Source organism: Beta vulgaris, chromosome 3, assembly GCF_026745355.1.
Source record: "Beta vulgaris subsp. vulgaris cultivar EL10 chromosome 3, EL10.2, whole genome shotgun sequence".
NCBI lineage: Eukaryota > Viridiplantae > Streptophyta > Magnoliopsida > Caryophyllales > Amaranthaceae > Beta > Beta vulgaris.
The window spans coordinates 15,712,254-15,773,201 of NC_079204.1; the positions used below are offsets into that span (position 1 = coordinate 15,712,254).

Consider the following 60,948-nt stretch of genomic DNA (forward strand, 5'->3'; position numbering starts at 1 on the left):
TCTTGTTCTACAAGAACATAGTAAGCAATCAAACATTGATAGTTTTGATTTAGTTTCTCGACAATTTTCATCACTAGCTTGTGTGCAAAACGCAAAAGATTAACTCCATCCACAAGCACTCAAGGGAAGTTCCCTATGTGATTTCCATTATATCCTTTGCATCGAATTTAGGACCGGTAAGGTAAAAAGATGATTTGTAATTTTTTGTCGGTTTTATTTTAAATGTGTTGTAAGAGCCAGTCAAGCTCATTTTAATGTTGGTTTACTTTTTGTTTATTGTTTGGATGTTCCTTCAATATTTTATAATTCCATTTTCAATTAATGCAAATATCTCACTAGTAGAATAATTGCTTATTGCTGCGGTGGTATATATTGCTGCGATTTTACTCATACGCAGCAATATAGCACGTGAAAAGAAAAGATAAATATAAAATAAAGATATTGCTGCGGTTTTGGCCTATAACTGCAGCAATATCGTATCAACATGAAAATTTTTGAAAAAAAGTTGCCTTTTTGACCGAAAAATTGCTGCGGTTTTGGTAAGAAAGTGACATCTATGCTAATTCCACAAAACCCTACCATTTGATTACTTCAACCAGCCATGAAAAAGAAACAGAAAAAAACTAGGAAATTTCTATGATGAATCGAAATAGCAAGTAACTAGCTACAATATGGACAAACCAAAACTAGGAAATTTCTTCCATAAATGATAAAAGAATCGTGAAAAGTCTTGCCACATTATTGAAAACTAGTGAAAGAAAATAGATTTGGTTAAACAAGAGACAACTTTGACCAAAGACTTCGTTGGCTCCAAAGTACTACATAACAAGACATTACAATCATCTTATATATCTAATCTTCTCTAGCCCATTTTCAATATAACACCATTAAAATGGTGAAAAAAGGATTTTATTGGGTGTTCCCATCTACTTTAGCCACAATAACAATAGCCACACTAGTATCACAACTCCAACTTACTTATTCCCAAACCCAATCAACCTTCCCAATAGCCCGTCCAAATTGTCCTGAAAAATGTGGGGGCGTCGATATTCCCTACCCTTTTGGTATAGGGGATAACTGTCATTATGATCATCCTGATGACGGTTTCTACTACAACATCACCTGCAACGAAACTGATGCAACAGGAGCTAGGGTCCCTGCGATTCCAACTTATGGTAATATTCAAATCGAGAAAATTACTCTGGATGGTGAATTCCGGGTATATAACTACATTTCATACATTTGTTATGATGGTGGTGTTGCGACTCATACTTCTTATTCCACGATAAACATAACAAGATTTGCTCTGTCAACGACCCAAAACTTTGCTGGCGCGATTGGGTGCGATACCCTCGGATATTTCAGTGGTACACGGATGAACAGCAGCAATGGTTTTGAAACCGGGTGCGTAACTGCGTGCACCGACCAGACCGATGTGGGCAATAGATGCTCGGGAATTGGCTGTTGCCTCGCCAATATTCCAGATGGGGTAACCGACATCGTATTGCAGGCTCTCGCTATACATAATCATACCACGGTGCATAGCTTCAATCCGTGCAGCGTTGCATTTGTGGCCGCAAAGGATTATGCGTTTGACGATGAAAAGCCCTTCTCTATTCACTCCATATTAAGTCAAGACGCTACGTATTTAGATACTGTCGAGACACCAATGGTGTATAATTGGTCTATCGGAACAAAAAATTGTGAGGAAGCTGGCGTGACTATATGTCAGAAAAATAGTATGTGCGTTGATCACTTATCAGGCCAGTGGGGTTATCGATGCCAGTGTATTCCCGGCTTCGAGGGTAATCCCTACCTTGCTGATTGTCGAGGTAATTCAACTTTAACTTCGGATTTCATTCTCAGTTATGACTATCATGATACTAATAAAAGGCCTTTGGATCCCATTAAAAAAACGCTTTGGAGAAACGGATTTAAAGGCTTTTTATTGTACTTCTCAAAACTGATTTTTGTAATCAAATATATTTTTATTGGTCATATTGATTACTAATATAAACTTCTTTTTTTTTTGGTTAATTATCTCTGAAATTCGGATAAAGATTCACTTTATTCGTAAACTAATTGGCAAATGATGTTAATACTACTAAATAGATATTGAGAAAGTTTTTGGATCTGTTTTAACTTTTATCCAGATATTGATGAATGCACTAGTGGGTTACATTCATGTGAAAAGCAAGAGTTTTGCGTCAACCTGCCTGGAAATCATAATTGCACGTGCCCGAAAGGCTACTACGGCAGGGGCACAATTGATAGTCCATGTATTTACAACGCTGCAAGAAAGAAATTGATATTGTCAATTGTAATCATCGTTGGTAAGTGCTAAGTTAAGTCTGCCTTTTTCTTGAAAAAAAAAAAAAAAAGTCTGCCTTTTTCATTGTTTTAATTTTTTTTTCCAAATTCTTGGGAATGTTTTCGGAGGAAGGGAGAGGGTTCATTGCCTCGGGGATTAGATACAAAGCCAAATTATAGAATGAACTTAAACCAATATTGAGATGTCTATTACATAAGTGAAGGGGAGACATGGTATTCCCTATTGAATGATTATAGAGTTTTTATGGGGAACTACTAATTAAAATAAAGTTTTTGTGGGATACAATATTTAAAATTTTTTTTTGGAGGGAAGGACCAATTATAATACTTCTTTTGAGAATTTAACACACCACATTACGATTTTCCGGTCAAATTGTCAACTTTCCGACGTTGACCTATTTTTCCGTCCAAAACATCGTTTTTTTGTTTCTCCTCCTCTCCCACCCCTACGCCCTACCCACCGGAATCCTCCTACCCCACCCCTACGCCCTACCCACCAGAATCCTCCTCCCCCACCCCTACGCACTACCCACCGGAATCCTCCTCCCCCACTCCTACGCCCTACCCATCGGAATCCTCCTTCGTTGTGCCCTACGATAGGTGAAGCACAAGAGCAGGGACCCACAATGTGAGAGAGAGAGAGGCACCAAGCCGGAAAGTTGACAATTTGGATGAAAATCGTAATGTGGTGTTAAGTTTTTAAAGGAAGTATTTTAATTGGTATTGTCCTCCAAAATAAATTTTAAGTGGTGTTTCCCCCACAAAAACCCTATTTTACTTGGTTGTTTCTCGCAAAAAATCCATGATAATATTACCCCTACTTTTTAAATACATTAATTTTGTTTACATTTTTAAAATAATTATGGGTAATCAATCAAATAAAATATTTTCCAATTTAAAATCTATAATTAGAATAACTTAAAATTTCATGTTAAACAAAAGGAAAGTATAAAAAAGTTTAAATCTTCCATCCAAAGGAAAAATTGCCAAAAACAAAAATCAACAATATACTTCCACAATATTATAGTCATGTAAAGAAATGATCATTTTTAATGGATTTGTAATATTATAAATTTCAATTTGTGTAAGTCAATTACATAGAGGATAATAAAAGTCGGATCAATAATTGATCTAAACTTATTCTTGCTGAAAATAACTTATAATAAGTTTAACAAAATAGAGAATTTATTGAAAAACTATAAACTTAAACTATTATAATGGGTTGTCGCTGCATTTATTTCGTGCATGGAAAACTAGATACTTCACGTTACAAAATATTACAATGAAAAAAATTTCATCGCACACATTGCGTGCTTACAAAGCTAGTTCACTATAGTGAAAGTAGTTCCATATAAGCAATTCACTTATAACTAACTATTAATGTTAGGATTAAATTTAAAGAATTCACGATCTATAGTACATTTATGATATAACTCCGATGATTGTTCAATGGCTACAACAAAATTATAACCCTACTACTATTGAAATATTAACCCTTTTTTCTATAAACTAATCTTGCCTATTGAGTTAATTTGACCTTAAAATATAGAAAAAATTGACAAAAAAAAATAAAAGCAAAACTTCATTGAACGTCAGTTACTTTAAGATCTTCTTCCTCTTGGAGTATAATTCCATAGAAAATTGACTATATAGTAATTCTCAACATTAGCATTTCGCTTAAAATAATCTCAACTATGAGAGTATGAGTTATCTACGAATAATCCAACTATACGACGGCTCTTCCAAAAATGCACCGCTTCCTGAACGACCGCTTTAGCAGTTTAAAAATTCAAAAATTTATATTATACTCCTATAGTCCATCTATTAGATTTTTTTTTTTTTGAAATTTTATCACTCCCTAGTCCCTACCTTCCTCCCCCACAGACTGCCAGTCCCTCCCTTACCACATTACCACCCCCTTCCTGGCCTCCACCATCCCAAAACATAATCCCCACGCACTACCACCCTTGCCCACCCTACCTCACTGCTACTTCCTCACTCACCTCCCCCACCTCCCGAAAAAACTCCTTATGTACTTCCATCCCTTCCCCAACTCCCCCCACCACCAAAAAACCATGTTACCCCATTATTGCCACCCTCCCTAACCTCCCTAGCCCATTCCCCCAAAAAAACCCTAACCCATTGCCAACCTCCCTCACTCTCACTCTATCTCCCATAGTCGCTTCCCGCTAAATATCACCGTCACAACCAGGTTCATATTAACGTGACAGAGGTTATTCTGTTTCATAGTAGAGGCTGGTGTGTGGATTTTTTTGGGGGTGTTTTTTTGCTAATTTTGGGGTTTGGTGCGTGGCTGGGGAGCGGAGACCCGATTTGGGGGTAGGGGAGGAAAAGGGGGGGAGCTGGTGGGTGGAGAGGAAGTTTGCTGACAGTGGCTTAGGGGAGGAATAGTAAGGGGAGGGGGCTAGCGGCTACGGTGGGTGGGTGGTCGAAGGTATGAGGGTGAAGTAGGTAGAAAGAAGAGGAAAATTAATAAATAATAAAATTTCATGTCACTTGAGAGAATTTTGGAAGACATTCCCTATAGTTGGTATCATTTTGAAATAATACAAAGTTGGAATTATTTTTAGTGGAACATCAATAGTTGGTATTATTTTTGTCGATTTTTTCTATTTTTTTTATAGATTGATTGTTATCAACATTAACAAAGATGTGTGGATTATAAATCCAATTAATACATACAAATATTAATATACAAATTTTTTAATGTATAAATATTAATTACACAAATTGTAAATTCAACATAACATGAAATGATAAAAATTAACCATAGATGGTTCAAATTACACAAGTTATTGTGGCTACAATTTTAGTATAGTCATTGTAAAATTGTCCCATACCATGCATTCCTAATGTTAGGCTGAATCTGCTGTAAAAAAAAATGTTAGGCTTGAATCTAAAATATAATTCCTGTATTTCATATGAGTTAAAACATTTTCACTTTTACACTATTTGCATACTTACTTTGAGTGTATTTAGTGAATTATACATAAGAAAAAACATAGTCATTGGGATTTGGGATCTTGTTATATTCAACTCGACATCTAATTTCCAAATATCAACTTTTTTAATTTTTCCTGAATTAGAGATATTAATGAATAAAGTTACGCATCAATAAATATGCATGGAGTAATGTTTCAACTACTATTAACAACAAGAAGTACTGCCCTCGATACTTTTTAATCTACGCACTTTCTTTTTTTGGGTCTATTTCGTTTAAATCTACACACTATTACTTTTTTTTATTCTTGGTAACATGTCTCATCTACTTTATCATCTTTTTCCATCCATGTCATCTACTTTTAACACTTTAATGCACTTTTTATTTTATCTCTCTCACCTTTCAATTTATCTCTCCACTTTTTCAATTTCTCTCTAAAAATTTATTTTATATTTTCTCATTGGTTCACACTCAAAGTAAAGTAAGTAAATTTAAAAGAAATGGATGGACGATATGTTAAGTGTTGCCTTTTACGAAATACCTTTTCAAACATCAAATCTCAGATCTAATACCTCTATATTCTTATGAGATGTTTTAACCATTAGACCAATTGGTGAAATGATAGTTTTAATGTAGATCAATATTAATAAGTACTACAAAGAAAAAAAGAAGGGTAAATAAACAATATTGATATTGTTTCTTCTGTAACTAATTGTCACCTATATCTAAACCTCATATCTTTCAAATGTAATTGTTTCCAATGTTATCCATCTTTAATTTTGATACCAAATTCTGTTTAGTTAACCTCATATATCTTCTTATTTGTTTACATGAGTAACATTTCGTGCATACTAATCAAAAACTAATTTATTACCATTCCATCAAATGTTAGATATGCATGTTAAAATTTTAAAAGTCTTGTTAACCTTCCATGGGGATTTAATATTAAGAACAATTCAATATAGATAAAGTATATAACTCCCATGACCATGAGCTAATTATAATTAAACGTCAAATTTCTAAAACCACATGCTATGCCGTTCAAATTTACCATCGTGTCTATTGTCATAATTTAGGTGTTGGAAGCAGCATCATTGTTTTTCTGCTGGTTGGCTTTTGTTTCCAATGGCGATATGGGAATAAGAAGATCCAAAAATTGAGGGAGACTTTCTTTCTACAAAATGGAGGTCATATTTTAAGGCAAAAACTTTTAGGACGAGACGTTTCAGTTGGCAATATGGTTAAAATGTTTACAGTTGAAGAGCTTAAGAAAGCCACTGATAACTATAGCGAGACTAGCATCATTGGTCGAGGAGGCTTTGGTATGGTTTACAAAGGAATATTGTCGAACAAACAGGTGTCACCAAACAACCAAGTAGTCGCGATCAAAAGGTCCATCAAGGTAGATTCTTCGCAAGCTGAGCAATTTATTAATGAAGTTGTTGCATTGTCCCAGATCAACAACAAGAACGTGGTAAAACTCTTAGGTTGCTGCTTAGAGACTGAGGTACCATTGCTTGTATATGAATACATAAGTAATGGTACATTGCATGACCATTTGCATGATGAAGGGAAAATGTGTTCTCTTACATGGAAGATTCGCCTGAAAATAGCAGCGGAAGTCGCTGAGGTCTTAGCATATTTGCATAATACAATTTCCATACCTATAATTCATAGAGACATAAAGTCTGCAAACATACTCTTAGATGACAACTTCACTGCAAAAGTTGCTGATTTTGGTGCTTCTAAGTTAACACCTACGGATAACGAGCAATTAGCAACGATGGTTCAAGGAACATGCGGATATCTTGACCCCGAGTATATGCAAACTGGGGAATTAACTGATAAGAGTGATGTGTATAGTTTTGGTGTTGTCCTGGTCGAGCTACTGACTCGAGAGAAAGCTATTAGTTATGCTAAGCCTGAGAATGAGAGATGCCTCGCTGTGTATTTCCTTCGAAAGCTAAAGGAAGGCCGGTTGATTGAAATCCTTGATGACAAAATTAAGAGTGAAAGTGATGGAAAAACTCAACAACTGAAGGAAGTTGCTAATCTTGCTAGAAAGTGCCTCAAACTCAAAGGAGATGATCGCCCTACGATGAAGGAAGTGGCCAGAGAGCTAGAAGAGATTAAAGATATGGGTTCACATCCATGGTCGAACGGTGGTGTACAGCTTCAAGAAGAGAATGAACATTTGCTTGGAGAGACAAATATTATCAACACTGCGTATGGCTATAACGAGGCCATGAATGATTCATTAAGCAGCCAAAGTAAAATTGTCCAAATGGTGCCTTTAAATGACGGGAGATGAGGACTTTCCTATTTGTAATAAGGGCTCTTGTAATTTAAAGTTACATTATTAGTTTTTTTTTCCAGAAATTCTTATCTATTAAGACCGCTTAGCCCACTTATACAAAACCTATTGATATGTGTAAGTTGCATGTACAGCTCAGCTCTAGCCTCTATTAGTGACTACTATTATGTAGTCATTATAGTTTGTTAGAAGAGTTTGTTTCTTGCTTGTATATAAATAAATCTATCACCATTGTAAGAGATAGAAAAAAGTTCTTTTTGCTGCTTATCAAATGCCCCAGTTTTTTTTTTTAAAAAAAAAAAACACAATTGTATGGGTAATGCCCAAGTGTGCTAGCGGACAAATACAAATGACCGATAGCAGAAGTCTGAGATGTGAGCTCGCAGCAAACAAATCAAATATCCTCCACTTAAAGGCCGAGACTGCCGTCGCGGCCACCAAAGAGGACAAAACAAAGGGAATCTTCCCTCTAACAGATTCATTACATCCATACACGTGTCAAAGGATTACCTATCCTGTCAGATGAATAGTACGCCTATAAATAGCTGAATAGTACTGTTCCTGCAGGTACATTCTCTTTCATACTAAAAATAGCTTATCTCTCTCTCTAAACTTTCTCTCTCTACAATATTATCGGACACGAGCTGACTTGAGCATCGGAGGGGGTTTCCTTACAACCACCCAGAGAGTAGCTCACGTTTGTTCTCTTGCAGATCACCACTCCCGGATACCCCCTTTCACTGTCGGACGCTCCTTGAGTTCGTCACTGTTTCCAATACCGAAACAATTTGGCGCTAGGAGGGGGGCTTCCTATCCATTTAAGGTAGCAGTCATGGGTGATGCAAATAACAACGTTGGTCACAGTCCCCAAGAACTCGAAGTCGGCCAGACTTCCTCTCAGCCTGCTATCACTGGAGCAATAGGGAACCCACAATTCCACTATCGGACACCGAGGAACGAAGAGCAGACTCCGAACAACAACGTACCACTCAACCTAGCTCAACTGAGTCAGTTCTCCCCCGAGCAGCTGCAAACTGTGGCATCCTTCATTCAGATGCTAATAGGTAATCCTCAAAAGAACAATCCTCCTACTCAGCAGACTGGCGGAACCCGTAAGCGACCACTGGCCATGACCGGTAGGAACGCTGACGGTACTCCGCTCCGGAAGATGCAATCCCTGAACAAAGACGGACGTGAGATGGAGAAGAGGATTGACCAATCTGACTATGAAGAAGCAATATTGGAGACAGAAGAGTTGTACTATTCTGAAGAGGAGGCTCAGGGTTACTCCCGCCGTGAGTACAGCGCAACTGATGCTAATAACTATTCGGCTGGGGGTCACCTTCTTATCAAGCCAAAACTCTCTCCTTTTACCTCAGAGATACTAAACCATCCAATGACGAGAATCAAGATGTCGTCCTCCAAGTATGTAATCCCCCACAATTTTAAAGAATTTTCATAAAAATATTAAAGTATTTATGTAGTTATATTTAAATCCAAATGAGTTTGGAAAATGATTTGACTTTTAAAAAGGGTTGACTATTTTAAAAGTCAACTAAAAATATTTTTCATAGCTTAATAAAATTTGTAATGTTTTAATTAAGCATGTTTTAATAAGAGTTTTAATTATTAAAAGTATATTTGAAAAGGAAGCTTAATGGAATCAAAAGCCCAAAAGTGATAAAAGGGAAAGAGCTAATTGATGACTAAAGTCCTAAAGAGCCCATCTCATTAGTCATCAAAGTTTCATTAATTAAAGTCTCTTTTCCTAAGCCCAAAAGTAAAGCCTCTATATAAATATCCTAATAAACCCAAATTTTACCCTACACACTTTCTATTCTCTCTCTCCCTTCACTCGTTTTTTTTCTCTCACCCGAATCTGATTGGCCAGATTTATCATTGTTCTGTTTCTTTTTAGCCAAAACTTCCTTCTTAAAAATTGTAGATCTCGAAAAGTTATTGAATTTAGGCTCAAGAATCACTCAATTCCGATTCTTATTCAATCAGTTATGGCCTCTGCAAGTTTTGCGATTTTGCTGCCATAGTTCTATCGCCATTTCGGTATTTCACTCTTTTTCTTCCTTTTTCTTTTGATTCTTTTCCTCGTTTTCTTATATATTGATTTATATTATATATTGAAAGAATAAATTTTTAAATTTGTTATTATTTTTAGATTGAAGTTTTAATCATCAAAGCATGAATTTTTAGGGTTTTAATTACTAGAAAACCATAGTTGTATGTTATACACTATGAGATTGTTTTAATTTATGATTTTAAATATGCTTATATGTTTTAAAGAGAGTTATTAAAGTTTATGAATACTGTAATTTTTGTAAATACGTATTTTAAGGGTTTCAAATGATTTTTAATCACTAGAATAGTTGTACTATACTAGGGATTAAAATAACGAAAGTTTGGTACGTAAAAACGATTTTAAAACACGTTTAAGGGGTTTGGGTCGTTTTAAAGTTGCTGTAAATTTTTAGTTCAAGGTATTTATTTCATTATTTTATTTTCTAGGCGGAGAATTCATAGTAGGAGACTTTTAGAGCGTAAAAGTGGCCTACAGATTCGTTTATACAAGGTACATACGTAGTCTACGTGCTATATGATTTAGAAACATGCTTTAGGGATGTTTTATTTATTAGTATCATGTATAGGACTCTGTTGTTCATATATATGATTTACTGGAATTGTTTTACATGTTATTTGCCTGTGTGCTACATGTAAACTAGAGTATTTATGAGTATGTATGTTTGTATGGAAGTTTGATGCAAGCAGATAAGTCCAGTTTATGTATTAATTCGAGAGTGAACTAAAGTAAGTAAGATTGAATCATGTGTTACATGAATTTGTGAGTATTATTTATTTATCTTATAAGAACCGTGGATCTTATTTGGTAAGTATGATTTATACCTATATAAAGGTACAGTTTACTGTTGGCTAGGTTCAACAGGCAAGTTAGTAAAGAATAAAAAGAAGTTAAAGGAGTCTTGATTGATAAGTTGTGAACACTTGTTAATTCTAAGATAAAAAGGATTCTGTGATGATTATGTGATTATTAGTTATGTGTTATGTGCTTGGTTGGTGTCAACACAAGTATTAAAATGAATGCAACGTAAAGTGAAACGAGAATAGGTTATAGACTTTAGACTGGTGCACGTCTAGAGTTGGACACTAAGGGTTGGATCATGGTGAGCTGCCGGGGTTTTCCTAGGATTGGATTGATCACCTTTCCTCATTAGTTAAAGGTTCCTCGATATCGCAGGTCATTTTGGATTACGGAGTCATGACCGTATTTCCTATTTCAGTATATACAACTCGTCCCATAACTATTCCAATTAAAGGAGAAATAAAAGTTTAGAGTCTAGTTCAGTAAGAGTCGTCTGCAGATTATTATATGTTTTATTATTATTCCTGCAAGTTTATTTTTGTAGTATCATGTTTAGGATTAGTATGTGCTGATATGTAGTACTCAGCTTTGCTGATTACGTGCTTGTCTGTGTTTGTGATCATGGCTTTGCCTATTGATCCTGTGGTGATCCTTCGGGGGAGCAGAGTTGAGACGACATTGACATTACAGGTTCGAAGATGCATATCATTGGGGAATCTGGAATGGAGAGGTTCTTGTATTACTAGAACCATTTAAGTGTTTTCCTTGAAGTTATGTTTTCAGACAATACTTTAAGTTGGTGTGTTTAGTTCTGACATTGTTTTTGATTTCATAAGTTTTAATAAAGTTGATTTTTAATAAGTTGTTTTCCGCTGCAAAATTCTGAGTAAGCCGAAACGTTATCACACGGGCGATAATGCCTGGGTAATTCTCTAAGGTTATTATAAAAGTATTTTCTAGAAAGAGAGAATTATCGGGGTGTTACAAAGTGGTATCTGGGAGCTTTAGGTTAGTTTGAGACTCATAGGCGCCTAACTAACTAGCTTATTAAGTGACTTTAGCTTTTTAAGTTACCTAGCTTATTAGTTATTTGAAGGAAACCTTAGTATTGCTCCTACGTTTTCATTTCGAAAAGTTGAACATGAATATTTGTTTTTACCAGAAATTTTTCTTTTTTTGTAAAAACCAAAAAAAAATTCGGAAGAATTAGGGGTTCGAATTTTGAGTTCGGCGAAAAAAAAAAAAGAAAAATTCCGAAAAGTGCTGAGTCCGAAAAAAAAAAAAATTCGAGTGAAGATTTTTTTTTTCGAGTGACCAGGTGGTCCAAATTTTTTTTTTATTTCGAAAAGTTATTTTCAGGCACTGGAATAATATTATTTATAAAAGTATCTGCATTAGTTTGCATGCCTTTAAGGTTTATAGTATTGCATTGTGAGAATGGGTAGTATAAGAAGGGCATATAAGATAGAAATATTATATGTCTGCATCAGGAAGTTAGTTCAGCATCATTATTATTTTTCTTCCCTGCAAATCTGCACATTATCATTTCTTTCTGTAATGATGCATTATTATTAAACTTCCCTGCTATTGATGCATGAATATTTTTCTTCCCTGCTAACTGTTTATAATTTCTTGCCTGCTAAATGTTATGATTTCCTGCCTTTATTTTTGTTTACCCTTATTGTCTCTTGTGGGAACACGTTAGAGAGAGTGCTAAACCATTATGGGTTATTTGTTGTAGATCCCTAACCATGTCTGCCAGACAAGTTAATAGAATTGCCAGGCAAGTTAATAGAGTAGGAAGCCATCATAACCCAATTGTATTGAGTGATGATGAGAATGTTCGATGTCATGAGCCTTGAAGTTATAGTTCCATTAGCCTGGAGATCATTATGCATTATGGGTTAAAAGTAGGTACACCTATTAACGATATATGAAGTAATTCAAGAGTTTGATTGTACTAGAGTGCAAACCTGAAAGGACATCTATAATATTACTTGGAGACCATATTTGAGCGATGTAATTGTTTTAGAGATGGATGAAAATGGACATCATCCCAAAAGTATTTGAAGATCTATTAGATCTAGGAACTCAAGTTATTATTGTTACTATTATTATTATTGTTATAGTGAAGACTTTGGAGACTTTGGAAATGAAATGTTTACTCCATATAAAGGAAACAAGGATGAGAATGATGGTGTAATTCCATAGAGTATTTATTTATGGTTTGAGATTAGTTGTTGGAAAGTAGTCAAGCTATAATGGTTTAAGTTTCCTTATTCTGATATTGTTGAGGAATAAGTTGGTTATTTTAAACAAAGAAACAATAATAACTTCTTAGTTACTCGAGTTTCACCCGGCATCCCTAAAGCTCGTTCTTAGTTTAAACCTTGTCCACTCTCAATTTCTCCCAAAATTTGATGCTTCCACAACTTCTTGAGCTTGAATTACTCGAAGCAATTCTCTACGCTTACAAGAAACTCCAATAACATTCAACAAATATCCAATTTGTTCAAAAAGCCAAATACAATCACCATTACCTTAGCAACAACAACAAGGATCAATTGAAGTCGATGGGCAAAAAAATGGACGTAGTAAGCAGAAGGAATTTCATTCATAATAAGAGTTTAAAATCCATTTATCTCACCTCTCATATTACTCGCTCCATCATAACCTTGAGCACGAACTTTAGACAAACTCAACGAATAGTCCATAAGTAAAGACTCGAATACTTTCTTAAGTGACAAAGCACTAGTATCCTCAACATGAACAATATCAAAAAAATGTTCACACACTCTCCCTTTCTTATTCACATAACGCAAACAAAGGCCTAATTGTTCTTTTTTAGAAATATAACTAGATTCATCAGCTAAGATCCCAAACTAGTCTTCACCAACATCTTCAAGAATGAGCTTAGTAGTTTTTTGGCACAAGAATTAACAAGTTCATTTTGAATGGAAGGTGCAATCATTTGATTATTTCCAACAGCATTTTTCATGACAACATTCATAACATCTTTATTATAATTAGCAAGCCATGTTAAAAGCTCAAGAAAGTTTCCTTTATTACTTGATACTTCACTTTCATTATGACCACGAAAAGCCAAACCTTGTTGCAAAAGAAACCTCAAACACATAAGTGAGTAAGTTAAACGTGCTTTATATAGGATCGTGGCTTCGACGCTCTAGTGGTTCAAATATTCATTAGTTGATGCTTTTGGATTAGTGAAAAGATGATATTTCTCTTGAGCTTGGTTATGGGCGCTATTAATACCTCCAATATACTTCTCAAACCTATCGGGTTTATTCCAACTCCTAAAGAATCACCCCCGGATAACTAGTTTTATCTTTGAGCAAGTAACACACAAAGCAAAAATATGCATCTTTTTCAACATTATATTCAAGCCAATCATACTTGTTAAACCAAAGAACGCTAAAACGCGCATACCTCCTATTTCCCTTTGAGGAAAAACATGTGTCCTTGATCGACAAGGCTTTTTAGCAATGTATCCTCTTCTCACGACCTCTTGATTATTATGAGGATATGATGTAATTGGCCTCCTAGTTCCCGGATCATGTGGTAGGAGATCAAGATCATACATAACACTTGAAGCATTAGTTCTAAAACTACTTTGAGGTGCAGTTTCAAATGGTGAAGAATTAGGCAATCCATCCTCATTTTCTTCTTGAATTGGAGGAGCTTCATGATTAGTTTCTTCAATTATTGAAACCTCATGATTACATCCTTCAATTAGAGGTTCCTTTGATGTTGGAGAAGATGAAGTTGAAGACTTTTGTGATTTTCCTCCACTTCTCTTCCAAAAAGATCCTAAACTTTTGGTTTTCATCTTCCAAATCTAGTATAAGTAAACATATTATTAGATATTAATTCTAAAGTTCCTTGTTTCAAATTACATTTCATAACATCTAATTTCAAATTCAACTAATTTTGATTCACAATATCTATTTCAGTTTTACAATTTCTTATCTCTAATTTCAATTCAAGTAATCTCAATTTCAATTCAAGTAATCTCTAATTTCAATTCAAGTAATCTCAATTCCATATTTCACAATTGCACAACATTTAAATTTCATTTTCATAGTATATTTTAATTCAAAATATCAATTTACATCAAAATGGAAAGTCTATAATTTATAAATTAGCATAAATAAAAAAATAAAAGAAAAAGAAAAAATACCTCAACCAGTAAGCAGTACCAGTAGAGTTATGGCGACCCGCGACTGTCGTAGTGCCATTTTGGCCTCTGGGCTAGGGCTAAGTGGCGACTCGCGGCGCAGGCATTCTGCATTCTGCCCTCCGGGCTTCGGCAAAGTGGCGATAAAAACAAACAAACGCTATGACAATTGTGGCGAAAAAGAAAAAGAGAGAAAAGAAAAGGTATAAGGGAAAGGGAGTAAAAAAAGAAACATTATACAGAGAAGCCCAGAGGAGAGAGAAAGAAAAGGACGCATGAGTACTGAGTAGCGTATTGCGCAGCGTAATTTTTTTTCCTTTTTCCTTTTATTTCCTTCAAAAAAGATTTTTTGAATATGAGGGTAGAACTGTACCCATTGTATCCCTTGTAAATTCGCCACTGCTTAAAGATGGTGGTGGTGGTGCTCATTGCATACAAGTTATAGTTGGTGCTACTAAGACCAACTTTGTCGTATTAAAATTATATAGATTTCTCGGCTCCGACGAAATATTTGGTCGTCAATGTCACTTATGAGGTGCCTTGCTCCTAAGCCAATATAGTTGGTGATGTTTTGACTATTAATGAAAGTGTGTCAATTTTGCCAAGAAAGAAAGAAAAAATAAAGTTAGTGGAGATCAAGAGATGAACTATTAAGGGACGACATCTTAATTTGACATGTCCTCATGGTCCCCTACCCCTTCATTACTCTAAGCAGCCATAAAAAGGAAGGAAAGAACTATGATGAAATGAATGCAAGTATGCAACTAGCTACAATATAGACAGACCAAGACTGGAACTTTCTTTTCCATCACTAATAAATTAATCTTGAAAAGTCTTGCCATTTTTTTTGCAAGCTAGTGAAAGAAAATAAATTTGGGTAAACAAGAGACGACTTGGACTTATTAGTTGACGCATAGATACACAGTCGACGGCGTGCACTGCACGTGACCAAAGACTTTGCAGTCGTCTCCTCAAGTAATACTCCTATTATAATAAGACATTACTACTATCATCTTATCTAGTCTTCTTTGAACTTAAAAATAACAACATCAGAAATGGTGAAAGTGGGATCTTATTGGGTTTTCCCATTTCTTGCAGTCACAATAGGAATAGCCATACTAGTACCAAAACTACAAGTTACTTATGCCCAATCAACCTCACAAATAGCCCTTCCTAATTGCCCTGAAAAATGTGGCGAAGTCGAAATTCCTTACCCTTTCGGTATAGGGGATAACTGTCATTATAATCATCCTGATGACGGTAATTTCTACAACATAACCTGCAGCGAAACTAATGCAACAGGGGCTACGGTCCCTGCATTTCCAACTTATGGTGATGCTGAGGTCTTGAAAATTAGTGTAGATGGTGAATTCCGGATAAGTAACTACGTATCATACATTTGTTATAATTCTGATGGTTCTTTGAACGAAAATTTTACATCCGCGATCAGCGTAACAAGATTCGCTCTGTCAACGACCCAAAACTTTGCTTACACCATTGGGTGCGACTCTATAGGTATCTTCACTGGTAATCAGATGAACAGCACCAATATATTTACAACCGGGTGCGTGACTGCGTGCACCAACCAAAGCGATGTGGGCAATGCATGCTCCGGAATCGGGTGTTGCCTCGCCTCTATTCCAGATGGGGTAACCGACATCGCAGTAGATAGCGGAAGTCTTAGTAATCATACCGCGGTGCATAACTTCAACCCATGCAGTGTCGCACTCGTGACCGCACGAGATCTTGCGTTTGAGGTTGGAACGCGTTTCTCTATTAACTCCATGTTAAGTCAAGATGCTGCAGATTTACGTACTTTCATGTCACCAATGGTGTATAATTGGACAATGGGAACAAAAGATTGTGAGAAAGCACAAGTGGCTGGTGAGTTAATATGTCAGAAAAATAGTGTTTGTATGGATAAGTTTCCAGGCCAGTGGGGTTATCGATGCCAGTGTAATCTTGGGTTCCAGGGTAATCCGTACCTTCAGGATTGTCAAGGTAATTCAATTTTTCTTTGGAGAAGTTAATTAAAATGCTTTTAACTACATGCTTATTGTACCTAATTCTAGGAAAATTTGCACAAAATCACCTTAAGTTTTCACTTATTTAGAAACTCTCATATTTATGTTTTTTTTCCCTAAATTTCCACCTAAACTTTACAATACCTTTATAAACTCCCACCACTTAACGGATTTTGCCAAACTCCGTTAGTGGTGGGACCCGCATCAGTTTTTTTTTTTTTTTTTTTCCCCTCCAAACAACTCACTTCCCCCTTCTTGACTTCTTATATAAGAGAATTTCCCTCCAACACAAGCAACAAAGGGGACAGACCTCCTTCTGATAAGATGTGGGTGAAGGATCAAAGCGTGAAAAGGGAAATTCTCTTATATAAGAAGGGGAAAATGAGTTGTTTGGAGGGGAAACAAAAGAAATAACTGATATGGGTCCCACCACTAACGAAAAGTTTAGGTGGAAGTTTATAAAGGTTTTGTAAAGTTTAGGTGGAAATTTAGGAAAAAAAACAAAGGTGGGAGTTTCTAAATAAATGAAAACTTAAGGTGATTTTGTGCAAATTTTCCCTAATTCTATTTTACTCCTTTAAACTGATTTTTTACTAATTCAAATGTATTTTTACTGGGTCATATTGATTAATGATTAGAATTTATTTTTGTTGATTAGAATTCAGGCTAGCCAACTTTAATTTTTTCCTCAAATTTTATTTTCTCAATTCGTGGAATCCATTAAGGGGTTGTTTGGTTCAAGATATGGAATGGAAAGGGAATGGATATAAATAGAGGAGGGGAATGATAACAAAAATGGTTACCTTTATTGAGTGTTTGGTTCAAGCCAAAGAATGAAAATGAAGGGTAATCATTAACTTCAAGTAATGAATTTTGTTACTTGAGGGGGGAGGGAAGGTAACAAATTGGGGGAATTCATTACCATCAAATAATGGTAAGGGATTGATGAAAAGTTGAACCAAACAAAAAGAAAGGAAATCGATAATTAATTCCGTTTCTTAAAACCTAAAAGTAGTGAACCAAACGACTCCTAAATTCTTAAACTAATTGTAGTTTCCTCTCAAAATAAAAAAATCGGTTCTCTTTTTTCTCTCTATGTACGAGTAAGACCGCTCACATGAGTTTGGTAAGGGAGCTTAATGTTGATGTTTTATCCAGATATTGATGAATGCGCTAATGGGCAAAATTCGTGTGAAAAGCAAGAGTATTGCGTCAACGTGCCCGGAAATTATAGTTGCACATGCCCAGAAGGCTACGAAGGCAGGGCCAGAACAGAGAGTCCATGTACTCCCATTGTTACTAGTGATACTGCAAGCCGAAATAAATTGTTATTGTCAATTAAGATCATCGTTGGTAAGTACCAAGTATATTTTTTCCATTTTATTTCTTTTTTCTTTATTTCCAAAGGTGCTTTTTCTTGGGGATGTTTTAAATCAATTCCTACAGAAACCGTACGTAAGTTACAAAGCCAATTTATATAGAATTATTCTAAATTAATTACGTATTTACATCCTACCTTTTTCAATATTAAATATTTGATTTTGGCGCAATTCATTTATTAACTTTGATTATAAGATTTTTAAGATGTATAAAATAAAAATATTATTAAGTTAGATGTTGTTAGATTAGTTATTTTCTGGATGTTAAGTTTTTATAATTTTTTTATATATCAATAGATAAACAAAATTGTCAAAGACGTGTATTGAAAAGTGTAAAAGTTAAATGGTTGCAAGTAATGTGAAAAAGAAAATATACTTTCATATTGCCATAGCTGTGCAGAATCACCACACTACCATCAAAATAACCAAAAAAACATAATTGAAACATATAATTGCCATCTCATATCATATATTTCAATAAACTATCAATCGAAATTTGATTCAAGATGAAAAATTAATATTAACAGCAAAGTTCAATAAAAAGAAATTCTACACATTTGTTCAATGCAACAATCAATCAAAGAGACAAAAATTCACTACAACATCCAAAAATCAAAAGAAATCCGTAAAAGAACATGCAAAAAATTCCAGAAAATGGGAAAGCTAAGCAACTAAAATACGCAAATCGTTAACAAATTAGCTAACAACTAGTAATCCACATATGATTGCTGAAGAAAAAAGGGGGGAAATAAGTAGATAGAAACTGACTTTTGCGAAATCGAAACCACACTAGAGCACCACCACCAAATTCGAAACAATCACCACCGCGAGCACCAAACTCGAACATATCAGCTGGGTTGTGGAGGTTTTGAAATTCGGTGTTAGTTTATGGTGGTTGTGGAGGAAAGGAAGAGGAAGAGAAGAGGAGGTGTTGGTTGCCGATTGCACAAGGAAAAGAGAAGCTTTAATGGCGGAAAAGAGAGAGAAGAATGGAAGGAAAAAAAATGGTGGAAGAAGAACTAGAGCAAACAAAGAAGAAGAACATATCAGGTGGGTTGTGGAGGTTTTGAAATTCGGTGTTAGTTTATGGCGGTTGTGGAGGAAAGGAAGAGGAAGAGAAGAGGAGGTGTTGGTTGTCGATTGCACAAGGAAAAGAGAAGCTTTAATGGCGGAAAAGAGAGAGAAAAATGGAAGGAAAAAAAATGGTGGAAGAAGAACTAGAGCAAACAAAGAAGAAGAAGAAGGGGAAATAACGAAAAAAAGAAGAAGCCACTTCACGTCTTCACCAATTTACTTGCACCAACAGGTGACTAACCAGTCATGACCTACTGGAAGAATTATGGTCAAAAAATTATATTATTAAAAAATAATCAAAGATTTGTATTATTGCGAGAGAACGGGCAAAAGTTTATATTATTCCAGTTAAAAAATTCTACAAAATATAGCCATATGAGATCTTCTTAAATTCATCTTAACATGTATTTTATTAATTTGCACTTTTTATAATTTTTACAATTACAAAACTAAAGATATATGTCCTCAAAGTTATGCATCATATGGGATCTTGTTAAATTCATCTTAACATGTATTTTATTAATTTGTCTTTTTATAATTTTTACGATTATAAAACTAAAGATATATGTCCTCAAAGTTATGGATTAACATGCTTGACAAGTGCAAATATAAGTCGATGTTAATAGTAGGCTTGATTTTAAACAAAGAAGATATTCACAATATATACATATATTATTGGCTTACCTTTGCCTTTTACGACATACATTTTCAATTATCAAGTATCAAATCATAGACCTATGTATTCTTATTAAATTCTTTAAACACTAACCAATTGATGAAATGATAATTTTTAATGTAAGTATGTGTTTTTCTTTTACCTGGATTTCCAAAACTTATCTAAACTTATTTGTTTTTATCTAGCTTTATTAGACCAGAAACATACCTTTTTAAGGTCAAGCCAGTACACATTAATTCAATACGACAGAGAGTGTAAACTACAATGAAATAGAAGAATCGATAAAGAACAGTGAAATTGTTTCCTCTAAAACTTCTTGTCAATTATTTCAAATGTTATCATTGCCTTTGGAAAAATTTGGATTTTTCTACGAGTAAGTACAAAAGCCCTACAGAGCTTGTCTTGGCGTCCAACCGTTTGAGTCTCTTAGGGGACTCAAACGGGGGTAATTTGGTCATTTTATGCGTTGGAAGATTTCACGCGCGTGTGGCTGACATTTGCTTGGTACCAATGCTAGGTTATAATGGTACCATTCTCCGAAAATATTGATACCTTAGTACCAATCCTGATAACAATTTGATACCGATATCAGGTTATAATGGTACCATTGTCTTTTTTTTTTTGGTGTTTGAGTCTTTTTTGGACTCAAACAGTTGGTTACCAAGCCTTTCTCGTACAAGCCCCTCATTTAATAAAACCCCAAATATTAAAATTTATTGTTTGTTTTAGTCACTTATTCTCATACTCATGTTTTTAGGTACTTTTTATTATAAAATTTAGTATTATATGATAATAAATATTTAAATTTTAAATTTTGCATAATAATATTAGTGTAAGACATTAGTATCAATAATTAGCACTTGTCCCGTCCTATTTATGTCTCGATTATATAACCAAAGCATGTCTTTTTCGCCTCATATATACTCCCTCCGTTTCAAATTATAAGGCATGTAAACCACTTTTCCGCATATTAAGAATTTAGTTAGTTTTATTAGATTTGCATATGTAATAAGAATTGACATTAAATATTATATTGATAATAGAAAATAACCTATAATTTTATCTTGATAGTATAAAATTGCATTTAATTTTACATTGGTACTGTAAAACGCCTTATATTTTGAAACAAATTTTTTTAGCTAAAATGCCTTATAATTTGAAACAGAGGGAGTAGTGTATCTTATGAGATCAAACTACTTTGCTATACAAGGATAGGAGTTAGCTCGGGTAGAGCGCTCCTCCTTGACTCCTAAGGTTAGGGGTTCGATCCTTATCCCCGGCATTATACTTGACTAATGAATATTGTCATGATTTAGGTGTTGGAAGCAGCATCATCGTTTTTCTGCTGGTTGGCTTTTGTTTGCAATGGCAATATGGGAATAAGAAACTCCAGAAAATGAGGGAGACTTTCTTTCTACAAAATGGAGGTCATATTTTACGACAAAAACTTTTAGGACGAGACGTATCAGTTGGCAATATGGTTAAAATGTTTACAGTTGAAGAGCTTAAGAAAGCCACTGATAACTATAGTGAGACAAGCATCATTGGTCGAGGAGGCTTTGGTATGGTTTACAAAGGAATATTGTCGAACAAAGAGGTGTCGCCAAACAACCAAGTAGTCGCGATTAAAAGGTCCATCAAGGTAGATTCCTCGCAAGCTGAGCAATTTATTAATGAAGTTGTTGCCTTGTCACAAATCAACAACAAGAATGTGGTAAAGCTCTTAGGTTGCTGCTTAGAGACCGAGGTACCATTGCTTGTATATGAATACATAAGCAATGGTACATTGCATGACCATTTGCATGATGAAGGGAAAATGTGTTCTCTTACATGGAAGATTCGCCTGAAGATAGCAGCGGATGTTGCTGAGGTCTTAGCATATTTGCATAATACGATTTCCATACCGATTATTCATAGAGACATAAAGTCTGCAAACATACTCTTAGATGACAACTTCACTGCAAAAGTTGCTGATTTTGGTGCTTCTAAGCTAACACCTACAGATAACGAGCAATTAGCAACAATGGTTCAAGGTACATGCGGATATCTTGATCCCGAGTATATGCAAACTGGGGAATTAACTGATAAGAGCGATGTTTATAGTTTTGGTGTTGTTCTGGTTGAGCTACTGACTCGAGAGAAAGCTATTAGCTTTGATAAGCCTGAGAAAGACAGATGCCTTGCTGTATATTTTCTTCGAAAGCTAAAGGAAGACCGGATAATTGAAATCTTCGATGACAAAATTATGAGTGAAAGTGATGAAACAACTCAACAACTTAAGCAAGTTGCTAATCTTGCTAGAAAGTGCCTCAAACTCACAGGAGATGATCGCCCTACAATGAAAGAAGTGGCAAGAGAGCTAGAAGAGATCAAAGATATGGGTCCACATCCATGGTTGAACGGCGGTGTACAACTTCAAGAAGAAAATAATGAATATTTGCTTGGAGAAACAAATATTATCAACACTGCACATGGCTATCATGAAGCCATGAACGATTCATCAAGCAGCCAAAGTAGAATTGTGCAATTGGTGCCTTTGGATGACGGGAGATGAAGAGTTTTCGTATATGTAATAAGGGCTCTTAAAATTTAAAAGTTACAAATGCATAATTTACCATACTTACTTGATAATTTGTACTCTTACATTATTTCAATCATGCTTTTGGCCTTTGGGATCTCCCCCGGGTAATATTTGGCATTTGATTTTTTTTCTTCTTTTTATTTGGAAATTGTAAATTTTCAAATGGGAACTCAATAAGAAATTGAGCAAAATTACTTTATCAAGAATAAGATGCTCGGTGCTTTTCAAACCACCTAAAAATTCGTACTTAATTTTGTACATTTTTCGAGTTGTTACGAGCAAATCTTGAAAATTCATATTAATAATTAATTATAAGTTATATATATATTTATATTAGTTAGTTAGAATAACTAACTATAAATACTGCTAACTAACTAAGAGTTAGTTCTTTCAAAAAAAACTAAGAGTTAGTTATCACATTTCATTTCATTCTTTTGTAAGCTGAATTTCTTCTGCTTTCTCTCTCTACAACTGAATGAGTATTATCTCCACACTTCTTCCTTCTATAATTTCTATCACGGCCGTTCCTGAATATTATTGGGCCCGGGGAAATATATGAAAAAGGGCCCCTAATGCATAGTATACATTTAACAAAATATGCATGTTTATAGGATAAAAACTATTTGAGAATCGACTAATTCATGTTTATCAACAACTATAATTTTTTTTTTTATTTTGATATGATAAATATTTATCTAATATTCACTCCGTCCTAGAAATGTACTTATTAGGTCACGTAATGTAAGAAATAAGTTCTAGTGTGATTATCAAATGTTATTTTAATTTTAAAAATTAGATGTATGTAATAGGAGTTGGTAGGTACTAATACTGAAAATGAGAGAAATCATATAATAATAGTGGGGCCATGCCAGAAATAAAAGTGTGTAAAACTGAAATGGAACAAACAAAAAACAAAGTGTTCAAACTATTGTGGGACGGATGAAGTATAGCCTTTAATAAATTATATAAACTAATAACTAGACGAATAAAATCGAAAATATAAAATATATTTTATCACCCAACACCTATAAATAATGTTAAGAATCTAAGTATTGGCTTTAGGTTGTATACATTATTTTTTAATAATTTACAATTTCAAGGTATATAAGATATAAAATCATACTGACTAAAAAAATAAAAAATAAAATATGGTGGTAAAAAGGAAATGAAGGTATAAGTTGAAAATATTGTAAGAAGAAAATATAAAAGAACATCTTTGCCAATTGTAAAAGAAAAAAGAAAGAAAAAGAAAAAGAAAAAAAAGAAAAAATTCGACAATTGCTCTAGTTGGAGTCGAACCGCTGTGGACTAAACATTCCAGGAGAAGCACACCAATACGATCTTTCCAAGACAAAATATATGCAATTTTAACGCTGGATTAATTAGTTAACCTATTGCAGATTTCTGGGCCCTGGGCGGGTGCCCCGCCTGCCCTGCCCCAGGGCCAGGCCTGATTTCTATATGGTATTAGAGCTGAATCTCAAGAAGAGATTAAGGTTTAGTTCGAAAATCTTGCTGAATTACAATAGATAAAATTGTAATTGCATTTTTGTTAAAACTTGGTCGAAATCAATAGTTTTAAACTTTTAATTTCATGATCCTATTCAAGTAATTGTGTTGATTGTTGCAATTCTTGGAGTATTCTGGAGAAATCATTGCTACAATGACAGAATTCGACGTGAATTCAGTGTGCAATGAAGCATTGAATAATGTTATCAATTGAAGTAATCTTGATCCTCTTTTTATTGCAAATTCAGATAATCCGACATCATCTTTAGCTTCTTATCATATGAATAAAGAGTTATTTTCATTTACTATATGTTATTTTCATTGTAATATATGCTCTTCTATCATACAAATTTACATGTTCTTTAATTTTAAGTAGTTTATTTGTTCTTTTTAAAAGTAGAAAAGTTGTTGAAAAAAGTTTGTGTTCTTTTATATAAATGGTGTGTTCTTTTTGGGTGCACAATGAGCATTGTGCACCCTAGTGCATAATCTACGCTTTGCCTACGCTCTCCTCTTTACTTTGGTTCATTTTGCCATAGTAAATAGGAATTTTTTTAATATAAGGAAGGATACGGATAAATATTATGTCAGATCATCATGGAATTTTATTTTAATGTGAATAATCAAACAACTACTCTTTTCGTTCTCTTTTATTTTTTCTATTTGGGATTGGGGAGGAAACCAATATAACTCAAAAAATAGGCAAGATTTTACTATTTTAAATAAAATTAAATTAACTAAAAATAAAGATTCTAACCCTTTTATTTTATGTTAAGCAACCAATGATACAAAAAGTTTGAGGGGGTAAAAGAGTACAGTAACTACAAACCAGTGTGAATACATTTACAAAAATTATTAAAAAAGACAGTCTAATTTTAATATAAAAGTAGACCTAGTTACTAAATGAATTAAACTAGTAACCGACAAAAATTAAACTAGTCACTATTGGGCTTATTCTCTTTTTAATATTGGATTTACATTGTCTAATTTTAAATTAAATATAGACGGTCTCTGACAAGACAAACTCATACATTTATTGCTCTTTGAGTTACTTTATGTTAGACAACCACTTAAACAAATGTTTGAGAGATGATAAGGTAAATAATGGCTACTCAATAGTGTAAACACATTTATGCAACTCAAAACTAATGGAAAATTTAATTCATAACTTATACTATATATAGAAAGATTCAAAATAGGAACAACATATTGAAATTTTCCAATAAGAAATACAGTCGCAACAAAATAAAATGGAGGAAGTAACATTTATGAATTTTACTAATATGTAGTTTGTAATTTTGATGGTGAAATATGCGTATTGACAATTATCAAAAGAATGGATTTCATACAAGTGTTTGATATATAATCTTACTCGTCTTTTTGTTGCTCTTAGTTTGTTTTCCATCATCTAATTTTTAGTTTAAGAAAACGCTCTTTCGAGCTTGTTACACATGTAATTCATTTCTAATTTTAGCCCAAAATGATCTTTTTGAACCCATCTTCACTCGAATATCTAGTTCCCACCTCCCTTCATAAAACAAACATCAAGTCTTACTCAATTATTGTACGAAGCAAACATGTGAACTAAACAGCGCTACTCGATGAAAGATGAAATTAACACAACTGGCAAATGTCCAGACATGAGAAGACCTTGACGTAGTTTACGAATGAGCAGTTTGACGTAGTTTACGAATGAGCAATATGACGTAGTTGACGGGGGTCTTCCAATTACTAGCGATTTTCATGGCAATTTACAAGTCCCTTCTTTGTGTGGTACACGTATAGAGTCGTACGACACACTAGTGACACTACCATCTATTTGCCTTTAAGTTAACAAAAATATCAGCATAAAAATTATTTACAAAGTGTATCCCACATATCGGTTACCACGAAATTCCAACCATCAACCGTTCAACTTGTATAGATTGACGGAGATATGCATCTGAGTATCTGACACGTACGTTCGTTTGGCTATTATTTTTGCCAAAAAAAAACACAATTGTATGTTTCTACACTTCATCAAATCAACCTCCGATGAGGACTTTTATTTGGAAAAGAAATAAACATTAAAAAAAAGGTGCACAATGTAATTATATACCCTAAATGGGATTTGATCAAACAAAGTCATGTACGTACCCTTGAAGCTATGAATCCTAGTTTCTTCTCTTCTGAAGAATTCCAGCACAGAAATGACATAAATTAGCTTGAATACCGAAATTGAATACTCTTCCCTAGCTAGCTACAAAGCAACCTTGATCCCTTTCACTAGAGGAGCACAAAAAATCTCAGAGTACATGGAGTGAAGAGTGCACTCGGCTAGATTTGGAAAAACTCTTCGATTATTGGAGTGATTACCATTCATCAATATTTATAATTATACATCCTAAAAATGGTCCTGTATAAATTAGGAAACATATCCAGATTAGAATACTAAGAAAAAAATATATCACATTCTATCATACCCCCACAGTTGGAGCGGGAGGAGGCCGAACACTAAGACTGAACTTTAACTCTAAAAATAACTGCCACGGATGAACTTTAGTGAATATGCCTGCAAACTGATATATTGTAGGAACATCGTACCTGACCCAATGCAACTTTTTTCCGAACAAAATGAATATCAATCTCAACATGTTTGGGGCGTTGGTGTTGTACTGGGTTGCGAGATAAATAAATAGCACTGATATTGTAACAATAAACAATAGTAGCCTATCGGAGAGGGTAATATAACTCCAACAGAATATTACGTAACCAACAAGCTTCTGCGACAACACTTGTGACGCCACAATATATTCTGACTCAACACTTGATCTAGAAATAGTAGGTTGACGCTTAGACTGTCAAGAAATTAAGTTATCACCAAGAAAACAACAATATCCAGAAGTAGAACGGCGTGTGTTAGGATACACACCCCACTCAGCATCAGTATAAGTGAACAAGCGCAACTGAGTAGTAGGATATAAATGTAAGTCATGATCAATGGTTCCCTGAATATACCGCAGGATGCATTATAATGAGTCTCTCAGGGATCATGCATAAAAAGGCATACCTACTGAATAGCATAAGCAAAATCTAGACGAGTAAAAGTCAAGTACTGCAGAGCACCTGCCAGACTACTTTAATGAGTCGGATCTACCACTAGGGGGTCCGAATCTGCTCTAAGTTTAGAGTTAGTGTCTACATGAGTCGCTGCAGGCTTATATGACTCCATATCTGAGCGCTCCAATATTTCCAGAGCATACATTTTCTGCAAAAGAAGCATATAGGAAGGTGTGCCAGTAACAGAATTACCTAAAAAATAACCGAGAAGCCCCAAATCTGACATAGAAAATTCATATTTCACATGAGTAATGATACGGTCTCACAAACCATCAGAAGATGTGCATAAAATAATATCATCAACATAAAAAAAGAAGATAAGAATATCGTTAACCTCATGATGTTGTGAATAAAGAGTTGTCACTCTGAACAGCAACAAAACCCATCTAAAGAAAATTATGCGCAAAACGCTGATACCAAGCCCGGGGAGCTTGTTTGAGACCATAAAGAGCCTTGTGAAGGCGACAAACATAATGAGAAAACCTCTTATCAACAAAATCGGGGGTTTGATACATATACACTGTAAAATAAAAGTCACCATGTAAAAAACATTTTTGACCTTAAGTAGATGAATAGACCAGTTACAAGCCATAGCAAGCCCAACAAGGTATGAATAGTAGCCAGACAACAACTGGACTAAAAGTTTCATCACAATCCACACCAACCTCCTGAGACCTTCCATTCCAAACAAGACGAACTTTTTGCCTTTGGAAGTCACCTTTATAGGGAGCTTTTCAAGAATATAAGGAGCTCATCAAGATTTCAAGGTCATAGAACGCGCCAAGATTGTCATGTCATCACTTTTATTTTTTACAAAAATAGAGTCCTACATCGATTTAAATACATATAAGGAGTTTTGGATAAGCAAAAATTAGAGTTTGGTTTTGAATACACAATCTAAATTATTATATTATGTAAATTGTATATAACTTCTGATACATAATTCAGATTATTATAATTTTCGGACCATTGGAGAGTGCTCAAAACATTTTTGGAAATAAGATCCATTTACAATGTAATTCTACAACTTATGAAATAGAGTGTGCCACGTAGGATTGTCATGCCATTAATTTTAATTTTAAATCTTTTAAAAATAGAGTTCTACATATTAAATACATAAAGGAATTTTTGGATAGATGGAAATTAGAGATTCGTTTTGACTAAACGGCCAAAATTATTATATTATGTAAATTGAATATAACTTTTACTACATAATTCAAAATATTACATTTTTGTACCATAGAGAGTACTTGAAATATGCTTCAAAATAAGATCCGCTTACAATTCATGAAAATCTATTTAATTAGATGAATTATAACGCATTTTTTTAGTATTTATTTTAGATAAATATAATAGCAACTATATGTGATTTTATTACAGGTACTATATGTTTTTTTTTCACAGGTATTATATGTGATTATAGCATTTAATCATAGGTCCAATTCATACAACTAAACAAAGGGACAATCAATCAACTTGTTCCTTTGGTTCCCTCTTAAGGGATCAAGGGGGGAAGCAAAGGGGGTCACAGGGGGGATTTGATCCCCTTTACTCGCCCGTTCAATTTTCGAAAGGAAATTAAATTAGGACGTTCCGATTAATCGACAAAAAATCAAGTTTCACTTTTTTTTTTTCTTATGAGATTTTGTTGCTACTGTATGGAGCTATCGTCATGAGTAGTATAGCATGTGAAGGGGTCTCAAGCTTATTTATAGAAGGTCACCACCCTCCGAATTGAGTCTTTTCACGTCGTAGTATAAAAACCCGAAAAACAAGTAGGTCTCATCACAAGCCTACCCCAAGCTCGTAAGCTCTCATGAGTTCCGGCTGGTCTTAGTAATTTCATACCGCGACAACCAATGCCCGTCTTGTCTTACTGAGCTAACGGATACCGCAATTGAGATCGCAAAAATGCGATTTCTTCATTGCACCTTCAAGCTAAAGAGATCCTTAGCGTGGGAGTCTTGCATCAGTAAGGTTCATTCGTCACATATTATCTTTCAAAAGCACAACCTTACTCAACTGAACCAAAATAATTTATTATTGCAACAAAATTTATTAAGGAAACTTTGTTGTTACACGAAATTAAAAATTAAAATTTATAGTGATAAAATTACATATATATATTAGAGTTTTGGATGATTAAAAATTAGAGTTTGATTTTAGAAAGCAGTCTTGGAATATTATAGACAGCGTCACCTGAACATGTCATGTCTTTCTTTTTAAGTTTTTTTAAAAAAGCATTCAACATATACATACAAATAAGACGTTTTGGATAAGTGAAGATTAGAGCATGATTTTGAATAAACAACCTAAATTATTATACTATGTAAATTGAATATAACTTTTGCTAATAATTCGCAATATTATAATTTTTTTACCATCATAGAGTGCTTGAAATACATACATACATACATACATACATACATACATACATACATACATACATACATACATACATACATACATACATACATACATACATACATACATACATACATACATACATACATACATACATACATACATACATACATACATACATACATACATATATATATATATACATACATATATATATATATATACATACATATATATATATATACATACATATATATATATATATATATATATATATATATATATATATATATATATATATATATATATATATATATATATATATATAGTTTCGTACAGTAAATCGAAATATTTTTTGAAATGATGTCCATCTATCATATAATTTTACAACTTATGAAAATATATTCATTTAGATGAACAATAATGTATTGTTTATTCTTTATTCTAAATACATATAAAAGTAACTATACAAATAGCGTATTATATGTGATAATAGCAATTATGTCTTTCAAAATCATACTTTTAAAAAATGAGTTATGTAAAGATAAAAAAAATACATATCTATAGTTTCATTTAGTGAAAAATAAAAGTTTGATTTTGACTAAGCAACCTAAAAATATTATACAGTTAAAATTTGTATAATTTTTGCTACATAATTCGAAAAATCAGAACTTTTACATCATCGGAACTTGCTTACAACTATTAAAAAAAAGTTTTGAGAGTAATGTTTTATTTGAACTATGCATTGGTATGAGAAGAGTATGAATATAATAAAATAAGAGGAACTACATGATAACGGTAAGAATAGAACTTTTAGTATTATTAAGAGAAAATGGAATTTGATTTCCACCAAAATTATCTAAAAATCACAAATACAATTGGGTATGTAACTTTTGCTACATATACACAATTTTATTATAATTGAATTGAGCTTGAGATTTGCATCAAAACAATAATAAGTAATGAGCAATATAATTGTATATATTACTATAATTAATAAAATCATGATCAGATGTCTCTCAATATGTATCTAATTAATCTTATTTATTATTGTCAAACCATAAAAAAGTAACCATGCATCACACGGGTTTCAAAATCTAGTATGATAATAACTATAAAGTATTCAAATTCTTCTATTTGCATCAACTCGAATTTTGCAAAATATTGTTTCATATATTAACTCCCCCAGCCCCCAAGAAAGCGGTCAAGATCCACCATTGCTGAAACACGTTTAATTTTTCCGTCAAAAAAATTTAAGCGAAAGAAATTAAACAACTAAATCAAACATTATCTATACTACTCGTTTAATTTCACTTGTGTTGTCAATTTTACATAAATAAATTTTGGGAGAAATTTCCCCAGCTTTTTTAGCTAGATTAGTTGAATCAACCAAAAATCAACTCAGTTTTTGGCAATTTTGTGATACGTTTAGGGCATGTTCTCTTCGACATAAAACAACTGAACTGAACTGAATTGAATTGATTGCAACTGAACTGAACTGAATTGAATTGATTGCAACTGAACTGAACTAAACTGAATTGAACTGAACTTATTGCAACTGAATTGAACTGAACTGAATTGAACTGAATCAAAATTATAACTAAAAAATGATAGTTGGAGTTGAACTGAAATGAACTGAATTGAACTGAACTTATTGCAACTGAACTGAACTGAATGCAACTGAACTGAACTGAATTAAACTGATTGCAACTGAACTTAACTGAACTGAACTGAACTGAAAATAAGCTGAGGAGAACTGACTCTTAGGTTGTCACTATTTACGTCTCCTTTTGTTTGCTCCAATTTCTTTTGAAATGTCTTTAAAAATCCGCCTCACGGCTCATATAAAGAGTAACTATCAGAGGCCACTAATATGCTTTTGCATTCAATGTATTTGGTTCGTTTTGTGTTTTATTAAGGCTATGTTCAGTTCACCTTATTTTTGCTTATTTCAGATCTAATCAGATCAGATCAGATCAGATCAGAAAAAATAAGTTCAAATCAGATCAGTTCAGATTATGCTTAGATTTAAAAATCATTATATCTTTCATTACATATTAGTAAAAATTATAATAACTGAATATTAATAAAGTACTCATTGAGACGAATCAAACAAGACCCACATGACTATATTTTTTCTTATATATTGAGAAAAATCTAAAAGATAAGATCTTGTAATCAGAAAAAATAAGTTCAGATCAGATCAGAAAAAATAAGTTCAGATCAGATCAAATAAGTTCAAATCAGAAAATTTCAGGTTAACTAAACATAGCCTAACTCCATCCTACGAAAAATTGTAAAAAGATTCAAATCTTAATTTGACCAAATATAGGGACGAATTGAGTATAATGCAGTATTAATGCTCATTGCTGATAAACCCCTTATTACTTTCCCTTATTAACGAACCAATTAATACATAACTGGCTAAATGATTTATTTTAAGTGATAATCAATGAATCAAGATTAATAAAGAGAATATCACATAAAAAAGCTCAAATATATTTCTGTTATGATACTTATATAGTTTAATAGTTACATTCATCATTCTCAACAATATCCATGAGAAGTGAAGAACGACGTACATTTCCTCTAGTTCTGCACTTCTGCTAGTATATAGCTAGTATATAGCTAGTATATCTATGTTTTATTCAGCAAAATAAGTACATCACATGCATTTATATAGCATTTACCATATCTGAAATACATTTGCTTAAATTAGCATGTAAGATTATCACCAGGAGCAACACCAAAATCAGCAATTCAGCACAATACTTCTTATATAACTGAATACGGTCATTAGCTTGATCCTGGTTTTGGCCATTGCATTCATTGGCGCCATTAATAGCTTTGGTGGTAGCTCCAAAACCTCGGTTCATAACAGAGTGAACATTGGTCATCCAAAACCACATTGCAGCCTTGAAAGATGTATTAACATCAGTAGCCACCATTTCAGGGTTGGCTAAACCATTAAATCCAATCGCCTGTCCTGCAAGAGCATAGTTGTATTGATATGAGAGTTGAAGAGGCCCTCTGCCGTAGTACTTCTTCCCTGGAGCGCAAGGGTAAGCTGCGTAATTTGTATCACAGTAGGTTTTGCTGGGAGGTACATTTTTCTCTTCTATGTAGCACAAATCTACAAAAGAAAACACAAGAGGTGGGTTGTTATTTATAGAATAGGGTTTTTTTACAAAATACCTCATAAAATACAAGTTTTGTAAGGAAGAACCTAATAAAAAAAATTGTCTAAAAACACCTATTAAAATACTTCCGATTGGTAATAGCCTAATAGGAACCAGTTTATGAATTCTAGCTCAAAATTACCATTTTCCAACGTTGACTTTTTGCAATTGGGACACTACAACTACATTTGATAGAAAATTTATTGCTCTAATATGATTTTGGAGACATTTTCCTTCAACATCTGAAAAAAATTTATGGTTTTTTGGATTGAAATTCATAAACTGGTTCCTGTTAACAATCGGAAGTATTTTAATAAGTCTTTTTAGACAAATTTTTTTATTAGGTACTTCCCTATTAAACTTCTATTTTATTAGGTACTTTCTGACAAAAAAAACCCCATAATAATATAATGTGGTAAGAATTAGTATTGCACAATTTTTGCAAAATCTGGATATTAATTTATAACATATGCTTGTAAGATTCCTAGCAACGTATTTTCTCTGGTTTAATTAATTCTTCCACCGTAATTAATACTTATATACATCAATTAGTATACAACAAAATTTTTTTAAAAAAAATTGGTAAGAAGGATTCCTCTGAGATCCCCTTGCATAGGCCCCCATCCAAAAGCTTATTGCAAGCCAGACATCCTCATCCCCCCTCCCTCCTAAAATCCCAAGCAAATGTTTGAGTTAGGAACTGAACCCTAAACCTTGCTAAAGAAGATGGAAAAGCTCACCACTTAAGACAACTCCAATTCTTGTATATAACAATATTATAGATAAATATTTGGAACATTTTTGCATCGTATTAGTAAAAGATATCGTGGAGATGTGGTATATAATTTTACAGATCAAAACCAATGATCCTTGGGTCCAATGGTATGACTTCCTATCTCCCACATGGGAGATCAAGGTTCGAATCTTGGTGGAAGCAAAAATTTCAATATTGTTGGGGAAGGGGGGAGGGGTTGAGATTGTTGGGCCTCTGGATGAGTGGCCCTGTGCGAGGGCAACCCGAAAAGAATTCATCTTACCACGAGTTCCCAGAAACGGGGCCAAAAAAAAGGTTACAGCTCAAAAGTATGAGTGGGACAACTAAGAAAAGAATGTATTATATAAATATTAGAGTCTACAGTACACAGTCTTGACAAGTACCATCATTAACCATATACTTTTTTTTTTTTTTTGGTAAGTAAGTGAGATACTATATTTCAGACATCAAAATAACCATTTACAATTCAAAATCCCTCCTCAACCAAACCATCTAGTATGGACTCCAAGGGAGCGATCAAAATAACCATATACTTTTATGACTTAAGATTTGAAAATATTGATTCTTTAATTTGTATTAGACATTAAAACTATAAGATCTTACAGATTTATAAGTTATAAAACATTCAGATTTAAGAGTCAAGGCTAACATAGAAAAATGAAACAACATTCCTCTTTCTCTCTCTAAAAAATGCCCCCCTCCCCTCCCCAGCCTCCCCCTCCTCAACCCCCCCCCCCCAAAACCTCCAGACAGTTCCATTTCTGGCTCCGGTGAGTTCATTGGGACGACAAATCGACGGCAAGAAAGGCAGATAGTCACACAAGCAATCTCCTTCAAAGAAAAAGTCACAGGTTCCCTATCCTCCAACCAAAACCATTTACCCCTCCCATCTGCTTCAACCCCCCCAGCCCTTTTTAACCCAGAATCGGAAATATTCTTACCCATAAAAGAAGAGGAATATAGCAACCTTTGTTCTAAGTGGCAGTTCTCTATAATAGCAAAAGCCTATGGAAAATCCTTTTCATCCGAGTTTTCTGTCAAATCAATGAAAAGCATTTGGAATGTCCAAAGCACAGTTACTGCTTTCCCAATTGGAAAAGGTTTCTTCACGTTCAATCTAGGCTCCATGAGTGAAGTTACTAGAATTCTCGAGCAGGGTCCTTGGCTCCTAGCTGGTAGTTTCATCTTCACACAAAGTTGGGAACCAGGTTTCAAACCTTCCCACATGAACTGGAATGTGTATCCAATATGGGTCGAACTCCCAGAATTGCCAATTGAATTCCAAGCTGTTGAGTTCTTGAGGAAAATAGGAAACGCACTGGGGAAATTCATTAGAACAGACGCAAAAGCAACGCAGGATGAGAAGATGAGATTCGCTCGCATTCAGTGCCTAATCAACCCTAAAAGCCCTAAAAGAAAGTCAATATGGCTGGGAAAAATTCATCAAGAAGTCTGTTACCTAGATTGGCCGGAAGTTTGTGGAAAGTGTTCGGGGTTCGGCCACAATCGAGAAACATGTAAGATATTCAAAGAAAGTTTTCCTAATAAGGAAAAAAATGAAACCGGAGAAGAAGGCCATAGAAAAGAGGACCTGGTCAAATAAACCGACCCAGACCCGAACCAGTATGAAGACAATGGGTGGAAGACAAAAGAAATCAGAGGAAACAAAATCTTCCTTTTTGAGGGTAAATCGCGCCAAAAGTGGGTAAAGAAGCCCCCAATACCCAGCCTGAAAGAAGTAAGTAAAAACAGGTTTGATGTGCTTTCCAAGGACGTACAGGAGGGCAACACGTATGCACCCAACCTCTGCAAAGACCTGATCATTTTTGAACCGTTAGATGCTAAAAACCAATCCTGCTACAAAAAATATCTCGCCTCCTCTTTTTCAAACACATCGCCCCCACCCTCTCTTCTAAGACCTAAACAAAATTCTTCTCTCATCCCCAGCCAATCTCTCATCCATGGATCCCAATTGGGCAACCCCCTTCACCCAAATGGCCATCTCCAAGAAAAAACTAGAAGAATTACAAGTTTTCCTCTCCAACCCCACCACCCAAAAATACTTCATAATCCCTCCAATCCCTCCACCCTCAGACCCTTTATTAATCCCCTCCCACAAATCCATTTCTCTGTCACTATGCCCCCCCATCTTCACTCTCCCGGATATTTGGGTGAACCAGGTAGAATACTTCCTCGGTTGCTCCTCAAAATGGTCCATGATTTCCAAGCACACAGTGAGGGATGTGATACTCCACCCGGAAGAAACTCAACACCCCTTTACAAATATGGTGATGGGGGTTCCTTCTCTCCCGGGTCAACTCAAACCCGCTCACATTCCGAACATATCGGACATCGAAGATCTATGCCCCGAACTGATGGTTCTGCTCAAATGGTGGATAAAAAAATTTCAAAGCAACTCAAATGTAGCAACAGTGCCGTGGGAGCTCCTACCATTCGTAGATCCAGTCCCCGTAATTGCGAAGCTAAGAGAACTCCTCTATATTTTGCAAGATTGGCTGGCACTAGTCATAGGAAGTGCAACAAACTGCTTAAAGGTGGCACAGCTGAAAATTCCAGCAACCCAACTGTCCATTCAAGTAAAGTGGGGAAAGCGAGTGGGAAGAGAAGGGAGACTGGCAGTGGTAAAGATGAAGACAAACCAACAACATCTTTACAGCAGGAAGAACCAAGATTGGTTCGAGACGGGAAGGAATCTACCGACGGAGACTCGAGAAGAGTTGTTGTCCCTCTCAAAACTAAGAAACCAAATGAAAATCCTGACATGGAATGCTAGAGGTATTGCAAGGCTCGCATTTAGAAGAAACCTAAGCCAATTAACCAAAGAGCATGATCCGGAAATTGTCATCATTACCGAAACTAGAATCGGTATGGAGAATGCGAAAAAAATCTGTGATGAACTGCCTTTCAACTCTGTCGAGATGGTTGAGCCCATTGGTCTCACTGGAGGGATCTTAATTATGTGGAATTCAGGATTTGTCTCCTTTTCTCCCATTAAAAAAAAGTCGCGTGCCATTCATGGAATTGTCCAGGTAAAAACCCATAACACTTCTTTCTTTATCACTGCCATTTATGCAAGTACAATTCATGTTAATCGCCTTGAGTTATGGAAATGGTTAGAAAATTTAGCACCTACAATTGACCGTTCATGGATTTGTCTAGGTGATTTCAATGAAATCACGGATAGCTCCGAGAAATGGGGTGGAAGACCCCCGAAACTTCACAGATTAAAAGCCTACAAAGATGCGATGGATAACTGCAGTTTAATAGATTTAGGTTTCTCTGGCCCAAGATTTACTTGGTTCAATAAACGGAAGATTAGACCAATTTTAGAAAGATTAGATCGAGTTTGGGGTAACCAAAGTTGGCTCTCAGTTTTTCCCGATACCGAAATTTTTTACCTCTCTCGTATGTCCTCGGACCACAATCCAATTATCCTAAACACAAATCCCGCGCATGATTCTAGTACCAAGCAGAAAAAAGTATTCAAACTCGAACCAATGTGGCTCCTTGACCCGGAATTTGAACACCTAGTGATCTCTAATTGGCACTTTGATTCACTTGAGTTTTCGAAAAAAATTGAAAAAATGTCGGCTATAATGTGGGATTGGGCAAAACTGTCTTTCGGGAACCTTTTTAAAAAAAAAAAACAATTCTAGCGAGAATAAAGGGCATTCAGCTGGCTATAGACAAAGACCCGACAAAGGTTTACCTCTTAGATCTTGAAAATGCCCTTAATAAAGAACTAGAAACCATCCTGGATCAAGAAGAATGCTACTGGAGCACTAGGGCTAGAACTAATTGGTTGTTACAAGGTGACCGGAACACTACTTTCTTTCACACGTCTGCCACTATTAGGAAAAACAAAAATAAAATTAGCTTCCTCAAAGAAGATTGTGGTAGAGAGATTTGGGATAAAGAAGAGATTGCAAATATGTTCACTAACTATTTCCAGAACCTGTTCCAAACTGAAAAGGTCGCTTCGGCCCGCCCCTCACACTATCCTGGCCCTAACCCTTTAGATATCTCTTCCTCCCCGTCCTATTTGGAAATCAAAGAAGCTGCTTTCTCATTAGGTGGCCTTAAAGCCCCTGGAAAGGATGGAATTCACGCTTTATTTATTCAAAAAAATTGGGATACTATTAATTGTGACTATGTGTCAATGGTTACAAATTTCTTTACCTCCGGGAAAATGCCTCCCAAAGTTAACCAAACGTCTGTAGTACTCATTCCTAAGCTAAATAATCCGGAGAAAGTTCAGCATTTTAGACCAATTAGTCTAGTAAACTCGAGCTATAAGATAATTTCTAAAATTTTAGTCGCCAGACTTAGAAACAGCCTGTCAAAAAACATCTCCCCGAATCAGAATAGCTTCATCCCGGGGAGTGGGACCGAGATAAATTTTATCATGGCCTCTGAAATCCTGCACTCCATGAATAAAAAGAAAGGCAAAAAGGCCTTCTTTGCAATGAAAATAGACCTCGAAAAAGCTTGTGATAGGTTGGAATGGAATTTCATTAGAGAAGATTTGGAAGAACTTGGCTTAAATAGTAAATCGGTCGCCCTAATCATGGAGTGCATCTCCTCGGCCAATACCTATCTAATCATCAATGGTAATCACACTCCGGAATTCTCTCCGTCAAGAGGGATTCGTCAGGGAGACCCCCTGTCACCCTACATTTTCATCATCTGCATGGAAATGTTATCCAATCTAATTCACAAAAAGAAGGAGTGGAAAGGCTTCAAATTAAGAGGAGGAAAAATGGAAATCACACATCTCATGTTTGCTGATGACCTTATCCTTTATGGGGAAGCTTCCTTGTCCACCCTTGAAGCGGTTTCCAGTACTCTCTCTGAGTTTTTTAGAAATTCTGGACAAAAAATGAACAAAGATAAAAGTAAAATTTACTTTTCCCCGAACACCTCCACCGATATAAAAGATGAGTTTGAGCAAGAACTGGAAGTCTCTGCCGCTGCAGATCTGGGTACCTACCTAGGTTTCCCTCTTTCCCACAAAAGGCCGTCATTGTTGAAACTTATGCCCATTGTCGATAAATTCTCAAAAAAATTAGCCTCCTGGAAATCAAACTGCCTTTCTAAAGCTGGTAGAATAACCCTCATCTCCTCCACGCTCCAAGCTATCCCCAGATACTGTATGCAAGGCACCCTTTTCCAAAAAAACTCCTAACCAAGATGGATAGTATTTCGGCAAATTTCCTTTAGAAAGCTTCGTCTGAATCCAACGGAATAAACTGGATTGCCTGGGACAAAGTGTGTAAACCTAAGACTTTGGGAGGTCTAGGCTTCAGAAGAAACATTGACATGAACATGCTAGGCCTCATGAAGCTTTGTTGGTCATTGGACAACAAAGACGACTGGGCCACAAAATTCATGACTGAAAAATACATCTCTAAGAGAATCGAGCCTCTTAGCTTCAAAAAAGGCTCCTTCATCTGGAAGGACATAGGTAAGGGTTGGGACCTGTACAAAGATAGCCTCCGTTGGAACCCGGGTTTAGGTAATAACACAAACTTTTGGAATGACATCTGGGTGGGTGAGAAACCCCTTAGAAGCTATGTGATTGGCCCCCTATCCCGGAGGGACAGTTCGACAAACTTCGATTCTCTTATCTCTAACAACAAAATTCCGTTTTCCTCTTTACCGGAGTCCATTCCTCTGGAAATCCGTCTCATCATAAAAGATAAAAATTTCCCCTCTGAACCAGATACAACTTTTTCGAGTTGGACTATCTCTGGACACTTTGATTCAAAAAAGGCTTCCTCTTTCATTAACTCCTCAATCAGAAACATTCCACCCCCCAATCCCAAAGACCAATCTGTAATGGATTGGAATCTAGTTTGGCAAGCGCCCGGTCACCCTAAACTGAAAGTCTTCCTCTGGCAAGTATGGTGGAACAGAATCCCTTAAAATGACAACCTTTTTTTTCGAAAGTGCAGCAACTCGAAGTTCTGCACTTTTTGTGCAGACAAGACTGAAAATGTGTTACACATCCTTAAAAATTGGCCCAGAGCCTCGGAAGTTTGGGGAAAACTAAGCGAGACTAAGAGTGCTGACTCTACGGACCTTCAGGACTGGATTAGGTTAAACTTAAAAAATAAAAACTTGACAAGACTTAAAATTCCCTGGAATGTTGTGTTCATTTTCACATTATGGAACCTTTGGTTAAGAAAGAATGCATGGATTTTTAAAAAAATTAATAAGAAAGTGGATTTATGTGTCAAAGAGATCACTTGGGCTGCTCAAGAGTGGTACTTTACCCAACCAAACTTTTCTTCCACTACCCCCCTCCCGCAGCCAAACCGCCGGTATTGGTTACCCCCACCGCCTAATGTTTTTAAAATTAACGTAGATGCTTCTTTTGTTGCTAGTAATTTTGTCACAGGTTTGGGTGGAGTATGCAGAGACCGTGAAGGAAATTGGATACTGGGATTCAAAAAGAAACTGCACATGGAAGAAGCTTATGAAGCGGAGGTTCTAGTCATCAAAGAAAGCCTCCTTTGGGCCGAAGAGAATGGATGGAATAATGTTATTATAGCCTCAGATTGCAAGAGGGTTGTAGACGATATATATATAGCCAAGATCAGACAAAGTCAAAACTAACTTCACTACTAAATCATTGCAGGATATTGTTAGGCCAAAGAAGCGGGCTTTCCCTTAAGCATGAATCAAGGAATTTTAACTCGCTGGCAGATCAAATGGCCAAGGAAGCAAGGAAGGACCCAAGAGTGTATTTTGAGATGGAAAACTTTATTACTCCCTCTCCCGTCTGTAATGATATTTTAACTTCTGAACTTGAATCTTTGTACTCTACTGCCCACCACGAGGAAGGTGTGTACCATGATACTGTTTTGAGGTCTCCACCTTAAGGCCCTATTTTACTATGATATATATGATCAGCTACGTTATAAAAAAAAAAAAAAAAAACATTCAGATTTCAAACAACCAAGTAAAACTTCACAATACTTCAAGAGTATATGAGATGATCGAATTATGATATGTTAGTCGTAAGAACAAAGTTAAAGTTTATAGCTCATAAACACTTACTAGTAGTCTCATGCGAAACATGAGCAAAGAAGGCAGCGATTTCCCTCTTATTGTCGTCACTGGAACCTGCATTGCCAAACATAGGATCGACAGCACTAAGAAATTAAGGCAGCGCGAGTGTAAAAGTTTTTCCCAGGACAAGATGGAAGAGTTTGGCCTATAATCCCATCAAAGAAAGCTTGAGTAACTATATCAGACACTGATGAGCCACCATTATCAGATGAAGTACTTAGAGTACCAGGACCACAGTAGGCTTCCCCAGTGCCACAGAACCCATATTTGCTGCAGCATAGGTCAGGGGGACACCCACAATTTTGGGCAAATAATGAAGTTGGGAATGATAATATCATTGAGATAATGAAGACTGAATATAATGTGGTTTTCAAAACAAGTGCCATTTCTATTCTGATTTTTGGGTAGTTTTGTTTTTGATGAGTAGTTTATGTGATTGTGAAGGGGTATTTATATTTGAGTTTAAGTGGGGAAAACTAGAAAAGTCTTTGACATGTACACTTATACAGTACACTTTGTGATTATATATGTTGAAAGATTCAACATGACAGTGGTTATTCTCTCTGATGTTTAATTTCATCGACTCATTGAGTTTCAGAATAGTCAAATGTTTTTCTTTTATACATCCTTTGTTTTTTTTTCCTAATTGCAATATTTGAGTTTTCACACTTGTGGAATATAATTTTGTTCACTAATATCTTTAGTTATATATTTGTAAAAATTATGCAAATGAGATATTTATTAGAAAATACATATTGAGACAAATCAAATGACAAATAAGATCGCATATGACTATGTTTTTCTTTACGTGAAATCATTGTAGAAGGTCAAAGGGTGAATTGAGAATAATCGAAAAGTTAAAATATTACAATTAAAAAATAATAGAGGAAGTATAAAGAAAAAAAGGTGAATTTTCGCAATAATTGTGCTAACGTTGGCAAAGTTGTTTACATATATATATTAATATATATTAAAACGCATTCCTAAGATAGTTTGTGTGAAACGTGGTACTCTCTTCTAATCTTTAATTAACGGAATTGCTTAATTTCAAAGTCTAACCCTCAATTTAAAAAATAATATTGTATAGTTACAAGGTATCGAACACGTGATCTTTGAAATGAAAAGTGAAAGTTTAACCATGAATTTAACATACCATTGTTTAGTATTTCAAAATTAAATATAATAAGGTCTTACAGTTATATCTCATTAAAATATTTACACAAGTAGTTAGATACCTAACCTTTATATGATTTAACAATAGACTATTATAGACATATATTCTAACTTCAATTCCTTGTATAGAGTTAAGATATTGCTTTCACCCTCAAACTCTTAAAAATTTATATTTCAAAATATCATACAATTACTTATCATATTTCCTCACTAAGCAAAAAATACGAAAAATAACAACTCAGAGCATCGTCCGAGACACTCACTAGTTAAGAAATCGTTTTCCGTCCCATATCTTCGAGGGAAATACGGTCGAGTTTAGGCTCCGTTTGGTAGGGCGTAAAACATTTTCAGTGTAAAATGATTTTCATGGAAAACAATTTACAATGGAAAACACAATTCCAAAATTAGTTTCCGTTGTTTGGTTTCATGTAAGAAAAATGATGAAATGAAAGGAAAATTAAAGGGAAAGTAAGGAGATAGTAAGAGGAGTGTACAAGAGAGATAAGGAAAACAGTTGTCCTTTCATTTTGAAAAGAAAATGATTTTCCATCATTAGAAGAGTAATTTTACCCCAAGGAAAAATAATTTTACACTCTTTTGCCAACCAAACGAGATAAAATTGAAAATATAAGAAAACAGTTTTCCGGAAAAACGTTTTACACCCTATCAAACGGAGCCTTAGACAGTTATACATTGATACAAGTCGAGGACAATTTTTGTTTTTATATAGGAGCCAAAGAGGAAAATGAGCTCAAACAAATTAAAGGCCACAAAAAGACACGATTGATAAGTTAAATTATCGACTCTTAATTTCCATCGACCTGACTCAAGTCAAGTCCTTAGCTTATTTTGTCTTTCAGTAAAATTATTGATCCTAATCTTTCACGTCCGATTGTATTTCAGTGTCTATTTATCCTTCCACGGCTTCACCCTGACCAGGGTCTCGTACAGCCTTAGGAAAGGATCGAAGCTGCAAGAAAATTTATGTGTCCTGTGGAAATATATTCGCAATTAACAAAGATTTTATTTGGCATAATATATACATTAACTATGGGATGACTCTCTTTACGTAATACGGTGTGTGTTACAAAATCACGTGTTAAGTTTTATGCCTTGAAATTCGTCAGTTTCTGTTTTTGAAGGTCTGTCCGATCAGGCGTCCGTTGCGAATTACGATCGGGCGGAGATTGCCCGATCGGGACCGAGACGTCAGCATATTTGGAGAAATTGACCGTTCGATCGGGAGGCTTAGATGTTATGCGGTTTTCATTTTTTCGTTTTTTGGTTATCTTTTATGGTTTTGTACGAGGTTTCTTATGTTATAAAAGGGCTTTCGAGTAGGACTCCTTGTAGTATTCTCTATATTTTTCTTCATAATAGTGAAGAAACTCGAATCCCCCACCTATTTATTAGGTGATTATTTTAAAAAACTTGATTTTATGAGGAGGTAAAAATCAAAAAATTCATATTTCAATCATCTAATCTAGACTTTTCACTTTTCAGTAGTGACACAAAATAACACGAGTCTGTTCTGCTAACAATAGCAGAGTAGCAACTAGCAAACCAACAATGTTTGCTTTCACTCCTCAGCAGTCAGCACTCTGCCAAAACCTTGGTATTCTTTTTGATAAAAATCTTAGTGAATATACTCCTCAAATTTCTAATATGTACCTGAATTAAACACTCTTCGACTGAAAAATCCACACTTGGAAATTCGTTCCTCTGGTATTTGTGTATTTTTTTATCCTCCTTTTAGTTTACAGAACTGTATGAATTGCCATTAAATGCATCTGAAATCAATAAAAGAGGTTATATTGTATCATTCTCAAGCGATAAAGTCAGCATATTTATCCAGTATCTTCATATCAAATCAACTCATCCATTTTTACGCAAAACACGGTCATTTACGGCATGCCCACAAACTGTTTGATGAAATGCCTGAACGAAATGTATTCTCTTGGAACACTATTATTGCTGCCCACTTGAAGAATCATGACATTAATACAGCTGAATGGCTCTTTAACACTTCACCCCACAAAGATTTAGTGACTTACAATTCTATGTTAGCTGGGTATGTCAATGCTGGTGGCGAGCTTGAGCACGAACACGAAACCAGTGCTTTAAGACTCTTTGTTGAAATGCAGAAATCATCTCAAAGTAGTGGTAGTAGTATTAGCATTGATGAATTCACTATCACTACTATGCTTAACTTGGTTGCTCGGTTGTCGATTGGGTCTTTAGGAATGCAGTTGCATTCGTATATGGTCAAAAGTGGGAATGATGTTAGCAGGTTTACTTGTAGTTCACTTATTGATATGTATTCTAAATGTGGGTATTTTCGAGAAGCTGTTCGAGTTTTTAATGATCGTAGGGATGTGTTGGACTCGGTTTCTAAGAATGCTGTAGTCGCTGCTTGTTGTAGAGAGAGGGAACTGGAATTGGGTTTGGATATCTTTTGGCATGAAGCTGAGTTAAATGACACTATATCGTGGAACACTATCATTTCAGGTTACGTGCAAAACGGCCTTCATGAGAAGGCATTGAGGTTGTTTGTTTGTATGATGGGATCTGGGGTTAGATTAAATAACCATACATTCGCTAGCGTTTTAGGTGCTTGTTCAGGTACAAGGAACCTTAAGCTTGGTAAGGAACTTCATGCACATGTTCTAAAGGCTGGATTTATTGAGAATTCGTTTGTTAGTAGTGGTGTTGTTGATGTGTATTGCAAATGTGACAGTATGGATTACGCAAAGGCTGCTTATACATCATTCAGTATTGGGAATGCCTTCTCGATTACTTCAATGATTGTGGCATATTCATCAACAGGAAACATGGTGGAAGCTCGAAGGCTTTTTGACACGTTGGCTGAGAAAAATCCTGTGGTTTGGACAGCATTGTTTTCTGGATATGTAAAATCTCAATGTTGTGAAGCAGCATTTGAGCTTTTAACTGAGTTGCTTGCTCATGAATCAGCTGTTCCAGATGTTCTGATATTGATGACTCTGCTGGGCGCTTGTGCTACTCAAGCCTCCTTGCATCCTGGCAAGCAGATTCATTGTTACATTCTGAGGAATGAGATGAAACTGGATGGTAAATTTTTGAGTGCAATGATTGATATGTATTCAAAATGTGGCCTCATAACATATGCAGAGAGGATTTTCTCCGGAATCAAAGAAAGGGACTCAGTCCTATATAATGTGATGATTGCTGGCTATGCTCACCATGGGCTAGAAATTGAGGCCATTAAACTGTTTGAGGAGATGTGTAAGAGAGAAATAATACCAAATGCCGCAACTTTTGTAGCTCTTTTGTCAACTTGCCGGCATGCTGGTTTGGTGGAATTGGGTGAAAATTACTTCTATGCCATGGAACGAGATTATGGTATACAACCAGAAATTGATCACTTTGCCTGTATGATTGATCTATATGGAAGGGCTGGTCAGCTGGACAAGGCTGCTGCCTTCATGGAAAGCATCCCTTTTGAACCGGATGTTGTATTATATGGTGTTTATCTGAATGCTTGCAGGATAAACAAGAATTTGGAATTGGCTAGAGAAGCAGAGGAGAAGCTCTTGAAACTTGAAGGTCAAAGTGGGTCTCGTTATGTGCAATTGGCAAATGTATATGCTTCAGAGGAGAACTGGGATGAGGTAGGGAGGATAAGGAAGAAGATGAGAGGAAAGGAGGTCAAGAAGCTTGCAGGATGCAGTTGGATAAATTTGGAGAATGGTGTTAATGTATTCACTTCTGGTGATACATCCCACTTTGAATCCGATGCTATCTATACTTTGCTTGCTTGCTTAGTTGCAGAAATTGACAATCGTGCTTTGGTTGAAAGGTCCACAGCGCTTGACTAGACATTCATTTGGAGAATATGAATTGGAACCTGAGTAATGTGGTTTCTATATCGGTGACAAGTTGACAACATGATATGCTTGTAGTTAATTGACATGCTCTTATGGTTGATCACTATGAAATTACATTTTGGATTTCTACTTATCGAAAACTAAGATTAATAAGGAAGAAGGAACAAAAAGGTTGGTTTTTTATTCATAATATATATGGAGCAAGCAAACAAATGTGCTTGAAAGGCGTGGCTTTGTTTGTCTATATTACTTTTACAGCTATTGAACAGAAAGACCTTGATGAGAAGCAATATTATCTTGTTCATTTGCAGGTTGTCAATATTTCTTCCCTGCTATCATATAGGAGATTGGAGAAGCATTTATTCCATCACCACTCCGCACTTCCCCACTCAAGAAAAGGGCGTGGAAAGGTGAGAAGCATTTTATCCATGCTGTAATTTTATATTATCAGCAAAATCTAGTTGATGGAAAGGACAGCACCAATGTTTGCATAGTTTTATTTAAGCATGATCCATATAGTGCAGCATGACCTGAATAGTTTAACTTACTCCATGACTACAGTGAAAATGTTTTTTATCCATTTCATTTTGACAATACATCAGTTTCCCCTTTCCACTGTCTACAGACTAGGGTGTTTTACTTGTTAGGAACATGTACATCATTCATGTAGCTTCGTAATAGAACGTCCATGAATGAGATGGTATATGTATTCAAGCCGTCGAGTTTTTTTTCAAGTATCATATGAATTTTAATTTGATTTATTAGATAGATGAGTAGAAGTTTGTAACCCTAGTCACAATCTTGGATACTTGTTTAGCTACTCTAAGTTAAAAAAAAATTCCTTTTAATTTGTTTACTTTTATGCAGCAATTGGTAGCCAACAACAATTGAATGTCAATGAAGGCAATGATTTTCATGACAAAGGTACTAGTCACTCTAAGTTAATGTATCTATGCATGTTACTATAGTTTCTAATGTTGACCATCTATGTTCTTCTCCCGTTTTGAATGTAGATATAAAGGATCAAGAATTCAAAAGAGACCCTATAGGTGCTGAAATAACAAATGCTATAGGTACAAAGATAACTATTATGCTATGGATATTAAATTTACAGGAAACCGTTGCGTATTTCACTTTTCACATATTTTATACAGGAAATGAAGAGGATAACGTAATTAGAAATAATATGGAGATAAAAACGTACATGGACAAGTTGGTGTAGGAGGTGGACATAAATATGCATCTGCACATGATCTCAATGGTGAACCCATGAACATTAACATTATAGACTCTTCAGATGTAGGTGGGAATCTTGATCTAAACTTATCTGGTATGATGTATAACGTCCATATTGCAATATTCGTGTCAGATGAATTACGTTAGTTGCCTCATTTCTATTTATGTATTCCATGCGTGTTAAAGATGTTGGAGGTATCAACTATCAAGGATGTCTTGGCTTAGTAGTTAAGATTGAGGTGCTGTGAATAATAGGTCATAGGTTCGAATCTCCCTTCCCCTTCTTTGTACTTTGTGCTGTCTTCGTGGCTCATATGGTTTAAAAAAAATGTTGCAAGTGGTTGTACTCAACTAGACTTAGAATTCTCAAACTGTTAGCTATAAATCCATATACTTCCTCTGTTTTTTTTAGATGTTACACTTTCTATTTTAGGAAGTTTTAAATTAAATGATACACTTTTATTTTGGGTAATAACTTCTCTCTATCTCTCTCCTATCACATGTTCACATGGGACCTTTTTGCTTTTCATTCTCTCTATCTCTCTCATCTCCAAAAATTACCTAGGAGTCCGTGATTTGAAAAGTGTAACATTTAATAAAAAATGGAGGAAGTAACTAATTTCTATGTTCCTGCATACTACATAACTTAGCTTCTCTTTTAAAAAGCTTCGAAAATGACAGCAGATAAAGGATAGTTAAGACCACTATGATGAATGGTTTTTCTTCCTTCTGATCACTTGGGTAGCTACATTTCTTTCTTGCCAAAACACTCTGACTTGAACATTTGTGAAATTGATACAGCATAGATAGTGCAAGCAGTCTTGTTCACTGATGTCATATATAGCATATAACAGCCCTGGATCAGAAGTACTGATATTCGTGTGTTTAAAGCATTAGTATGCAGCCACTCATACCCAAGAGAGAAGTTTGCACAATACTACTCACTACGTCCCTAATTGTTTAGATAACTCAAAAATCTGTATTTTAATATATCGTTCTTAGCATGTTACAAAGAAAAGCCCTCTTTTTTGTATTTTTGTGTTTGTTTATACAATTTTTTTAAATACCCCTGACAAAAAAATTTATTCACTAGATACCCCTACTCTTTTTTCGAATTCACGATATACTCCTGACTTTAAAAAAAATTCACAAAATACCTTTTTGTTGATGGACGTTAGTCCTCCGTTAGTGTTTATTTACAAGTTTGTCTTAAGTCAACCTAACTAGCCCTAAGTCAACCTAACTCTCTCCTTAACCCATTCCCAACAGGCCCAACCCTAACCCCAACCCCACTAGCCCCCAGCCCACCCACCCCCAAACAATCCCAGCCCCACCATCCCTCCCAGCCCGAATCCCCCCTCCTCCCCCCACCCCTTCAAACTCACAGGCCTCCCCACCCCTTCGAACTCGTCGCTCCCCTTCCCCTGCCGCAAAATCGTGAATCCCGAGCCCCCCACCCTTTCGAACTCAGTGACAATATTTCGGGTCTTCAACAATGGTGGATTTCTTCAAATCTACCAATGGCGATTTTGGAAATGCATGAGGAAGGATTTGAAGGGGAGGGGGGTTGCGGGCAGCGAGAGTGATGGAGGGGGAGGGGGACAAGTGCGCCGGCGAGAGTGAGGAGGGGAGGCGCAAGAGGGGGCTTCGTGAGGGACGGGGTGCTGGTAGGGGAGGGGGTACTACGTGGGGGAGGGTGGAGGCTGGGGCCTGGGCCTGGGGGGTTAGGGTGGGGGATAGTGTTGGGTTAGGGTTACTTAGGTTTTTAGTGTTAATTATAGTTTTTAGATTTTAGGGCTAATTAGTTAATTAGTTAACGAATGACTAATGTCTGTTAGCCAAAAGGGTATTTTGGGTAATTTTTTTAACGGTTTTTTCACCATATATTCGTGACAAAATTTTTTTTTGCACCATATACCTTTTCAACTTTTGAAATTCACCATATACCCTTCATTTTTCAAAAAAAATACACATCAAACTACCCTTTTGACTAGCGGTGTTAGACTTTCGCTAGTCATTAATCCCTAAATCCCCCTTTAATCCTAATCAACTAACTTAAAGGATGTCAGATTCGCCGTGATGCGCTGCGGGGGGGGGGGGGTTTCGAAGGGGATGTGGTCTACGGGATTCGAAGGGGAGGGGGTCTGCGAGATTTGAAGGGGGGATGTGAGAGGGGGATGCAGGTTGGGGGTGGTGGGAAGGGGGAGGCGTGGAGGGTTGGGGTGGTGGGGAGGGGGAGGCGCTACAAGCTTAAAGGGTGGTGATGAAGAGGGGGAGGTGCAGCCGCGGCTGCAGGGGAGGGGGCCGGTGTAGGTGGTGGGCTGGGGGGTGGGGGCTAGTGGGCTTTTAGGGTTAGTTATGATTTTTAGGGTTACTTAGGATTTAGGGGAGATTAGGGGTTAATGACTAACAAAAGTCTAACATCGTTAGTCAAAAGTGTAGTTTGATGTATTTTTTGAAAAGTGAAGGGTATATGATGAATTTCAAAAGTCGAAAAGGTATATCGTGCAAAAAAAATTTGTAAGGGTATATGGTGAAAAAACCATTTTTTAAAAAAGTTAGGGGATATCTAGTGAATTTTGAAAAAAAAATAAGGGTATTTGGTGAATAAATTTTTTTGTCAAGGGTATTTGGTGAAAAAACTGTTGTTTATATTGAGTTTGATTTTGATTTTATATTTTCAGAAGTTTGGATTTCAAAAATAAGTTTTGCTATATATTGTTCCAGATTTTTCGTAATTCTTTTCTTTTTTCATATGATTTCCATAATTTATCAATTTCCATAATTTTTTATTTCCAAATTTTTCGTGTTTGTTATGTTTCATATGATTTCTAGATTTGGGTGAAGAATATTTTCAGAATTTTTTTTATTTTTCATATGTTTTCCAGATTTGTATGAAGAAAATTTTCCAGATTTTGGTGAAGAAGATTTCTAGATTTTGGTGAAGTTCAAGTAATACAAGTTCAAAAATCGTGTAATAATGGTGTATTTAATCACTTTAATCAAAGAGTTTAAACATATTTGCATTTTGTTAACTATTGTTTTGTGCAATGCACCCTACATGTTTTTAGTCGGTGTGCTAAAGTAAATGTAGTCCATACTAAGAGTATTGTGGACTAAATTAAGCCATTTATTTAACATAATAATCCTTTTTTTCGATATAGTTCTTGAAATGTTAAGTTACATTGTACAATTATTATCTATCACAATGACCTTTTTTTATGTAATCACTTTTTTTACATTAGTTTATCATAATGAAATTTTCACCTTGTGCTATAGTAACCTTTTTTATCACATAGTCACACTTTACAATTTATAGTTATATTTATTTTTTATATATATAGTATTTTTTTTTCATAAATTACATGAATTAGTTAGATCCACACTAAATTAGTGTGGATCAAATTCATATAAGTTTTACCCGTGCCATTTTATTTGGTGGTGGTGGTGGTGGTGGTTTGGGGGGGGGGGGTTTGGGGGGGGTTCTGTTGTGACGGGAAGAGTGTGTGATTGTAAGGGTCTCAAAATATTGTGATTTTGTCAGTTATGCGGAGAACATTCTTCGATATAGTTATTTGACATCTAAGTTTAGTGATCATGTTGAAAGATTGAACACGTCAATGGTTATTTCTTTGATGTTTGATTGGTTTGATCTCCTCCGTTATGAATCAATAATCATACACATTTGTACGTTCATTTCACATTAAGAAATAAGTGAGCTAGATCTAATTTGGTTTGTCGATGTGTAATCATAAGGTGAAATGAAGTTTATGAAGTCCGACTTACTCTAACACGTCTAGTTTAATTTAGGGCATGTTTTTTTCGGTATAAAATAGCTGAATTGAACTGAAGAATTATGAAAGAGATTTTTTTTAAAAGGGTGTACTTTCCCCAATTTGTGTTTTGAGATCAACCAGCAATGCCAATTATCTTATTCAATTGTTGTATATATTTCGTCGCACAATCAAGAAAAGATGCCCTCAAAGTAATAGACCCTTGATGCTGACAGTGCTAGTTTCTTCTTCTCCTTGTTGTAGAACTGTAGCAGAAAACTACAAAAGTGAACCTAACTAGATGGGCCAAATGACTATTCTTACCCAATTTTCACGTTTAAACGCTTCCAGATGCCTTAGAAACATAGCAACTTTATCCCTTTCTTAGTTCCTTTAGAATGACTATGCCTATCCTGAAACTCGTCAAATCATGCAATGAAGAAAACAGTTTCATAAAGACCGAAATTAAAACAAACAAACAAACGGAAGTACAATAATTACGTATTATTCTATTCGGCATAAAACAGCTGAACTGAAGTAAACTGATCTGAACTAGTTTGAACTGAATTGAACTGAACTGAACTGAACTGAAATGAATAATGATATGTGAGAGTAAAAGTATTGTTAAGATCTGAACTGAACTAAACTGAACTTGTCTGAACTGAACTAATCTGAACTGAACTGAACTGAACTGAATTAAATTGAACTGAACTGAAAATAAGCTGGGGAGAACAGTTTATCGACCCTTGAAATTAAGACTGCTATTTTCTTCTCTTGTGAAGAATTCCAGTATAATGACCTAACTTTAAATTTTATACCAAAATTGACTATTCTTCCCTAACTACAAGGTAACCTAGACGCCTTCACTAGAAGAAGGTTGAACACTCTCCTTCTTTTCCACTCTTCATATTGCCTCCTACTTTACTTTTTAGAAATGAAAAGAAGCTCTAAAATATATTAAATAACCTACTATTCAACAACTAAGAAGATATAAAACAATTGTTAAGTGAACCAGTTTGAGTAAGTATAATTTTTATTTGCTTTTTTGTTGGAAAAAGTCAAATCTTTTTTTGATGTAATGATTTGTTTTTTATTGCAATATAAACCCATCTTTTGTATGATGCATTGAGAGCTTAAAGCTCTAATTATACTCCCTCCGTCCTCTATTAGTTTACCCATATTCCTTTTAAGAGTGTCCCTTATTATTTTACCCTTTTTTTTTTTTTGTTTTTGGAATGGGCCCACTAATTTTTTATTGTTTGTTTTGTGCTAGAGATTTTTTGTTCCTCTTTATTTTTATTATGTTTCTCGGTTTTCACAAAAATGTTGGCCCACCTTTCTCCCACACATCCAAGTTAAGTATAAATAATATTTTCTCTCTCTTTGTATGCCTCACAATACTATTCCTCCTAAAAGGCTAAAACTTTGTGCAAAAGAAAGGAGTAAACTAATAAAAGACGGAGGGAGTATTTCACATTGGGAGTAATTGCATAAAGGTATCATTAATAACTTCATATATGCATCAGCAATAACTTCATTACAATTAAATAACATTTTTATCAATGATGATAACAAATTATATATTTAGCTCAAGAAAACAGTCTAGAGTCGACGCACGCAAAATCTTCTAGAAAGAGCAAAAAGCCTTGCTGGAATGTGGGTTTGGCTTCCAAAAGGATGGAGGTCTCACCAAAAGACACCCAAAACTATCATCTAAGGACAGGGGCGGAGCTATGTAGTAACAAGGGGTAGCATGTACTACCCCTGCTTTTTAAAAAAAAAAAAATTCGAAAAAATTTCCAAAGTCGAAAAACCTAAGCATCAGATCTGTTGCGCTGTTTCACTCTCAAACTCATATCCTCACTCTTACTTTTTCTCTCTCTCGCCTCTTGGCCTGTTCTTCTCTGCTTCTCGGAATATCAATATCTCTCACGGTCGGCGCCTCCGCCGCTAGTCGTCGGTCGTTGTGTCTTCGCCAGTGGAAACCAAGTGCGGCCGTGTCTTCGTCGGTGGATAGACGACAGTGGACTTCAAGTTTCTCGTTGAGCTGATGCAGTAGCCCAGTAAGGTGGGTTTGCTAGTGATGGTTGAAGTGGATTCAGTAAAGTTATCAGGATGTTTGCTATTTCTTTTCAATATTTTCTATTATTTCTTCTTCATCTAACTTTACTTGTTCAATTATAGATTTATGATCTTTGAATCTATAGATTTACGTGTTGCGTGAATATATAAAATTATTAAGTCTGTGTGAATTGTAATTTCAGATTTGTGAATATGTTAGTGAATTATTACTTGTAAATATGTTAGAAATGTTGTGAAAACAGTGGAATGACCAATTCCACTGTTGAGCACAATGAATTCCACTGCCATGCATTCAATGCATGGTAGGTTTTTCTCGCCGTATTTGTTGATTTATGCAAATACACAGTAAGTTTTGTGCCTATAAATACTACCATTTGTGAATACACCGAACATCAATGCAATATACAATACTCTCTGATATATTTGCATAACTTTCTCTCTATTTCTCACAACACGTTATCAGCACGAGTGTTCTACCGGAAATTTTTTTTAAGGTATCTTTAAAATTTTTACATCCATTTTGTTTTAAGTTTAAATTTTTTTTCCAAGCCCAACCTTTTACTACCCGAACATGGACCAACAAAGTAACGGGATTAACATTGTTTTACACAATGTCTCTGTCTCGGGTATTTATTTTTGGATAGAGCGAAACAATGTGCCATTCACTACCAACCCAGCGAGGGGAACTGTAATACAGCCCCGACCCAGTAACCGTAACAAGGTACAAATACTCATACCAGAGAAAACCCACAAACCCCTGTTCCCAACACCAATAATAACCCTCCTATACAACCAGCTGAAAATCAACCTCCCCAGTAATAAAAGAGATAGAGATGAACAGGAAGAAACTAGTAGTAAACGTCACCATACTACTAACGCAGAAAACAAATAATTTTAACGCCACCTTCATGGAGGGCAAGGACATTTTATTTACGTTATTTTATTTTATCTGCTCTTAAACCGCCTATATGGACAGGTTAATTTTTTTTATTGCCCCTATATGGACGGCCTAGTGAAGTGATAGCATTATTATGTCTTATATGTGCAATAATGTCGTATGTATGCAGGGAACAAGCATTCAGAACATTATTATATATTATTGTCTCTAATCTTCTACTTTTTTGCATTTATAGTTACATATATTATATTACCAATTTACTAGCATGCTCAATATATATTTGTCAATATTAGAATTTTATTGCGTTGTATATTTTTTAACTGTATATGAACTGCACAGTTAGGGATAACCCTCTATAAAAGCGGATTACCATCCCCATTTTCACCACATATCCCTTATCTTCTTCCGATTTTTCTTTTCTCTAAACCCACAAATTTTTTTCTTCTTCCTCAACCTTCCGGCCACCATGTTTAAGCCGACGACAACCGTCCTCCACCCTCATCTTCCTCTTTTGAAGAGGATTTTAGGAAAATAAAACTCTACTTATTTCTTATAGCCGGTTTCTTTTTCCTCCTCATGGCATTAATGATATACCTCCTAATACATAAATAGGAGACAAAAAAAAAAATTTCCCCCGGAAGAATGGCGAAAAATGCACATGAATATCAATTTTTTTGTCTTTAAGTGCATTTTAGGAAGTTTTTTTGTTTATTCACTAGTTGTATTTTGTTTCTATTTTTGGTATTTTCTTGTTTTTTTGCTTAGCTTCATTATTGTTGTATGCTATTTTTAGTTTTTTTTGTTTGTATTATTTATCTATAATAATAATGATATAAATCAGGGGGAGATAATATATATATGTGATTTATCATCATTACTAATTTCAAATATTTACCTATTTGTAGTCAAAAGAATGGGAGATCTAGTGAAAAGACAATTTAACATACTAGATCTATCTGGGCAAAAGTTTTTAGAATGGACGGTGGACGCCCAAATGAATTTAAAGGCCCAAGGACTGGAACATACAATTAAAGATGTGACAACCCAACAAGGGGATGCAACTACAACAGCCGCATCAGTTAAAATTGCGACTGTACAAGAAAAGGCAAAAGCCTTAGTCCTCCTAAGACATCATTTACATGAAAGTTTAAAAAGTGAATATCTACTTGTGGATGATCCAAAAGAACTATGGGATAGCCTAAATGAAAGATATGGGCATCACAAAAATGTGCTTCTCCCAAAGGCACATTATGACTGGACCAATCTGAGGTTCCAGGATTTTAAAACGGTCAGTGATTACAATTCAACATTGTTTAGAATTGTATCATTGTTAAGATATTGTGATCATCCCATCACAGAAGAGCAAATGATAAACAAAACGCTCTCCACTTTCCACGCCTCTAATATCATATTGGCAGAACAATACAGGTTCAGAGCTTTCAAAAAGTACTCTGAGCTAATCTCAGTACTACTTGTGGCTGAACAAAATAATGATCTTTTGCTGAAAAATCATAATCTTAGACCTACGGGGTCTTCAGCCACTCATGAGATAAATGCAATAGAAAGCTCTAATCCACCAGAAGCAAATGCTATACATAGTGGTGGACGCGGTAATTACAACGGTCGTGGGAGAGGACGTGGTAATTACCGTGGCCGAGGGCGTGGACGTGGAAGAGGCCGATTTTCCCCAAGAAATAATAATTTTAAACATTCTGATAAAAATTGGGGACAATCATCTGGAAATCAGAGGCAGACGTCCTATAAAGGAAATGATACTTGCCATAGATGTGGCATGACTGGGCACTGGGGCCGCACATGTCGTACTGCCAAACATTTGGTAGATCTATATCAAGCTTCAATAAAAAACAAAGGAAAAAATGCTGAAGCAAACTTTGTTAATGAAGCCACTACATCCATGCCCAGCCTTGATGTTTCAGATTTTTTTATGGATGATGCTGAATTGAAAATAAGTTTGTTTAGATCACAATCGATTAATGTGCTTAGTTTATTTCAACTGCTTCAATATCCACTTTCATGTATTTGTTCCTTTATTATTAATAAAAATACGTATTTTTCTTATACTAATCATCGTATTTATTATTTATGAAGATATGAATTCATCAGAAGTTGGAACTAAAGAACAATGTCTCCTGGACAGTGGGACAACACACACCATATTGAAAAATAAAGAGTATTTTTCAAAACTTACAATATTCCAAGCAAATGTTAGTACAATTTCTGGGACAGCCAAGCTAATTGAAGGCTCTGGAAAAGCTTGCATTATATTTCCAAATGGGACAAAATTGATAATAATGACGCATTATATTCGAGTAAATCTCGAAGGAACCTCATAAGTTTCAAAGATGTACGTCAGAATGGTTACCATTTGGAAACAATGACGGTGAACAAAGAGGAATTCATATGCCTAACGGCAGAGAAAACGGCAAGAAATACATCTATGAAAAATTGCCAGCAATTTCCTCGAGACTATATCGCATAGATATACGTCCGATTGAAATTAATATGATATTTAACCATAAGTTATATAATAGAAATCATTTACTCTATGGCATGACCGATTAGGCCATCCTGGCACAGGAATGATGCATAGAATCATTGAAAACTCAAATGGACACTCTATAAAGAATGTCAAAATTCCTCGGTCAAATGAATTAACATGCTCTGCATGCTCACTTGGCAAATTGATAATCGCCATCTATAAATAAGATTGCCACTGAATCTCCAATGTTTTTAGAAAGAATTCAAGGAGATATTTGTGGGCCTATTCATCCTGCATGTGGACCATTTCGTTATTTCATGGTATTAATTGATGCCTCTACTCGATGGTCACATGTGAGCCTTCTGTCAAGCAGAAATGTTGCATTTGCAAAACTTTTGGCTCAAATAATTCGATTAAGAACTCAATTCCCAGATCATACAATAAAGAAAATAAGATTAGACAATGCTGGGGAATTTACATCCCAAACATTTAATGACTATTGCATGTCTATTGGGATTATTGTTGAGCACCCTGTACCTCATGTACATACACAAAATGGTCTTGCTGAATCATTAATCAAAAGACTACAATTAATTGCAAGACCATTAATAATGAGGTCAAAATTGCCATCTACTACTTGGGGTCATGCTATATTACATGCGGCAACATTGATAAGATTAAGGCCGACAGCCTATCACAAATTCTCACCATTACAATTAGTATCTGGTCGAGAACCGAATATCTCACATTTGAGAATTTTTGGGTGCGCTGTACATGTACCTATTGCTCCGCCCCAACGTACTAAAATGGGTCCACAAAGAAGGATGGGAATATATGTTGGATTTGAATCTCCATCAATTATCAAATATTTAGAGCCAACAACTGGTGATCTATTTACGGCTCGATTTGCCGACTGTCATTTTAATGAGTCGGTATTCCCATCCTTAGGGGGAGAGAAAGTGGACCCACAAAATATAAAATCGGAAATTACATGGAACGCATCGCAAATGTCGTTTCTGGACCCGAGAACAAATTCATGTGAACAAGAAGTCAAGAAAATTGTTCATCTGCAAAGTATTGCAAACCAATTGCCAGATGCATTCACAGATTCTAAGAAAGTGACAAAGTCACATGTACCTGCTGCGAATGCTCCGGAACGGATTGAAATTCCTAATGACAATAAGGCAATTGAAAATGAGTCAATAGCACGTCGAAAACGTGGCAGACCACCCGGTTCTAAAGATTTAAAACCGAGAAAAATGAAAAGGCAAGGGGAGACAACGAACGAAATTAATATAAATCTCCCAACAGAGCATGATGAAAACAAAAATGAAGAGAAACGTGTTCCAGAAGAAAAGGAACATGAAAGCTAGACAACAATGAAACTTCAATTAATTATGTTTCTACAAAGAGACAATGGAATCGAAAAGATGTTGTCTTGAATGAAATTTTTGCTTACTCGATAGCGGTTGAAATGACATACGATGAAAATGATGTAGAGCCAAATACAGTTGATGAATGTCGCCGTAGAAAAGATTGGCCAAAATGGAAAGAGGCAATTCAAGCAGAATTGAGATCACTTGAAAAACGTGAAGTATTCGGTCAAATAACCCAAATACCAAAAGGTGTAAAACCAGTTGGGTACAAATGGGTATTCGTGAGAAAACGAAATGAGAAAAATGAGGTTACTAGATATAAGGCAAGATTAGTAGCCCAAGGCTTCTCGCAAATGCCAGGGATTGATTATGATGAGACATATTCTCCAGTAGTCGATGCAACTACACTAAGATTTCTGGTAAGTTTATCAGTTTCGAAAGGATTGCAAATGAGATTGATGGATGTAGTGACCGCATATTTGTATGGCTCACTTGACACAGATATTTATATGAAAGTTCCTGAAGGACTAAAACTACCAGAAAATTGCATGCCCAAAGAGATGTTCTCAATAAAATTGAGAAAATCACTCTATGGGTTAAAACAATCTGGAAGAATGTGGTATAATCGTCTTAGTGAATACCTATTGAAAGAAGGATTCAAAAATAATCAAATCAGTCCCTGTGTTTTCATTAAGCGATCTAAATCAGGATTCGCGATCATTGCTGTATATGTCGATGATTTGAACATTATCGGAACTCCTAGAGAACTTGAAGCGACTGCAAAATACTTGATGAAAGAATTTGAGATGAAAGATCTCGGGAAGACAAAATTTTGCCTTGGCCTGCAAATGGAACATCTAAGAAATGGGATTTTTGTCCATCAATCAAACTATACAAAAAATCCTGAAACGTTTTTTCATGGACAAAGCCCACCCAATAAGTTCTCCAATGGTAGTGCGTTCCCTGAATGAGAAAGATGATCCATTCAGACCACGAGAAGAGAACGAGGAGATTCTTGGTCCTGAAGTACCATATCTAAGTGCAATTGGGCTTTAATGTACTTGGCTAACAATACTCGACCTGACATAGCTTTTTCAGTAAACTTGTTAGCTAGATACAGCAATGCACCAACCAAGAGACATTGGAATGGAGTCAGACACTTATTACGTTATCTTCGAGGAACACAAGATCTCGGATTATTCTATCAGTCAAGACCCAATGCGTCACTCATTGGATATGCAGATGCTGGCTACCTCTCAGACCCACAAAAGGCTAAGTCTCAATCCGGATATGTATTCACTTATGGAGGTACTGCAATATCTTGGAAATCACAAGCAGACTTTGACGGCCACATCATCAAATCATGCAGAATTAATTGCTCTTTATGAAGCTGGAAGGGAATGTGTATGGCTAAGGTCAATGATCAAGAATATCCAAGAAGAATGCGGGATGGAAACAATAACAACATATCCAACTATCATCTACGAAGACAATACTGCATGCATCACCCAAGTAAGCGAAGGGTACATCAAAGGAGACAGAACTAAACATTTATCACCAAAGCTCTTCTTCACTCATGACCTCCAAAAGGAAGGGACGATCAACATTCGACAAATCCAATCATGTGAGAATCTTGCAGATTTATTCACCAAATCCCTTCCGGCGAAGAAATTTGAAGAATTAGTCCGAAAAATTGGAATGCGTCATCTTCATGATATATGCTAGATTCAGGGGAGTATTATATGCACTGCACTCTTTTTTCCTTCGATCAGGTTTTTATCCCACTGGGTTTTTCCTGACAAGGTTTTTAATGAGGCAGTTAATTTTAAGCATATAAGGATATATTATAGTTATACTCCTTTCCCTAGTTATGGATTTTTCCCACAGGAATTTTCCTAACAGCATTCTAAATAGGACAACATCTGTTATGAGTTATCAGTGGACATTCAAGGGGGAGTGTTGTGAAAACAGTGGAATGACCAATTCCACTGTTGAGCACAATGAATTCCACTGCCATGCATTCAATGCATGGTAGGTTTTTCTCGCCGTATTTGTTGATTTATGCAAATACACAGTAAGTTTTGTGCCTATAAATACTACCATTTGTGAATACACCGAACATCAATGCAATATACAATACTCTCTGATATATTTGCATAACTTCTCTCTCTATTTTCTCACAACAAGAAAATTATAATTTGTGGATTGCATGCATAATAGTAGTTTACAAGTGTGATGTTGTAAATGTATAATGTGAGTTGTAAGGTTCTTTTTAGTATTCTAAAGTGGAATTACAATGAGAATAAGAAAACTCTAGGCATAGTTGACTTGATTGGTGGATTCTTGTATACTTGTGTTATGTTTATAAATGTATTTCATAATTATGAACAGAGCAATACGAGAGATATCTCAATTTTTAAAAAAAGGGACACCAAATGAAAATCGAGTTAATTTAAATTAAAATATCCCGCAACTCAACGAAGCTAACACAATTTTTTCCCATCAAGTAGTATACTTTATTCCTCCATCTCAAAATCGTTCAAAAATATGAGAACTTGTCATGAATAATTGAAATATTCTTTTATTAACCGTGAATAGAAGTTGTATATATTTAGATTTGTTTAGGTTTTGAATTTAGTAGGGGTTTTTTGGGGGGGTGCCATACTATCGCACAAGTACGCTACCCCTTAATCCTGGCTCCGCCTCTGCCTAAGGAATGACCAAATGCAGAACCATACAATATCCAAATACAAGCAAGTACTTATATATACCAGATTAAAATTCCAAAAAGAAGTCATTGTTTATCAACATCTAAAATCTTAATTCTTAGCGAAAACTAACATGGGATTATGTTAGAGGATAGGTCTATATCTACGGGCAAGGCCCATTAGGTTAAATTTATTAGGTTAAGTTTATGTTATGTTCTATATATAAGTAATGTAATTGTAATTAATGAGGGCACAACATATAATAATATATTACATGGTCCAACACCCCCCTCAAGTGGGAGCATGGGGATCACCAATGCCCAACTTGCCTATGAGAAATCAAAATTGACGAACACCAAGAGCTTAGTGAAACAGTTGGCTAGTTGCTCCGTAGTGGGCACATAGACAGTAGTAATAATACCATCATGAATCGCATCCCGAATATAGTGACAATCAACCTCAATGTGCTTAGTGCGTTCATGGAAGACGGGACTGTGAGCAATATAAAGAGCAGACTTGCTGTCACAAAAGAGGGCAATGGGTTGTGAGTGAGACACACCAAGATTACCAAGAAGGGCATGTAACCATTTAATTTCAGCAGTAACATCCGCCATCGAACGGTATTCAGCTTCGGCAGAAGAACGAGAGACAGTGTGTTGTTTCCGAGTTTTCCAGGAGATGGGAGATGATCCAAGAAAGACAATCCAACCCGTAACAGAACGACCAGTCAGAGGACAGCTGGCCCAATCCGAGTCACACCAAGCGGTCAACTGTAAGTCACATAGTGAAGAAAGAATGATGCCCTGCCTGGGCACCCCTTCAAGTAACGCACTACCCGGATAGATGTTGTATTATTGTGCCCTCATTAATTACAATTACATTACTT

General features: G+C 35.3%; 2 protein-coding genes and 1 pseudogene across 2 annotated transcripts; 2 read left to right on the forward strand and 1 right to left on the reverse strand.

Annotated features, from left to right (window-relative positions):
- The first annotated feature begins 842 nt into the window (after positions 1-842).
- Positions 843-22,680, forward strand: LOC104888972 (uncharacterized). Its single transcript, XM_048640259.2, has 7 exons — positions 843-1,832; positions 2,154-2,333; positions 6,370-7,602; positions 8,321-9,036; positions 15,718-16,696; positions 17,878-18,072; positions 21,165-22,680. The coding sequence occupies exons 1-7, from the start codon at positions 893-895 to the stop codon at positions 22,400-22,402; spliced, it is 5,481 nt and encodes a 1,826-aa protein (XP_048496216.1). The 5' UTR covers positions 843-892; the 3' UTR covers positions 22,403-22,680.
- Positions 22,681-31,877: 9,197 nt separating this feature from the next.
- Positions 31,878-40,874, reverse strand: LOC104888886 (acidic endochitinase SP2-like; annotated as a pseudogene).
- Positions 40,875-43,097: 2,223 nt separating this feature from the next.
- Positions 43,098-47,076, forward strand: LOC104888887 (putative pentatricopeptide repeat-containing protein At3g18840). The gene is made up of 5 exons (XM_010673996.4): positions 43,098-45,660; positions 45,801-45,899; positions 46,357-46,413; positions 46,503-46,562; positions 46,644-47,076. Exon 1 carries the CDS (start codon positions 43,408-43,410, stop codon positions 45,478-45,480), a length of 2,073 nt encoding a protein of 690 aa, XP_010672298.2. The 5' UTR covers positions 43,098-43,407; the 3' UTR covers positions 45,481-45,660; positions 45,801-45,899; positions 46,357-46,413; positions 46,503-46,562; positions 46,644-47,076.
- The last annotated feature ends 13,872 nt before the right edge of the window (positions 47,077-60,948 follow it).

Excerpts from the sequence above, each read along its gene's own strand:
- LOC104888887 (XM_010673996.4), top strand. The coding sequence starts at position 43,408 with ATGCATCTGAAATCAATAAAAGAGGTTATATTGTATCATTCTCAAGCG.
- LOC104888972 (XM_048640259.2), top strand. The coding sequence starts at position 893 with ATGGTGAAAAAAGGATTTTATTGGGTGTTCCCATCTACTTTAGCCACA. Across the intron at positions 9,037-15,717 it reads AGATGTCGTCCTCCAAGTAT|TCTTCTTTGAACTTAAAAAT; the intron begins GTAATCCCCCAC and ends CATCTTATCTAG. Across the intron at positions 18,073-21,164 it reads GTCAATTAAGATCATCGTTG|GTGTTGGAAGCAGCATCATC; the intron begins GTAAGTACCAAG and ends GTCATGATTTAG.